The 72,089-nt window shown below is 37.3% G+C and overlaps 1 protein-coding gene across 1 annotated transcript; it reads right to left on the bottom strand.

Moving 5' to 3' along the window:
* Window positions 1–8,514: 8,514 nt before the first annotated feature.
* LURAP1L (leucine rich adaptor protein 1 like) lies at window positions 8,515–59,377 on the bottom strand. The gene is made up of 2 exons (XM_059141992.1): window positions 58,362–59,377; window positions 8,515–10,186 (listed from the first exon to the last, which is right to left on the bottom strand). The coding sequence occupies exons 1-2, from the start codon at window positions 58,659–58,661 to the stop codon at window positions 9,812–9,814; spliced, it is 675 nt and encodes a 224-aa protein (XP_058997975.1). The 5' UTR covers window positions 58,662–59,377; the 3' UTR covers window positions 8,515–9,811.
* Window positions 59,378–72,089: the final 12,712 nt, after the last annotated feature.

A 72,089-nucleotide genomic window follows, 5' to 3' on the forward strand; every position in this document is an offset into this window, starting at 1 on the left:
CCAGTTAGAATGGCCAAAATCAACAAGACAGGAAACAACATGTGTTGGAGAGGATGTGGAGAAAGGGAACCCTCTTACACTCTTGGTAGGAATGCAAGTTGGTGCAGCCACTTTGGGAAACAGTGTGGAGATTCCTTAAGAAATTAAAAAGGGACCTACCCTGTGACCCCACAATTGCACTACTGGTTATTTACCCCAAAGATACATATGTAGTGAACAGAAGGGCCATCTGTACCCCCAATGTTCATGGTGGTGGTGGCCACAGTCACCAAGCTGTGGAAGGAGCCAAGATGCCCTTCAACAGATGAATGGATAAAGAAGATATGTCCATATAGACAACGGAATATTATGCCTCCATCAGAAAGAATAAATACCCAACTTTTGTATCAACATGGTTGGGACTGGAAGAGATTATGCTGAATGAACTAAGTCAAGCAGAAAGAGTCAATTATCATATGGTTTCACTTACTTGTGGAGCATAAAGAATGACATGGAGGACATTGGGATATACAAAGGAGAAGTGAGTTGGAAGAAATTGGAGGGGGAGACAAAACAGGAGAGACTGTGGACTCTGAGAAACAAACTGAAGGCTTCAGAGGGGTGGGGAGGTGGAGGATTAGGTAAGCCTGGTGGTGGGTCTTAAGGAGGGTATGTATTGCATTGAGCACTGGGTGTGGTGCATAAAGAATGAATCTTGGAACACTGAAAAAATTAAATTAAATTAGAAAGAAAGAAAGAAAATTGTCCCTGATTAGAACACAAATTAATGGTGATAGGATTTATGCAGAGACAATTTTATTGAAGTATATATCTTAATAATGAAATAATTAATAAAATAACTCCCCTTAAGCTATGGTTTTAGTATTTTCCAAAGATATAGTTTACTGATTGTTAGAAGGTGAGGAGAACAATAATGTATCCCTCAAACTGAGAAGGCAAATTGAAACGAGAAAACAAAGCAAGAGACTCCATAAAATTTTCAGAGTTTTATTCAGGGTAACTTGCTGGTGGGGGAGGCAGATGTGGGTCAGGTGGAAGATGATCCATTGCATCTGCATGGTTATTCTCCTCAAAGTCCAGAGCTTAGTCCACAGATTTTATAGAGCAAGGGGACACACAGAAGGGTATTGTAGTGACATCAATGGGCTTACATGCACCTCAGAGGGTTTGCATGCACATAACTGACAGCTAACCTTTAATTAGATCTTGTGGCTTCACTGCCTCCAGGTCAGGAAGGAAAAATAAAATATTATCTCTGATAGATCCATGGGAGGCCCAAACAAACTTCCCTTCATTCTAGCAGACATCCCGTGGTGGACATTTCTGAAGTATGAATATTAATCTCCAAGCAGCCCAGAAACATGCAACCCTAAGAGAGGTCTTGATGGGGCAAAAACAAGGTGGGGGAGCCAGAGATGGAATCAGTATTGTCAGCACTTATGCAGTGATGTTACCACAATTGAGTAATACCTCTTCCACATTAGACCATGCTTCTTATTTAGGAACTTCACCTTATAATGATCTTCACCTTAGATTATAAACTCCATAGGGCAAGAAATATGTCTCTTCAAAATAAATGACTAAAAATATTTTAGAAAATTTTTGATATTTTGCCTGGTTCAGGTGCTATTTAAAATAGGGAGCGGGAGGGTATGTGCTTTGGTGAGTGCTGTGAAGTGTGTAAACCTGGTGATTCACAGACCTGTACCCCTGGGGATAAAAATATATGTTTATAAAAAATAAAAAATTAAAATAAAATAATAAAATAGGGAGCAAAGAAAGCAGTGTTACTGGTTACAAATGCATTTTGTTGAAACTAACAACTAGAAGTCCTTTTTTTTTCTTTCTTTCTTCTTATTTTAGAGAGAGCGAGAGAGTGCACTAGCTGGGGTGGCGGGAGATCATGACCTGAGCTGAAATTAAGAGTAATACATTTAACTGACTGAAACACCCAGGTGCCCCGTAAGTCCTTCTGTAATATCCATTTTGACAATACAGAAAATGTGTCTAAAGCTCAAAGAATCCTCAAACAAATGACTGCCAAATGGTAAACACTTCAAGATGATAGATAACTCTGAATGAGCCATAAGAATCATTGAAGAAATAAGCAAATGAAAATTATGATCTTATGGAAATTGAAATACCTAGTTTTAAAAGATGGCTGATCTTCCACTTAAGCAGTGTCCTGGTGAGGAGGTTATAGAGCATACAAGTGATCAATCTGTATAATATGATTCAACTCATCCTTCTAAGTGTGTACTTCCTAGGAAGACAGGATTTTCAGGGCTTCCTCCCAGAGTGGAGGCTGCTAGTGGTGTCACTTTAGTTGTTAGGAGCTCAGATAGAGCTACAACAATTATCACATTTATCAATGAAGTCAGAAGGCATAGGAGTTTGGTCCTACATGAATTATCTTAAGACATGATTTGTGAAAATTGTGAGCAAATCTTAACGTACTACCTTTCTTATAATTTAGCACAGAACTCCTTCTTGCACAGGTGTCTACTTTCTTCTTTGGTAAATAACAAAAACACGTAATTAGAGCAAAGCAAGAGTTAGGTAGAAGTGGTGCATTAGTGAGGTAACATAAGGTAATATAGTCAGTCACAGGTTTTAAAGATCAGGAGGTATCTTTGATGAGGTTGACTATAGTTGGGGGGGCATTGCACTACATATCAAAGTTGACTCTGCCTCCCCATAATGTATATCCGTCTTATATGCAAACTGTATTCACCCCATCCAACATTCCCAAATGTCTCAACTCAATAGACATCAACTTTAAGTTCAAAATCTCATTTAAATATCATCACCTCCAAAGTCCCACATTTCTTCATCTAAATAAATCAGGTGAGGGTGAGGCTCTGGGTATAATTCATTCTGAGACACAGTTCTTCTCCATGTTGAAATCTGTGAAACACAAGAAACAGGTAATCTACTCTCAATATACAATGGTGGGATAGGCATAGCAAACAGGAATAGACATATCAGTTCAAAGAGAGAAAAGGGAAGGAAAAGGGTCAGAGTCCCAAGAAATGTCAAAATGCAGTTGAGACACCAGCATTAGTTTTCAAGGTGGGAATAGTCCTCTATAGCTTTCAGTTTAGCCTTTTGCGCTTACGACTCATTTCTTTGAACTTGAATCTCCACCCTTGGAATAATCCTCCTCCCATTCTCTTTTATCTTGGGGATAGCACATATTTGCAGCTAATAATTTTGGAATTTGGGAGGCCCCACAGCCTTTTTTTCATTTTGACCTCTTTATCCCTTTTAGTCTAAATTGGCAGTGTTTTTGCTGTCATAAAATCACTATAAACTTTATGAGTCTCCTATGTATGTCACAAGGATTCACTCTGTTAGAAAAGAGGCTCCTTCCTAGGCCTTCCTTAGATAAATTCATCTCTATTTTTGGCTTTCACTGAAATGGTTGAGGGGATCAATGAGTCACAGGCTTAATGTTTTCAAGGAGACCTCTCTTTGTGACCGAATATGCTAACCTTTTGTCCCTTCTGAGGCATTAGAAGGTGGTCGTCCAGTCACACTCTTGGCTGTCTTTCCAGAACGCTCTTGACAGTGAATCCTGCGGTTTTCAATCATCTGCAATCTGGTTAGCTGCACATTTCCCATTTCATCAAGTCCCAGTTCCTTTTTGATTAAGTTGTTCCGCCTTCTTTATCTCTTTCCCCTTGCATTTTATTTTAAGGATCAAGAAGAAACCAAGTCACATTTTCGACACTTTGAGAATTTCCTCAGAAAAATCCAAGTTCATCACTTACAAATTCTGTGTCCCATATAACTGCAGGACACAGTTTCACTTAATTTTCTGCCACTATATAACAAGAATTTTCTTCCAGTTTCCAATAATATGCTACCCATTTCCTTTTGAGCCCTTACCAGCTGTGCATTTACTATCCTTTCTACCATTAGTCAGCTTAATGATGATTTAAGTATTCTCTGAAACAATATATGTTTTCTCTACTGTGTTCCTTACTTCCTTTTGAGTCCTTATGAGCAGACTCATTAAAATCCATCTTTTTCACTAACAGTCTGTTCAGGGAGGTCTAGGCTTTTTCTATCATGCTTCTCAGAATGTTCCAGTATCTACCCTTTACTCAATTTCAAATCCACCTCCACATTTTTTGGCATTTGTTATAGGAGCATTCCACCCCCAAGTTACCAAGATGTGTTATTAATTTCCTATTGCTACCATAATAAATTACTTCAATGTGGTTGCTTAAAACACTAATTTATTATCTTAAAATTCTGAAGAGCAGCCATTCAAAATAGATCTTACTTGGCTGAGATGTCAATAGGCCTCTAGGGGATGTCTATTCTTTTGCCATTCTCAGCTTCTAGAAGTGCAAGGTTTCTTTTCTCATGGCTCTTCTTCTCTCACAACCAGAAGTATAACATATTCATAACTTTTCTTCTGAAATTTTTGCCTCACTCTTATAAGGACCCTTATAATTACAATGGGTCCACCCAGATAATCTGGTTCATATTTCCATCTTAAGATGCTTAACTTAATCACATATGTAAAGACCCTTTTACCATGTGAGGCATTCACAGGTTCCAGGGATTAGGATACGGACATCTTTAGGAGGGCGAGGCATTAATTTTCCTACCAGAGAAAGATACTATAAAAATGAATTCCTTGAGAGAAGAGTTCATACCTTCCTTCTTTATCCATCATCAGAACTTAGCAGTCATTGCCTGGCACCTAGAAGGCCCTGAGCAAATGTTTAATAATTGAGGTTGATTGAGAAAAGACGTATATTTGGTATCTGCTATGTGACAGACACTCTTCTAGGTGCTTAGAGAAAAGTTAGTGAAAAAAGCACAGTTCTAGTCTTTATAGACCTTATATTCTAGTGTGGCAAAGCAGAAAGTATACACCAAAAATACGTATTAGGTGATGCTATGAAGAAAAAAAAACAAAAACAAAAAAAAAACCAGGATAGAGATAGAATGTGCTAGGTGTGCTATGTAAAAAGTCCTCTTAGACAGGGTGCCATTTGACTAAAGACTAAAAAGAACTGGGGAACCAGGATTTATGAATATTTTGCAGAAGAATATTTTAGAATGATGAAATGATATGTGCAAAAATTCTGAGTAGATTTTGGGATTGGATTTTGAGATTTTTAAGAAATAGTAAGGGGGCAAATGAGGCTTACAATGAAAGAAGGAAAGAACAGTACAAGATGAAGTGAGACAGGTAGATGACAGAATGCATAAGATTTTGCAGTATATGGTGAGGATTTGAATTATACTCAGAAGGAGATGGAGGTACATTATAAGGTTGGAACAGAGACTGGCAAGTATCTGACTTATATCTTAAAAGACTAGTCTGGTTATTATGTTGAATACATAACTGTGGGAAGGTTAATGGAGGAAGCAAGAAGATAAGACAAGTCTACTGGAATAGTACCAGGGAGAAGTGATGGTGACCAGATTAGTTTGGTAACAGTGGTGGGGATACAAATTTGAGTTCATTCTGGACACGGTTTTAAGATGGGGTCAAAGATACAGATGCAGTGAAAATAAGGGGCACATCGCACCCCAATGTTCATAGCAGCAATGTCCACAATAGCTAACCTGTGGAAGGAGCTGAGATGTCCTCCAACAGATGAATGGATAAAGAAGATGTGGCTCATATATATGATGGAATATTACTTACCCATCAAAAGGATGCATACCAACATTTGCATAGAAGTGGATGGAGCTGGAGTGTATTATTCTAAGTGAAATAAGTCAAGCAGAGAAAGACAATTATCATACAGTTTCACTCATATGTGGAATGTAAGGAATAGCATGGAAGACCACAGGGGAAGGGAGAGAAAACTAAAGGGTGGGAAATTAGAGAGGGAGACAAACCATGAGAGACTCTGGACTCCTGAAAACAAACAGAGGGTTACAGAAGGGAGAGGGGTGAAGGATGGGGTAACTGGGTGATGTGTATTAAAGAAGGCAAGTGTGGTGATGAACACTGGGTGTTATACCCAACTAATGAGTTGTTGAACACTACATCAAAAACTAATGATGTTATGTTGGCTAACTAAACATAATTTAAAAAAAAAAAGATGGGGCTCGTATGATTTGTATGATAGTTTGGCTATGGTGTGAGAGAAAGAAAGCAATTATCTTTCTTGAATGAGGCTGAGCATCTGATGAGTGGAGGCACCATTTCTGAACCGGAAATTACAAAAAGGGACAAAATTTCAGTTTTGTTTATGTTTAGATTGATGTTCATCAGACATTAAGGCAAAATGTTATGGAGGCAGATAGATACGGGGAGACTGGAGTTCAGGGAAGAAACTGGGGCAAGAGCTATGCTTTGGGGAATCAGCATGTAGATGCCATTTAAAGCTGTAGAACTGGATGAAATACCCAGGGGAGCCATTTCAGGTTAAGAGTTTGTACCAGAATTGAGCAAAGGGGTATTCTTGTGTTTGGAGATCAGGAATGTGAAGATACCAGCAACACAGCTTGCTAAATAGCAGGCAAGTAGAGAATGATACGATCCAAGACAGAGTAATGTCCTGGAAGCCAAATGAAGACAAATTTTTAAGAAAGGAGTAATCCAATGTGTCAGGTGCTTCTGAGGTGTCAGTAAAATAAGGGTCTCAAAAGAGCCATTTTTTAACATGATGAAAGTGATTGTGTTTTGATAGAGTTGGGGATACAAATGTCTGATTGAAGTTATTCATGGAGCTTCAAGTGCCTTTATATTCACACAATGGCAGAGAGTCCCTAATGTATTTCTACATGTTGACAAGTACTTAAAACTTTATGTCATGTGATTAGGGATGACTTGTAGTACAATTACTGGAGTTTTCTGAAGCTTAATTAAGAATTCTAAGTTGGTCAGGATGCCTGGCTGGCTCAGCTTGTAGAGCATGTGACTTTTGATCTTGGCGGTTATGAGTTTGATTCCCATGTTGGTTGTAGAGATTACTTAAAAAATTTTAAAAAGGTTTCTAAGTTGATCATCTAATATATCGTTATTTGCAATACTCTTAAAATGTATTATCTTTAAACTTTCTAAATTCCTTAACTCCAAATTACCTCCTTTCCATTACAAGACCAATGAGTCTATAAAATGGAGAGATTTATATAACTGGGACAATTCCCATTTTTCTGGGAGAGGAAGAACTGAGTGGTCAGAATAGTTTGAAAGGCACTTTTGCTTTAAATTTTTACCCCATTTCCTCATGGTGCTGGCGGAGATCAAATATCAAATGCTCCAGGGCAGAGATTAGTAATGGAGATTACTTAGTTGAAAGTGCATTCATTCTTTGGAGACCAATAAATTTGTTAGTAATTAATGTTGTTCAACTGCACATTCTCCTCCTCTTAACATTATTGACTTATATATGATGCTAACATCTAAATCATAGACTTCATATTTGGTATATTTTACCAAAAAAAAAAGACAACTAGGGATATCTGTAAAGCCCATAAAATATGCAACTCATAAGGCCAAAAAAAACTGAAGTATTCTCCCAATGTTCATTATAGGTTCCTTAAAATACAATTCATAAATGAAAACTTCCAGAGGAAGCTTCTCCTGTATTATACTCTCGCTTTTTTAATTTCCTTTTTATAGGTGGGACAGTCATAGTTGGCAAGGGATTGGCAAATAGCAGGGAAAGTTGATTAGGAAAGGAAGAATATGAAAGAAATTTGCCACATTGAATTTACAACCTACAACTGTGATCTGAGGACAGAAATCATCATTCATGTACCTGGCTTGTTCTAGGAAAAAGTAGGGTTTTGATGGGGTGAGAATTTGCCATTGATACCTCTTATACACTTGCTGTCTGCCCACTTTCCTCTTACTTAGGATGTTTCCCCTTGCAGTGCTGTAGACATATGGTTAGGTATTTCATTATCCTCTTCTTGAAATTCATCAGTCATGGTTCTAGAGGTGTTTTCTCTGGTTGGTCACAATGCACACTCTTAGATTTTAATGTGGTAAATGATCTGTGCTAAAAATTGCTTGGCTTAATTCTAGGTTAAAATGGAACAAAATAGCCAACCAACTAGCCTTTACTAACTCGAAAGTAAAAATAAGCAGAAGGGGGGAAATATATTAGTAACAGTTCACAAGTGGCCATTTACCCAATTCATCTATAGGCACAAAACTAACTCTGGACATGTGAATTCAGGAAAGGGCTTGGACAGCTCAATATTGGGAAATGTGGATCCTCACTGATTGGGAGGAAAGTATTTTGTTGTTTGTTTGTTTGTTTGCTTGTTTTTCTGTAGTGGGATTTCATTTGCTTTTTTAATCTTTATTATGATTTCAATATGTACCAAAGGGAATATTCAGTGTTATTGTTATGAATAAGACAGACCCAAGTTCAAATCCCAGTTCTGAGCCTTACTGGGAGATTTGATACAGCTACCTACATTCCATGTGCCTCAGTGTCCTCAAACACAGAAGGGAGACAATCCTCACATAATGAAATTGTTGTAATGAGGATTATAACATCAATTCATGAAAAAAGACTAGTGTAAAATATAGACCCTGTAGATTTTAATTGGAAATTGAATAACATATGTTCTGGAAACAAACAATACATTTGACAAGAGTAACAGGTATATCCTAACAAAGGAAATATTGGGGAAACCACTTTTTGAATGTGGACATTTTTCAGTTATAAACAGGAAGACTTTTTGATTCATATTTAAAGTGTTTAGTGCAGAAACATATATCATTTACAAAGAACAGATTGAAATCTCAATAGATTCACTCATAAAAGAATCATCAAGGTAAAAGAAATTGTGGAGGATTAATAATATCACATCAAAATGAAATGTTTATTTGCTACATGAGTTATATAGTCAGACATCATTTCAGAATACTAGGAGATTATTTATCTACCCCAGGATGAAAGTATATCATGTCAGACTTCATAAATCAATAGTGATTGTACTTTCCACTCCATCCATCTATCCATTCATCCATCCATCCATCAGTATATATGCATTTGTGTGTTTATATGTCATATCAGAATTGTAAACATCTATAAATAAATATTTGTAACAAATATTGTATGTACAAAATCTCAAAATACAATTTAGGAGACCTTAACCTCTAATCACCTATATATACCTAATCTCAATTATTCTTTGAAATTTATTATTACACAACTAAGCCTCTATCATTTGAGTTAGAATCACTAATGACAAAAGTACAATCTAAAGTATGACGTCAAAGTTGAAGTGAGCGGATCGCATACAGTTGTGGCTTCCAAAAAATTGTTGTGTAGAGGTGTGTGACTAACAGTACTGTTGACTTTATACCAGGAAGTTTTTGCCTAGAAATAATGCCTAAGTTTGTTGCAACTATTTTGTTCAACCTACTATTCAATAATAAACCTCAGTATCTTCTGGAAAATGAAACTTTTCATCATTTAAGAATACAAACAACAAAATTAGCTGTTATCAGACTTTGTTTTATTGCAAAATTTATCAAAGACCTTTTTTTTTTTGTAATCCCTGACCCCTTGCCCTGAAAACAAAAGCAAAAACTTAATTATTGCTTATTCTTTTTCCCCCTACTTTATTTGTGCCACTGTAGTAGAAGGGAGAAAAATCATTGTAATAAATAAAAACAGAGATGCAAGAGAGAAAGATAAATCAGTCCAGATGAGAAATATTAGAAGCAACAGAATTATCATCAAGCAGTTTCAAAATAAGCTTCTTTTAAAAAGGTTGTCATATAAAAAAAATCACACCAAAAATATAGCAGCGGAGAAGGATAAATACGAGTTAATTGCACACCAATCCCATGCAAAAAACTGGGTCATTAGCCAAAGCAGTAGTATTCAGAATCCAGTTTGGGGTGTTTGTGCAGGGCTTGTGAGTCCTCTATTATGGAGCTGTCACTGAATTGGTCCAAGTCTGATGGGGTCTGATGGCCAGGGACATCATCTGCCAAAGTGTCCAGAAAGCTCCCCACGGAGATGCCATCCAGCCCATCGCTGCCATCATGGAGGCTATTGTAGCTGCCACGTAAGGAGGTGCTCTGACTCTCCAATAAACTGCACAGGCTCCCACTCAGACTGCTGCCTCGACTGGTAATGGTGGCTTTCTCTTCAATCATCCACTTGATGGACTCAATGCTCTCATTGATAACAAGCAACTGGCGCATGAGCCTGACGTCTGTTGCTCTGAGGTTAACCTGCGGGTAACGCAGAGAGAGCAAAGACATGTCAGTTATTCTACATTTTTGAGAGACTCAAAATTCATTTGGGTTCTCTCTTCTGCAGGGCATAACTTTACGTGCACAGAATCAAATATAAATTCACTCGATCTCCGGATCTTTTGAAAACTGCTGGCCAATGCCAAAAATCATAATCAAAGAACTCACTCCCTGCTCCAAAGGGAACAGTGAAACTAAAACTCCCACTGCACACCTGACCCTAACTCCGCTGCCTGGAAGAATCATACTGAAGGTCAGGTTCTCTGGTAACAAGTATATTCTCTCTCTGGCCAGATTAATAGTTTATCCATATTAACTTGAGTATAGGTATGTAGATGCTATGAGGTGGGGCAAAGAGAAATGTGTAGTAATTAAGGAATTATCATCATCACCATCACTGTAGCAGCTCCTAGTTTCTGAGTGATAATGTGCTGGAAAACATTATGCAGATTCCAACCTTCATTATACTGTAGCATCCTTAGACCAAGGGTATTATTTCTATCCCTATTATACAGGTGAAGAAATGGAAATCCACAGAAGAGTATGGAAGAGGTCTGCACTCTCTCTGACTATATGGAAATATATCTAGTTCTAAATAATGCTTTTGTTCTTAAGAACTACATTGCTTTAAAAAAGTCCTGGAATCCAAAGGATGCTATCACACTACTCTGTTCTACTTTACAAGATGAAGCATTCAGATGTCTTCTTTAGATCTGATTATTTGCCCCAGATATGTCAGGGGAAGGCCCAATCAAATTTGGTATATTAACTCTGAGAAAGTTCTAGAACTCCCTCAGATGCCTTCTAGGTGTATAGTCCTTCTGACAGTTCTATACTACTTCAAAGAAATCTGTCTTCACAGCACAAAGCAGAATTTCTTTGTAGATCCTACTATTAAACGGGAATGTTTGCTAACATCAAGAGTGTGGTGGTTCTGTGGAAGGTGGAGAGAGGTAAGGCTGCATGAACTCTCATGATTGCCCATGCCCTTGTTGTGAGTGAAGAGATGTGGTTCTTATAAAGATTCTAGCACCTGGATTGGCCATCAGGGATATATTTGGCCACCAGAGGTCACATTCATTATGATTTAAAATAGATTTCCTTTTGGGACGCCTGGGGGGCTCAGTTGGTTAAGCGGCTGCCTTCGGCTCAGGTCATGATCCCAGGGTCCTGGGATCGAGTCCCACATTAAGTTCCTTGCTTGGCGGGGAGCCTGCTTCTCCCTCTGCTCCTGCCTGCCTGTCTGCCTATGTTCGCTCGCTCTCTCTCCTTCTGTCTCTGACAAATAAATAAATAAAATTAAAAAAAAAAATAGATTTCCTTTTTTTTTTTTTTTTTTTCCAGTTGGGGTCTTTAACCTAAGAAGCTGAGCCTTGCTAATTATTTCTTTGAGATCCAAGGCTAATTCAGATGTGTGGGTTTCTAGAATTATTAAAGACATTAAGTTATAAGTGACTCAAGCCTTAAGGAAGAAAGGAGCCTATTGTCTTCAAATGTATGCATTCATATTATAAAAATATTTCCTGGTTAGGAGTTAATCCATAACCGAAGGTGAACTTTGGGTTGAGTGAATGTGATGGACAAACATTAGGAGAAGATGGAACTTCCACCAATGACTTCAGAGATGTAACATTACAGGTCATGTATAAATACGCATTAAAAAAGCATAAGGTATGATCTTAAAACTCTCAATTTTGCTAGACTATTACATAAAGGGACTTGAGTGACTTCCTTGTCTTCTCTAAAAAAAGCACCATAAACAAACTGTATACAACGTAACTGTAAAAATCATTTGTCTCTGACATGTCTATGGACAGAAAACTGTTAACTTATTACATTTTGAGATGTTTTTCTTTCTGTTACACAGTGCCTCGGTGACACTGTTCTATCAGGGACCTCACAGTGACATTGTATTGAGAAAGGAGGCTTTCTGGCAGTCTTTATGTTCAAACTTACCCGCACACCCCATGAGCCATCAACATACTGTTCAGGTTACATGTAATACAACAAATATTTATACACCAACAACTCTTCTAGGTCTACTGAGGAGCCTAGAAAATCAATAGGAGCCAAAGTCTTACAAAATTCTTCTGTTAGGCATCTGCAGCTGATAAAACGTGCTGTGCCCATTGTCGGCATGGTGCAATATGAATGGGACCGTTTCCCGTCAGCTCCCCCAAATGAGCCACAGCTGCATTTGTCCACATCCCCGCCCTGTCGCATGGAAATATTCTGGTCCCAGCCCAGATATGGGTGTGTTCCCTGTTAGTCTCCTCACTTGGAATACTTCCTGTCTTCCTCTTCCAATCCTCCCCATTCCTAAGGTCCTCTTCTTTTGTTAAGCACTACTTGCTGATTCCAGCCCCTTCTGCTGGTCCATGCAAAAAATGTCTTAACAATTATTACATATCTTAAGATCTGACCCAAGCATCATTTTTTTTTAAACTGGCATAAATTTAGATCTGTGAGAGTTCAGCTCTTACGGCAGTTATAATGCACATTCCCAATGACTGTGTCACTCTGGGGTTAAAACATAACCGGGACAAATTTTTTCCAGCAGTTTTCGCCTGAGTTACACAGTGGCTGCATCAAACACAATTTTTTCAATCTTATTGAGCAATGCAAATCAGAGGAACAGACTATGAAGTAACAAAAGCTGCCTTTGACCATGAAATGATTTATTTAGAAAAAATCTTTTTCTTCTGAAGGCAAACATTCACAGGCCATTGAACCACTGCTGGGGGGGGAGAATGACGAAAGCGAGTCCGTTAGAACACGTTGATCTGGCTTATAATGATTACAGACTTAACTTCTAACTCTGTCCTCCTGGGGAGAGAGTAAACATCGGCCCACTGTGGGAGCGCTGGGCCAGCCAGTTCACACGGTTGCCTGTCCATTCCCTGGCCCCGCCTCACACCACTCTCTCCTGGAACTAAGGTGTGGATATGCTGTTGCCAATGAACCTTGAAAGTCTGAGCAATCCACCACAGAAGGAAATCACAATGTTGCTTCTGTTTCTGGTAGCTGCCCCACCTTTCCTCACTGTTATTCATGTCATTGTTAATGAAGTGGGGCCGTCTATTAAGGAAACAGTCACCTACCCTTCAGCGGGAAACTGGTTCTTTCACTTAAGGTCTTATAAGGTCCATTTCATGGTCCAAGTTTAAGGTCCACTTCTTGGAGAACCCCTTCCTGATTGATATGGAATCCAGTGTCCATGCCTAGTTTAATACTACATTTCTGGGGTTTTATTTGTTTGTTTTCTTCACAGTATTTATGGCTAGTCGAAATCCTGCTTATTGTTTATGTATTTTTTTTGTGCTCCTCATGAGCATGTAAGCAACACAGAATGCAGGGGATTTGGTCTATTCTGTTCACTGCACTGCGCACAAGACCTGCAAGTGTCCTTGGCACATAGTAGGTGCTCAATTCGTAGTTCTTCAAGGGCTGAATGATTGTTTCAGATTGTACCATCTGTCAAGGATACCCCTCCCTTGGGTTTTGCTATGGGTCAGTGATATCTGGCTTGAGTGGAAGGAGAGAGGCGGCTCTGAAAAGAGCATTTCAGCACTGAAGTGTTCCCAGCATGCAACTCCATTCTGATTCATGTACAGGATTCAAACACCCTATTGCTAGCTTAAATGTACACATTATTGAGATAGTATCTCTGAAAGGAATGGACTTCCAGGTGTGAATATTATTTTGTTTGTTCCGAAGTGATACCTGGTGTTGGTCTTGGCAGAGACACAGGGATCTGTAAACACTTGATGAAATGAGTTAAACAAAGGGAACAAACAGGACATTGACAAAAAAAGAAAAAGGAAAGAGCAGGGAATGGAAGAAAAAAGAGAGGAAAATTAAAGAGAACAAAGGAGGAAAGAAGGAAAGAAAAGAAAGAAGAAAGAAAAGAAAGAAAGAACAAACGAGCAAGAGAGGAAGGAAGGAAGGAAGAAAATATTTGCACCATTGATCCAAGGAGATGTGAATGTTCTTTCCTCTTTTCCTTCACCACCCCTGCCCCCACTCTGGCCCTTGCAGTATTGTGATGTGTTTCATCTTAATACTTAACTGAGGTCTCTCATGCTTTAGGATTAGTAACAGGTTTCCAGACTAGGTGAATGCTGAAATTTCCTATCATTTTTAGACAAGTAGTGGACTGGGTATATGGCAGAAATTAAAACAAGGGATCCTGAAAGAACAAATATTCTTAATAATATTTCCCAGATCTGTGTTTTCTTCCTGGCTATCATTTTAATGTTGAAAGAAGATAAAAATTACAAATTAGCATAATGGAATCCAAGAAGGAGAAAAGGTGGTCAAATTTTCAATGAATCAGGGAGTTGCTGAACAAGTCAACTTCTTTTGTGGTGCTATCCCAGGAATGCGGTATAGGGTTCTAGTCTGCCACTGTCACTCTCTGCCTGTGACGTCTGGGCAAAATGCCTTGGCACATGGGATCTCATCCCAAAGCAACAGAATACACATTCTTCTCTAGTGCACATGGAACATTCTCCAGAATAGATCATATCCTCGGTCCTAAATCAGGACTCAACAGGTATCAAAAGATTGGGGTCATTCCCTGCATATTTTCAGACCACAATGCTCTAAAGCTAGAACTCAACCACAAAAGTAAGTTTGGAAAGAACCCAAATACATGGAAACTAAACAGCATCCTTCTAAAGAATGAATGGGTCAACCGGGAAATTAAAGAAGAATTGAAAAAAATCATGGAAATAAATGATAATGAAAATACAACGGTTCAAAATCTGTGGGACACAACAAAGGCAGTCCTGAGAGGAAAATATATAGCGGTACAGGCCTTTCTCAAGAAACAAGAAAGGTCTCAGGTACACAACCTAACCCTACACCTAAAGGAGCTGGAGAAAGAACAAGAAAGAAACCCTAAGCCCAGCAGGAGAAGAGAAATCATAAAGATCAGAGCAGAAATCAATGAAATAGAAACCAAAAAGACAATAGACCAAATCAACGAAACTAGGAGCTGGTTCTTTGAAAGAATTAATAAAATTGATAAACCCCTGGCCCGACTTATCAAAAAGAAAAGAGAAAGGACCCAAATAAATAAAATCATGAATGAAAGAGGAGAGATCACAACCAACACCAAAGAAATACAAACTATTATAAGAACATACTATGAGCAACTCTACACCAATAAATTTGACAATCTGGAAGAAATGGATGCATTCCTAGAAACATATAAACTACCACAACTGAACCAGGAAGAAATAGAAAGCCTGAACAGACCCATAACCAGTAAGGAGATTGAAACAGTCATTAAAAATCTCCAAACAAACAAAAGCCCAGGGCCAGACGGCTTCCCGGGGGAATTCTACCAAACATTTAAAGAAGAACTAATTCCTATTCTCCTGAAACTGTTCCAAAAAACAGAAATGGAAGGAAAACTTCCAAACTCATTTTATGAGGCCAGCATCACCTTGATACCAAAACCAGACAAGGATCCCACCAAAAAAGAGAGCTATAGACCAATATCCTTGATGAACATAGATGCGAAAATACTCAACAAAATACTAGCCAATAGGATTCAACAGTACATTAAAAAGATTATTCACCACGACCAAGTGGGATTTATTCCAGGGCTGCAAGGTTGGTTCAACATCCGCAAATCAGTCAATGTGATACAACACATCAATAAAAGAAAGAACAAGAACCATAGGTGACTCTCAATAGATGCTGAAAAAGCATTTGACAAAGTACAGCATCCCTTCCTGATCAAAACTCTTCAAAGTGTAGGGATAGAGGGCACATACCTCAATATCATCAAAGCCATCTATGAAAAACCCACCGCAAATATCATTCTCAATGGAGAAAAACTGAAAGCTTTTCCACTAAGGTCAGGAACACGGCAGGGATGTCCATTATCACCACTGCTATTCAACATCGTACTAGAGGTCCTAGCCTCAGCAATCAGACAACAAAAGGAAATTAAAGGCATCCAAATCGGCAAAGAAGAAGTCAAATTATCACTCTTCGCAGATGATATGATACTATATGTGGAAAACCCAAAAGACTCCACTCCAAAACTGCTAGAACTTATACAGGAATTCAGTAAAGTGTCAGGATATAAAATCAATACACAGAAATCAGTTGCATTTCTCTACACCAACAGCAAGACAGAAGAAAGAGAAATTAAGGAGTCAATCCCATTTACAATTGCATCCAAAACCATAAGATACCTAGGAATAAACCTAACCAAAGAGACACAGAATCTATACTCAGAAAACTATAAAGTACTCATGAAAGAAATTGAGGAAGACACAAAGAAATGGAAAAATGTTCCATGCTCCTGGATTGGAAGAATAAATATTGTGAAAATGTCTATGCTACCTAAGCAATCTACACATTTAATGCAATTCCTATCAAAGTACCATCCATCTTTTCCAAAGAAATGGAACAAATAATGCTAAAATTTATATGGAACCAGAAAAGACCTCGAATAGCCAAAGGGATATTGAAAAAGAAAGCCAACGTTGGTGGCATCACAATTCCGGACTTCAAGCTCTATTACAAAGCTGTCATCATCAAGACAGCATGGTACTGGCACAAAAACAGACACATAGATCAATGGAACAGAATAGAGAGCCCAGAAATAGACCCTCAAATCTATGGTCAACTAATCTTCGACAAAGCAGGAAAGAATGTCCAATGGAAAAAAGACAGCCTTTTCAATAAATGGTGCTGGGAAAATTGGACAGCCACATGCAGAAAAATGAAATTGGACCATTTCCTTACACCACACACAAAAATAGACTCAAAATGGATCAAGGACCTTAATGTGCTAAAGGAATCCATCAAAATCCTTGAGGAGAACACAGGCAGCAACCTCTTCGACCTCTGCCGCAGCAACATCTTCCTAGGAACAACGCAAAAAGCAAGGGAAGCAAGGGAAAAAATGAACTATTGAGATTTCATCAAGATCAAAAGCTTTTGCACAGCAAAGGAAACAGTTAACAAAATCAAAAGACAACTGACAGAATGGGAGAAGATACTTGCAAACGACATATCAGATAAAGGACTAGTGCCCAGAATCTATAAAGAACTTAGCAAACTCAACACCCAAAGAACAAATAATCCAATCAAGAAATGGGCAGAGAACATGAACAGACATTTCTGCAAAGAAGACATCCAGATGGCCAACAGACACATGAAAAAGTGCTCCATATCACTCGGCATCAGGGAAATACAAATCAAAACCACAATGAGATATCACCTCACACCAGTCAGAATGGCTAAAATCAACAAGTCAGGAAATGACAGATGCTGGCGAGGATGCGGACAAAGGGGAACCGTCCTACACTGTTGGTGGGAATGCAAGCTGGTGCAGGCACTCTGGAAAACAGCATGGAGGTTCCTCAAAATGTTGAAAATAGAACTGCCCTATGACCCAGCAATTGCACTACTGGGTATTTACCCTAAAGATACAAACGTAGTGATCCAAAGGAGCATATGCACCCGAATGTTTATAGCAGCAATGTCCACAATAGCCAAACTATGGAAAGAACCTAGATGTCCATCAAGAGATGAATGGATCAAGAAGATGTGGTATATATACACAATGGAATACTATGCAGCCATCAAAAGAAATGAAATCTTGCCATTTGCGACAACATGGATGGAACTAGAGCATATCATGCTTAGCGAAATAAGTCAAGCAGAGATAGACAACTATCATATGATCTCCCTGATATGAGGAAGTGGTGATGCAACATGGGGGCTTACGTGGTCAGAAGAAGAATCAATGAAACAAGATGGGATTGGGAGGGAGACAAACCATAAGTGACTCTTAATCTCACAAAACAAACTGAGGGTTGCTGGGGGGAGGGGGTTTGGGAGAAGGGGGTGGGATTATGGACATTGGGGAGGGTATGTGCTTTGGTGAGTGCTGTGAAGTGTGTAAACCTGGTGATTCACAGACCTGTACCCCTGGGGATAAAAATATATGTTTATAAAAAATAAAAAATTAATAAAAACAACAACAACAACAACAACAACAACAAAAAGATTTTATTTATTTATTTAACAGACAGAGATCACAAGTAGGCAGAGAGGCAGGCAGAGAGAGAGAGAGAGACAGGGAAACAGGCTCCCTGCTGAGCAGAGAGCCCCACGCGGGGCTAGATCCCAGGACTCCGGGATCATGACCCGAGCCGAAGGCAGACGCCCCAACCCACTGAGCCACCCAGGCGCCCCCTAGGTTTGCCTTTTAATGTGAGACTCTAATCCTAGTTTCTAATTCAGAGCAACAAATTCTTCAGATTTGTAATTGACAGAAGGCCTTTTTTTTAAAAAACATATTTATCTCTAAATTTACAGATAAATTAACATCTTTTTATATCTTATTAAAAGGCTGCTATAATTGTGCTTGGAATATTATTTTTCTAGTTGTTTATCCCAGTTTCTTTGTGTGCTCCCTCTGCATAACCGAATTGAGTCCAAATCTTCCTCTCCAAATTCACCACATTCTCAATCTGATGATCACAGAAGGTTTTCTGCCTACCTATCCTTAAAATTTCCAGCAATCTTATTAAGAGCTGTATTTATAAAGCATTTGTCTAACTTTATTCTCAGAGGATCTCTAAGGATATTATTGTCTCTTTGCAGCTCAAGAAGACATTGTACAACATGTCCACCCACTGCTCTTGGTTTCAAATGCTTCTGGAGAGCAGCCTGTGGCCCTTGACAAGGGCTGTTCTGCCAGAGCTTGTCTCTGTTTCCTCAGGCAGCTAAAAATTTACAACAAAATTTCTTTCTAACTGGGCAACAGAGGATCCCATTTTTCTATCAGTCAGCTTTGTCTCCCTCCATTTGTGTTGTTTATATGTGGAACTGAACAATAACTAAAACGGTTCTCTTTTTCCAAAACCTTATATATAGAAGAGTAATTTCCCCCAAGACCAAGCTCCATACACAAAAACACTGTCATCAGCACAGTTAGCTGATGTTTTGATAAATTAGAAAGCTGCATCTGGTTTATTTGAAAGGGGCACAGGTGACTCCCCTGAATCTTAGACATAAACTACTGCCATCAGGCCTCCTCCTGAGTTCTGCGCAGTTTCTGCTGATCAGTCCTCTGATCGCCAAAATACGACCCGGGAGATTTTCAGTCCCATCCTATCAGGTGCTAGTCCAACCAGTACTCAGACGCCTGTGATGTCAATTTCTCGTCCACACTCTAATATGATGAAAGCTGTTTCCCCTAGTGCTCCCAACATGTATATGCAAAGTGTCACTGGCTCATGAAAGAGACTATAAATGACCTGAGTAGAAATTCATTTGGGAAGACTGAAAAAAAAAAAAACAAAAACAAAGAAACAAACATGGACTTCAGACATTTGTAGCAGAGCAGCTCACAGGAATGAACAAAGACTCAACAAGAAGTATTTCCACTGGATTATAGTGAATGTTCTCTCTGCATCTGTGTTTTTCCAATTTAGAACTTAAGGTGGGATTTTATATGGGAGATGAAGATATGATGTGCTCCTCCATGATTGCAGTGGCTGGGCTTACACTGGGAAGGAAGGAAGATGCGCACGGTGGCGTGCTGCTAAATGTTTAACAACTGGTTCCCTGGGAAAACTACACACGCACCCACACACATACATGCAGGAGGAATCGTGCTGATAGAATAGATGGATAGCACACACTTTACAAATCACACTAAAACGTATGTTACCTTTTATTATACATTTTATATAATTCATTGATTCTAAAAGAATGCCCTTTGTTCATTTTTGCTGACTTTTTTTTTTTTTAACATTTATTTATTTATTTGAGAGAGAGAGAGAAAGCCCACCTGCACCGGGGAAAGGGACAGAGGTAGAAAGAGAGAAAGCTCAGGGGCTTGATGCCACCACCCTGAGATCCTGAGATCATGACCTGAGCCGAAATCCAGAGTCAGACTCTTAACCAACTGAGCCAGCCAGATGCCCCATGACACACTTTTTTTTTTTTTTTTTTTAAAGATTTTATTTATTTACTTGACAGAGAGAAATCACAAGTAGGCAGAGAGGCAGGCAGAGAGAGAGAGAGGAGGAAGCAGGCTCCCTGCTGAGCAGAGAGCCCGATGCGGGACTCGATCCCAGGACCCTGAGATCATGACCTGAGCTGAAGGCAGCGGCCCAACCACTGAGCCACCCAGGCGCCCCCCATGACACACTTTTAAATTTAATCTGCAATATCGACATTTTCTCCATCACTGTCTTAAGACAGTCAACCAGATAAAAATTAAGTTCTGTTTTATGGTGTTTCCCAGTTTCTGTGCTGTCAATACTCCTACCATAGCTAATCTCAAGCTGCCAATGTGATGCCACCAAATCTGAGTTTGAGGAGAAATGCTCAGTTGCACAGCATTATGTAATATTGTCAGCTTAGGGGTAAAGTACATATTTTAAATAACCTCAAGAAAATTATTAATAGTAAAATAGTTAAAAAGTGATGAGTTTTGAGCATTTATAACCTTTTTTTTTCATATAACTTCTTAGTTTTTAGGTTACTATGCATAATTTAAGGCTTTTTGAGATATGATTGACATACAACATTGTGTTTGCTTTAGGTATACAACATGATGACTGATATGTACATATTGTGAAATAACTACCACAATAAGTTCAGTTATCATTCATCACCTTGCATAGTTACAAGTTTGTTTGTTTTTCTTGTGATGAGAACTTTTTAAAAAGATTTTATTGTTAAATAATCTTTACACCTGACATGGGGCTCGAACTCACAAACCCGAGATCAAGAGTCATCTACCTTACTGACTGGGCCAGCCAGGTGCCCCGAGATGAGAACTTTTAAGATCTATTCTCTTAACCACTTTCAAATATACAATACAGTATTGTTAATTGTTAGCTTCAGCCACCATGCTGTGCATGACATCCCCAGAACGTATTTATCTTGTAAATGGAAGTTTGTATCTTTTGGCCACTTTTACCCATTGAACCTATCCCACACCCTCCCCCTCTGGCAACCACAAAACTGTTCTCTGCATCTGAGACTTCTGGTTTTTTTAGATTCCACATACAAATGAGATCATACGGTATTTGTCTTTCTCTATTTCACTTAGTGTAATGTCCTCAAGGATCATCCATGTTGTCCCAAATGGCAGAATTTCCTTCTTTTTATGACTGACCAATATTCCGTTGTGTATATATACACCACATCTTCCCTCCCCATTCATCTAGGGATGGACAGTTAGATTGTTTCCATGCCTCGGCTCATGTAAATAATGCTGCAGTGAACATAAAAAGTGCAGATATCTTTAAGACTTAGTGATTTTGTCTCCTTCAGATATATATACCCAGAAGTGAGATTGCTGGATTGTATGGTAGCTTATTTTTAATTTTTAAGGAAACTGCATATTGTTTTCCATAGTGGCTGCACCAGTTTGCATTCCCACCAAGAGTGCACAGGGTTCCCTTTTCCAGCACTCATTTATTTTCTTTTTGATAACAGCTATACTACAAGGTGTAAGGTAATATTTCATTATGGTTTTCATTTGCATTTCTCTGATGATTAGTGATATTGTGCATGTTTTCATATACCTATTCATATACCTGCTGATATGAAAAATCTACTCTTCTACTCATCTTTTAAAAATCAGATTTTTTTTGCCACTGACTTGAAGGTACTGAAAGAGTAAGGGCTTTACCTAACCTGCTGAATTTAATGATAAGTAGATTAGAGAGTTTAATTTCTCCCCAAGGGCTTTTATTTTTCTATACAGGATTAAAAACTCAGTGTAATTTTGTCCTTTCCACTAAATATAACTTGAAGGAAATTTAACTATTTATACCAAAATTATAAAAAAGTGTTTCCCATGGAAAGATTTCAAATTGAATGTAGATTATTATTATTATTATTATTATTTTTAATTTTATTTATTTATTTGACATAGAGAGAGAGAGAACAAGTAGACAGAGAGGCAGGCAGAGAGAGAGAGAGAGAGAGAGAGAGGGAAGCAGGCTCCCTGCTGAGCAGAGAGCCCAATGTGGGACTCGATCCCAGGACCCTGAGATCATGACCTGAGTCGAAGGCAGCGGCTTAACCCACTGAGCCACCCAGGTGCCCCTATTATTATTTTTTAAAGATCTAATTATTTGAGAGACCAAGAGAGAGCATGGCAAGGAGGGATAGAAGGAGGAGAGAGAAACTCAAGCAAATTCCATACGGAGTGCAAACTTTCATGCAGGGCTTGACCTCGGGACCCTGAGATCACGACCTGAGCCAAAAACAAGACTCAGAGGCTTAATCAACTGTGCCAGACAGGCACCCAGAATATAGATTATTATTTAAGTATTATTGAGACATGAAATATACTTGGAAAGAGGATTGTGATGTATCTAAAACTCACTTAAGCATTTGCATTTTTATATTATAATTTTTAACAGATATATTTCTAACATATGCTGCATACTTCTCTATCTTGATAAAGAGAACCACATAGAACCAAGCTGAATCAAGTAGAAACAGCCACCATTATAAACAGCATTTTTAATGCAGTTACTCAGCAACATGATTAAGGGATTTGGGGAAATAGGGCTGTAAACTTTTTTTTTTTTTTTTAACTTAGTTTCAAACATCCACTCTCACCCAGATATTTAATCTTCTCTATCAGGGGCTTCTTGGTGCTGGTATTCAATCTGTTCAATCTGTTCCTCACAGTCCATATGCCCCATTTCTTCCTTAGGCTCCCTACTCTCTTTCCAATCGGTCTACAGCACTGTGGTATTTCAGTAACTTTCACTTTTTCCTCTTCCTGGAAAGGGGAGAACTGAGTTGTGAGGAAAACTGATCCCACCTTGGGAAGGAGCATCAGTGGGTAAGTAACTTTCCACAAGGAAGCCACCCCTGTGGCAGAAGAAAGAGCACGGGCCTTGCTCCAGAGTGCAGGGCTTCTCCTCCTTCACCAGCACACCGGTCACCTCAGAGTCTCGTTAAAATTCAGGTTCTGTCCACTTGTTCCAGGATTCTGCACTTCCAGCATGTCTCCAGAGTATGCCTGGGGAACCTGGAAGCCTTCCAGAAGCCCCCTCCTGGTGTCTACATCCCTGTGTGGTTCCCTGACTTTGAGCGTTCACTGGGCCTATTAACTTGTTTCTAAGGAACAGAATAGAACAAGCATGATGGGATGTCTCTTCTGAGAAAAGATTACAAAAAGGTCCGGTTTCCGTCCTGGGTATACACTCCCACTGGCTCTGAGGAGAACCACCTGTCGGGCTGTGAACTGTCCTATTGTGAGATCTCCATGATAAGGAACTCGTATCACTGGACAAAAGCTAGCAAGGCCAAGGCCTGCCAACTGCTTACTAGCTCTATGAGTGAGGCTGGAAGCAGATCGTTCCTGAATTGAGCTTTGAGATGACCGCATCCCCTGCCGACAAGCTGGTTGCAGACTTGTGAGGAGAGCCTGAGTCAGAAACACTCAGTTAATCTGCGCCCAGGATTCTGACTCACAGAAGCTGTGTCGTAAAATGTCTGTTGTTTACATTGTTAAGTTTCAGGGTATTTGTTATTCAGCATGAACAACTAATACACCAGTGCTGGTATATGGACACTTGATGGAAAAAGGGCCTACAGATCTAATTGTGGATGATTTTGGGTAACGGATGCTGGACCACCATCTCCATGGAATGCTACTCTACTGACTCACTGTTTTACAGTTTGGGGGACAAAAAAAAGTAAGAAAACAGAGTAATTAAATATTTAGTGATAGAGACAGAAAATGCTCAAGGAAGTTAAGGTCTTCAAGAGAGGGCCATCTACATCCCCCACAGGACAACCTTTTTTTCCCCTTATTTAGAAAGAGAAACAACATTCCACACCTCTGGTATCTGAGACATGATGCTTTCAGTGGAGGTCACATATAAACATATTCCCTATAACTTGAGGGTCATAAAAAGGAGGGTATACAATGATAAAATAATCAACTAAACTTAAGTAATAGCTTTCAGATATAATTTTAAGAGTTTAGAATACAGTAACAGATTAATGAAGCTGACATCGCTGAATTTTCAATACTGAGGATTCTACCACATTGTCATCTTGCTTTTCATAATTCTCCATTTAAATTGAAGAATTCCCTTTAATTTGGCCTCCCCAGGGGAGAGCAGGGAGGAAATTAGGGTAGGGATTAAAATCGCTTTTATTCAGAGTCTCCTATGAGCCAGTTATCCCATTTTCTTTAGAAAGAATCTTCTGGGGGCACATGGATGTCTCAATTGGTTAAATGTCTGCCTTCAGTTCAGGTCATGATCTCAGAGTCCTGGGGCGGAGTCTGCATCAGGCTCCCTACTCAGCAGAGACTGCTTTTCCCTCTCCTTCTGCCCTTCTCCCCAACTGATGCTCAATCTTTTTCTTTCTCTCTCTCTCAAAAAAAATAAAGATCTTTTAAAAAAAATGATTAAAAAAAAATCCTCTGTAGAAAGGTCCTTTTGTGTAGGAAACATAAGTGAGGCACTGGCATTTTGATACAATCATTCATTTTTACCTAATGTTGGTAATTTGGTAATGTTGGAAATATTTCACTTCGTGATGCTGAAGATCATTTTGTTTTGTATATGATGCCCAAACACTGACTATTTTCATCTGGGAAAGTTTGGGTGGGGCTTTCCAGATGACACTAGTTAGAGCAGTGATCTCACATCCTGAAGAGTGGCCAGTGAGAAACACCTGCTACATTTCAACACTTGCTGGTAATACATGGACTGTCTTGTCCAGTGATTTATTTTGTCTCATTTATTTTGTTTCATTAGTTTTAAGAATTAGACACATCTGCCATTTATTGAATGCTTTGTATGTGCCATGGCCTTACACATTAACTTGTCTAATAAATTTAATGGCATTGTTACAACAAATAGGTGATGAGGCTGATTATTCTCATTATGGTTCCAGTCTGACCTGTAAAGTGCTTGGAAATTACCACTCCTACCTTCACAATAAGAAAAAAAGCTGAACAAACTGAAAACCACAACTCTTCTTAGATTTTGCAGACAACTGAGGTCATGGGGCAAACTGCTGCCACTGGGAGATTAACAGGTAGTTGCAGAGACTTATGGCTTACTAAAATCATAAGACCGGAATCAGAGGGCCCCAGGTGGAGCTGATACCAGCTGATAACAGTTTAAACTCTAACTGATGAATTGTTGGAGGTTCAGTGTAGAGTAGATTGAGAGTTAAAAACTCCAAGAGGTCCAGTTTCAGGGAGACCCCTACATGTTTATGAGTATCAGCTTCAGGAACCCCACCAGGTTCTCACTGTCCTCTAGGCTTCTGGCAGGGAGAGGGGACAAGATACCATTCTGAAATATGCCCATAGCCCTCTCTTCTTCCCCACAACTTATCACCATGTCAACAGGGCTCCTGGGTACTAACAGAGGATTTCAGCTAAAAGTATCACAGACTTCAGACTCTCCTTCGGGAGTCTCTAGGAAAACCCAAAGAAAACAGAATGGACATAAACAAATAACTAGAGGAAACTTTAGTCTCTGACACCTACTGCTACAGCAAACAATAAACAGTCTAACTCCTAGTCAGATAAATGTAACACCTTGCACTAAAAACCTACCTATTCTGGTTCCTTTATACCATAGTCACCTTTCAACAAAGAACTACAAGGCATGCTACAAAGCAAAAACAAAGTCTGAAGAGACAAAGAGAGTATCAGAACCAGACTCAGATATGATACAGGCTTTAGAATTATTAGACTGGGAATTTAAAATAACTACAATTAATATAATAAGGGGTTTACAGAAAAAACTGGACATCATGCAAGAACAGGCAGGTAATGTAAACAGAGAAATGAAAACTTGAAGAAAGAATCAAAGGGAAATGCTTCAAATCAAAAACACTGCAATATAAGTCAAGAAAGCCTTTGATGAATTTATCATTAGACTGTACATAGCCAAAGAGTAAGTAAACTTGAAGATATATAAACAGTTTGAAGGGGTCTTCAAAGATATGCTGAATCATAGCCAAAACATTATTTAATTATCTGTGGGGATATACCTTGTGTGACCTGCAATTTACTACTACTTTGGCTCAGATTCATGAAGTTATTAGCTGACTTGTAGATTTGTATCTGGAAGACATGAAAATAACTTCTCTCCAATTGAAAAAAAATAAAAGGTTATGGTTTTATTGTCTTACTAGTCATTAAACAATTTGTCTATAACTCAACAAAATAATTTCATATGTCTTTTTTGAGAAAATAGATTAAACATTCCCATAATTCTTCTGAGCCAGTTGATATCATCTTGCTGGTTCTTTCATTAAATGAGCTAACTAAATCTCCAACATGTGTTCCCTCTATGTTCATATGAGAACCATGTTTAAAATTCCTTGAAAATATACTTTGATAGATTTGGAGGCTGAGTGGCTTACCTGTTAGAACTAGTTAAATGAAGTTGCCTAATTGACTCCAGACTCTCTTTTCTTCTGATTTTGTACTTTCTATTCTGGTTTGTTTGCTTTGTTGTTGCTATTGCTTCAGATCTTTAGCCAATAGTTAAGTGTTTTCTTTAACTCACTGTTTAAGTCATATCCATTTCCACAAGTGGATACTGAATCCTCATGTGTAAAATGTGTGCGAACAGCCAGTTCCAGGGACTGGTGGATACTGAGCCACGTAGGTCAGTCAAAGTCACATAATCTGTAAATTATTCCCCATTTGGGATAGCACTAATGGGTAATTTGATTTCATGATGGGATCATTAGGTGATGTCTATTAGGATGATGTGAATCTATTCTCTGTTGGATGAGAGACAACATGGAGTACGGTTAGTTGGTCTATATTTTTTGTCTGGTGTGCTCAAATCTATGTAGAAGATATTCCATTCCCACTGAATAGAAAAATAACCCTTTGAGAATGTGGGTTCTATGTTTTCTAAAATGTGCTCTGTGCCTGAGGTGGTAGAACTGAAGCTTCAAATTCTGTGGAAGGCTGTGCATTTAACAGAAAAAAACATTTTATTGCTCATTGATAGGAAAATAATATATTTTCTCATTTCTAGAGTATATTGATAATTTTAAAGTCTCTTAAGATAACAGAGATTTTTCTAAATATAGAGGCTAATAAATACTTGCAAAAATTTAGTATTCCAAGAACTTCAGGGAAATAAAGAAACTGAACTCTGATACACTGAATGTACTGACCTTTTTAAGGGAAACAAACAAACAAAAACATTTCTCACAGATAATGCTAACTCAGAAGCATGTTTACAGCAGAACCCAAGTGAATCTTTAGATAGTAACTGCGTTGGTAATTTTAGGTTATAAATAGCTAAATTTCTTTTCCCTGCTTTGTCAGTATAGAGAACAAACATATATTGTTGACCCCTGAACAATGTGGGGATTTGGGGGTGCTGACTCCTGCACAGTCAAAAATTCATGTATACATTTTGATTCCCCAAAAACTTAACTGTGCATTGCCTACTACTGAGCAGAAGCCTTATTGATAACATAACACACATTTTATACATGTATTATATACTGTATTCTTACAATGTCAACTAGAGAAAAGAAAATGTTATTAGGAAAACTGGTACTATAAAAGATATGCATATTAAATGGGCCTCCACAGTCCCAACCTGTATTGTTCAAGGGTCAACTATAATTTAATTTTATTTTTTGAGATTTGTATTATTTTCTAGTGAAAGAGACTAGATTAATATTAACTTCCTAAATCTGTGGTGCTAGTTTATTGATGAGATAAGCTAATGATTCTTCCATACATTGTTTAAGATTAAGAAAATATTGTGTATTTTCTATATGGGATTAGAATTCTTAATTTTTTTTTTTTTTTTTTTGAGAGAGAGAGGGGGAATGGATGTAACGAGGGAGGGAAGGGGCAGAGGAAAAGGGAGAAGGAGAATCTCAAGCAGGCTCCAGGCGCACCATGAAGCCTGATGCGCGCTCAACCTCAACAACCCTTGATCATCAAGGGTCAGACCTTTAACTGACAAGTCACCCAGGCACCCCTAGAATTCTTAATATTTTTAATTCAACTGTAATTTTTTCCTTCTATGTCAGCTTGAACATAATTTGCAAGATATTTACTAACTTTAGAACTTAGACTAGTATTAAAATAAGTTAATAAAAATCTTAATATCTGTATAATATATAAGGAAGACAAAATGAAAGCTGGGTCACCGATTCTTATGAGTATCTGCTTTTTATTTTAACAATAATAAAGTGGCTATATTTCTGGGTCATTTTAATGAACATTAATTTCACGATCTTACAAAGGTGTGAAAGGTTATGTTTTTTGCTGTGGAGATTTTATAACATAGTTGTGTAAGCTTTGCTGGTCTGCTAAAATGCTTTTATATGGCAGGGAGTGATCACTCCCCAGTTTTTCTCTAAAGGATTAGTAAATTTGATGTAAAATTATGGCTTATATGGTTGGTTGAGACTTCTCTAGGAATAATCATGGCAAAGGACTATAACTAAAATGTGTTTTTGTTTATCAAAGAGGGGAATATTTTTGTTGTCAAAATTGTTTGTTCCAGAATGTGAGAGGAGATAGTGAAGAATAGAACTTACCTTGATATAGAAAACTGATGTAAATACAAAATAAATAAATAAATAATATCTTTATTTGCCCTGAATTATATCTTCTACTAAGAATAATTCTGAAAAGCAGTAAAAAGTGTAAAAATGTTGGTAAACTTTGCTGAGTTTTGAATGAATTTATTAGAAGATAAATTTTTAAAAGAACTTGTGAATAAATTACTTCTAAACATATTAATGCAAAGCTAAAACTAATTTTGAGTTTTTTTCCCTCTGTTGGAATGAAAAATTAATATGAAAGAATTCATTTTGCTCTTACCAAGAAATAGTAAGATGTTATTCTTCTATGAAATCTGCTCAGATAGTAGAGATTCCTTATCTAACCTGAAAAATTTTCTGTGCTTTGTATTGACTTTGGCACACCCTTGATATGAAATACAAGGGAATAATTTAGAATTGTACTGTATTCTTATTCTAAACTATAACCATTTATTGTTTCTAGGCACATGTGACAGTGTTCAATCAAATAACTTAATCTAATAAAACTTAACCCTTTTAATTTTGCCTTCCCAAAAGAGGAATCTAAATTCAAAGGGAAAAATTTGAGATGTCTTTTATATTCAAGCTATTCTTGGGGGTCTTTCTAGGGGCCCCTGGGCAATTGCTTTAGTTGAAGCCTGCTGGACCACAGCCATAATAAGTGAGTGGGTGTGCCTGGGTTCCAGTCAGAGTTTCATAAAAACAGATAAGCTAAATTCAGGCAGTAAGTGGTCAAGCTTCCAGTATTACAGGTATTAAAAAACATGAAGACAATTCCTGGTGAATTTAACTCAGCATATCTTTCTTAATGGACTATTTGCCTTCTGCTCCTCTGTTTCTTTCTTTATCTACCTTTTCCATCTTTATGGTTCCCATTAAGAGTTAAATAAATTTTAGCCATATGCTTGTTTTATATTTGTGTGAGTCATGTCTTATTTTTTTACTGAAAAATGTACTTAGAAAGAATCAAATAACAAAGCCACAGAGAGAAATCTTGTTAGAACTGGCATAAATGGGCCCAAAACAGTATAAATAATGCAGATAAATGTGAAGGAACTTAAAAAGTTCCTTTTTAAAGAGGAAGGTTTCTGTTCAACTTCCATCCCTAGGTTTTGAACTCCTTTTTACTTTTATTAAATCACTTATATCCTATTTATTAGGGAAAAAGTTACCCTTATTGCATAAGAGAACACTCATACCCTGAAGTTAATACTTCAAATTAGACTAAATAATCTTTTGTCTTTTCTGTGTGAACCAAGGTGAATTCTATGAGGAAGGAATGGATTTGGTCTTTATTTCCTATGGATTTATCTCTCTGATTACCTTTGATTCAGTATGCACCAAATATTGTGATGATCTAGTGCTCATAATCTTACTGAGCTATTTACATTTTATTTTCTACAATTTAATGATATCTCAGGTACAACAGATTACCAGTAATTAAATTTATGTATTTCTAACTTCAGTCTTTCAGAAATTTCAGGATTGAAGCTTTCCCTTTGCATGATACCACTCTGAAAAATTGTTTCATTTATTTTAAATGAAATTAGTTACAGTCATGGATGTAATGTTGTCTAAAATGTCATTTTCATTTTTCCAATATAGTTTTCTCCTAGAATTTTACTCTAATTAATGTGGATGATTTCATCTGGATATATAAGATGTTGTTCTCCTTTGAATATGATGTAAATTGTCCTAGTTATATCTACACTGAACCATTTTCAGCAAAAATAATATACAAAAAAAATTTAAAAGAGAGATGATGGCTGATTTGTTTTTTATTCACAACTATGATGCCCTCTGACTCAACTACCCATTGATGGCATGTGTTAGTAAGAATGGCAAGGTTGACTAAAACTTCTGTTTAAGTCTTTGTTCCTCAAGAATCTGTGATTTGTAACAAGTCAACTAATCTTCCCATGTCTCCATTTTCCCATTAGATGAGAATATTGGAGATATTTTAAAATTCCTTCCAACCCTAAAATGTCCTGATTCTCCAATTTAGCACATTTTCTTCTTTTTAAAGTAGGTTCCATGCCCAGCATGGTGCTCAACATGGAGCTTGAACTCGGGATGCTGAGATCAATACCTGAACTAAAATCAAGTCAAACAATTAGCAGACTGATCTACCTATGTGCCCCTCCAATACAGTGTATGATAAGTGTACAGTTTTCATGGAGAGGTGAAGTCTCCTCCATGTGCCCAACAGCATTCTATTAGAATGATCTCAGAGTTTGAGTCTGGGAAGTGGCTGCATTGGTAGAAAGAATTTACATATCAACAAGTGGATTTTTCAAGATAGAGAATTTTTCAAGATATGGGAGAAACAAACACATCTATGGTGACGGAATACAAAGATAGGCAACAAAGAAGGGGTAAGCATGAAATCCAGTGCAGAGGGTCTGTCCTGCCCATAAATTTTAATTTCTAACTGGCTTCCAGTACATGGCAAATCGACAAACATGTTTAATGAGAAAATTTATGAAAGGGAAAGTAACAGGGACATATGCATATAATAATATAGCAGAGAATAAGCATGGATTAATTTGCTTTGGGGAAGACATGCCAGTTAAGTAATAATAATAAAAAAAAGATAGTTTGGATATAGAGAGATGGGTATGTGTGGGCTATACCAAGATGGACGTTATAGTCTGAACCTGTGAGGGGAAAAAAATAAGGAAAGATCTAGAGATGTAAAAATTCATTTCATGCTCAGGAAGTGGCAAACTTATGAGAAGGCTTAGGGTCTAGAATGTGGTGGGAAGTGAAGGTGGAGAGGTAATTGGAAGGCATATCCTAGCTAGTATGGCGAGCCAGGATAAGTCTGGGAAATGCTGTGCCAGTGCATTCCATAGTCTTGAAAAGAAGTTCTTGATGAGACTGACACCTCACTGCTGAGATGTGGGTACTGACACTGAGCCACCCTCCAAAGAGCTTGAAGGGGTTTCATCAGTGTTTTGGGCCTGATCTTTCGTATGGGTAAAATTTTACTAATTTTTACCAACTGCAAAAAATATTAAAGAAAAAATAATTTGGCTCTACAGTGAAATTAGATAAGGACTACAGGTTCTTGACATCAGTTAAAATTTATGTTCAGCTCTTTCTGGAAAGGATTAATTTGGCTCAAGTACTATTTCATTCTCCTGAATCAAAAGGATAGATTCAGTTTTAGGGGGAATCAGGCTGAGAATTCAGAGTTCATCTGTATATGTGAAGCAAGGTGGCTTTGCAATTTTTTTTTAATCAGAAGGAAAGCTGGGGTGAAGTGCTTTTCAAGGATATGCTTGCTTTTTAAGCACATGACACAGAAATGTCCAGAGATCTTGACTCCACTCCAAATTCTTTTGATCTTTCATTTCTACCCATAAACTCAGTCTTACTGTTTTTTAAAATTCTCGTGACAAATGAGTTTTTCCTCTTGAGTTTTGACTTGTTCTCCTTATCTGGGGACATACTTAAGTTTTTCCGAAGTGTGTGTTTATTCTGCTTTTTTTAAATTGGACACAAAAGAAATTTGTTACATGCCTTTCCAGTGCAATAATATTAAATATTACTAACTTAATTACTAAACACACTTTCTTTTAAATGAGTCTATTTAAAAACATTTTTTAAAAGATTTTATTTATTTATTTGACATGGAGAGAGACAGTGAGAGAGGGAACAGAAGTAGAGGGAGTAGGAAACGGAGAAGCAGACCTCCTGCCAAGCAAGGAGCCCAATGTGGGACTCGATCCCGGGACCCTAGGATCATGACTTGGGCCAAAGGCAGATGCTTAAAGACTGAGCCATCCAGGCGCCCTATGGCTGAGGCTTAACCCACTGAGCCATCCAGGTGCTGCTTAAAAACATTCTTAAAGCAGGATTTCCTTTTTAAATTATATCTTTGTATCAGTTTAAAGAAGTTAATGCAGTAAAAATTTCATAAAATGATAAGATGATTTGAGACTCTCATGCTTCCTTTTAGAAAAAAAAAAATTGACTACTGCTCCATTCTAAGGAACAAGAATACAGATGTCTAAGAAATACTTCCAATAACTCCTAATTCACTTCACCGGGAGCAAGTTTCTTTAACAGCTTTAGCCATCATTAATATACATAACCACCTTTAAAATAATATCCTGATGCTACTTCCGAGAGATGTAGTTAAACTCAATTAGTTATAGACTGTGGCGAGATTAGATGTTCTTGGATCAAAGATATTCTTGGATGAAATATACTATGTGGTACTACTGTGTGATTATTATAATTAGGACATCACATCTCAGTTTATGCAACGACTGGGGAGAAAAAATATATATATATTTTTTAATTTTTTTTATTTTTTATAAACATATAATATATTTTTAACCCCCAGGGTACAGGTATGTGAATAGCCAGGTTTACACACTTCACAGCACTCACCATAGCACATACCCTCCCCAATATCCATATCCCTACCCCCTTCTTCCAACCCCCCTCCCCCCAGCAAACCTCAGTTTGTTTTGTGAGATTAAGAGTCACTTATGGTTTGTCTCCCTCCCATCTTGTTTCATTTATTCTATATATTTTTTTAACCAAGAATAAGAATGTGATTCTTATTATGTAAAAGCCCTAAATATTTTCATTTCCTTTCACCCCTTAAGTTTCCCAATTAATTTTATGCCTAGTCTAAATAAAAATTAGTGGTACCTGTTTGTTTTAGCTTGAGAAGAGAGATACTTTTCCATTAATTTACAAAGAATCAGCCATTCAGATGATTTTAACAGATTGTTGCTCACACATTTTTTATACTACTTAATAGAAAAATTTCACCTAAAATCAACTAAAGAACAGTAGATTTTGTTTTATTTTATATACTTTTTTTTCCCCTTTGGGCATCTTTGGGAATTTCTTTTCTATATCCTTATGAAGTTCCAAATGACACACTGTAGGGAAATTGTCTCCCAGACAGAGTAATACCCTATAAAGAACATGAGTTTGATCTTTAAAGACAGGGATAAAATATAATTCTTCCCTTAATTAGCTCCTATATTCTGAGCAGTTGGACATATAACTTCCTCTACATCAATTTTTGAATCCATAAAATAACGTTTATTATACACTTAATTAGGAGGGTAGTATGGTTGGAAGAACTATATGAGATACACATGTAGCATAAAGCCTAGCTCAATGGTGATCAATAAAATTCAGTTTACCCCTGAATTTGATAGCAATAAAAACACCTCCATCAGAAAAGGAAAAATTTCTCAAATCAACAACCTAATTTTATACCTCAAGGAACTAGAAAAAGAAAGAGAAATCAATGTTGCACAAGAGGGCATTTCAAAAAAGATTAGAAGAGAAATGTATGAAATAGAGAATACAAAACAAAATCAATGAAACTAACAGTTGGTTTCCTGAAAAGATTTTAAAAAGCAGTGACAAACTCTTGGCTAGACTAAGAAAAAAAAACCTTAAATATGAAAAATCAGAAATTAAAGAAGAGACGTTATAACCGATGCCACAAAAATAAGAAAAAGGATTATGAGACTACTGTGAATAATTATATGCCAACAAATTGGATAATCTACATGGAAGGGGTAAATTTCTAGAAACACAAAACCCACCAAGACTAGATCATAAAGAAATAAAAAAAAAATGTAAATAGACCTGTGATGGCATTTAGGATAGGTTGCCCCCCACCACAGCACCTTGATATATTGAATATTTTAAGCTGAAGAAGTTAGTGTGAGAAAACAGCAGAAGCAGGAAGGTTACTCTGCTCGCTTTCCTTCATTCTTCTCCTGAAACAGGTCATAAACTTTCATGTGAGAGGTGCCCTCCCTGTCTCCAGGAAAGCATTCTTACCTCCAAAGACAAGGGAATGCTGAGAAGAATCTGAACAAACAGGACTTGTTAAGTTTCCCCAGTTTATTACACTTAGGTCATACCCTTTGACCTGCCATATTTCTCCATGACTGTCTACTCTTCATCAAACCTAACATAAAAAGACTCGGGTTTAGCCATTTCTTCAGTTCTTCCTATTTCTTTATGTAGGCTCCGATGTCATGCAAAGATTATGCTAAATACATATGCATGCTTTATTCCTGTTAATATGTTTTGTTCATATAATTTTCAGATACAGCTGGGGATCCTAAGAGTGTTGACGAGAACGTTTTCTTCCCCTATAGCTAGGACTAGTTAGTAGAAAAATTGAACCAGCAATCAGAAACCTCCCCAAAACAAGATAGTCCAGGATTAAATGGCTTCACTGAAGAATTATCCCAAACATTTAAAGAAGGATTAACACAATCCTTTTCAACTTTTCCAAAAAATCGAAGAGGAGGGAATACTTCCAAAGTCATTTCATGAGGCATCATTACCCTGACACTGAAATTAAAGATGCGACAGGGAAATAAAATTATAAACTACAAATTCTGATTACTGATGCAAAAATCCTCAACTAATACTATCAAATAGATTCAAAAACACCTTTAAAAGGACCAAGTAGGAATTATTCCCAGAGTGCAAGGATAGTTTGACATAGGAAAACCAATTAAATATACCACATTACAGACTGAAGGCCAAAAACACATGATGATCTTAATTGATGCAGAAAAGGCACTGGACAAAATTCAGCACTCGTTCATGATAAAAACATTCAACAAACTAGGAAGAGGTGAAAATTACCTCAATGTAATAAAGGCCATAAATGAAAAGCACACCTCATGACAGTAAAAAGCTGAAAAATTTCCGTTTGTGTTTAAGAACAATGGGAGGTTGCATTCTGTATCACCATTTCAGTGCAGTTCTGAAGGTTCTAACAAGAGCAAATAAAAGGCAACTAAATTGGAAAGGAAGAAGTAAAATATGTCTACTTATAGATGATATAATCTTACATGTAGAAAACCTTAAAAATTCTACAAAAATAAAACCCTGTAAGAACTAATCAATAAATTCAGCAAAGTCAAAAGATATAAAATCAACATGCAAAATTCAGTTGCATTTTTATACAGTAACAATGAACAATCTGAAAGGAAATAAGAAAACGCCATTTATAGTGGTGTCAAAGAGAATAAAATACTTAAGAATAAACTTAACCAGAGAGGTAAAAGACTTGTACACTGAAAACTATAAAATGTTGGAAGAAATTGAAGAAAAACATATAAGTGAAAAGCCAGTCTGTGCTTATGAATTGCAAGACTTACTAATGTTAAAATATCCATGATTTTATATATAGAAAATCCTAAGGCCTCAACTAAAAAACGATTAGATATAATCAATGAATTCAGAAAGTTGGGGGATACAAAATTAACATACGATATCAGTAGCAATTCAATATACTAATGACAAAATTCTGAAAAAGAAATAAAAAAATAGATCCCACTTACAACAGTATTAAAAACAATACTTAGGAATAAACTTAACTAAGGAGATAAATGATCACTGTACTGGAAACTATAAGACATTGGTGAAAGAAATCAAAGAAAACAAGTAAATGGAAAGACACCCTGTATTTATGGAACAAAATAATTAATTTTGTTAAAATACCAATATCACCAAAAGCCATCTATAGATTTAATGCAATCTTTTTTTTTTTTTTTTAGATTTAATGCAATCTTTATCAAGATTTCAATGGCAGTTTTTACAGAAATATAAAAAACATTCCTAAAATTTATATAGAACCACAAAAGACCCCCCAAAACTAAGGAAATCCTGAGAGAGGAGATCAAAGCAGAAGGTATCACGCTTCCTGATTTTTAAGCTATATTATAAAACTATAGTAACCAAACAGTATAGTACCGGCATAAAAACAGACAAATAGATCAATGGAACAGAATTGAGGGCCCAGAAATAAACCCAAGCATGTAGAGTCAATTAATATTTGACAAGGGAGCCAAGAATACTCATGGAGAAAAGACAATCTTCTCAATAAATGGGGTTGGTATATTGGATATTCACATATTAAAAAAAAAAAAGAAATTGGATCTGCCCATATCTTATACCACCCATAGAAATTAACTTGAAATGGATTAAAGTCTTAAACATAAGACCCGAAAACATGAGACTCCTAGAAGAAAAGAAAGAAAAAAACCTCCTTGACAGAGGTCTTGTTAATGAATTATTGGCTATGACACTTCTGGCACAAGCAACAAAATAAAAAACAGAAAGTGAGACTAAATGAAACTACAAACCTTCTGCACAGCAAAAGACATCAACAAAGACAATCTATGGAATGGGAAAAAATATTTGCAAACCATATTACCTGATAAGGGGTTAATATCCAAAACATATAAAGAACTCATATAACTCATTAGCAAATAAAATAAAATGACCCAATTAAAAAAAAAAATGGACAAAAGATCTGAAGAGACATTTCTCTCTTACCTCCCCCAAAAAGTGAAACAAGCTCATGAGTAAGTGATAAACATCACTAGTCATTATGAAAAGCAAATTAAAACTACAGTGAGCTATCACTTCACATCTGGCCATCTGGAATAGGGATTATCAAAAAGGTAAGAGAAAACAAATGCTGGTGTGGATGGGGAGAAAAGGAAACCTGTGTTCCCTACTGGGAGAATGCAAATCGGTAGAGCCACTATGGAAAATAGTAGGGAGGATCCTTGAAAAATTGAAAATAGAACTACCATATGATCCAGCAATTCCTCTTTGGAAATATATCCAAAAATAATTAATACACTAACTCAAAAGATATTTGATCTCCATGTTCTCAGCAGTATTAATTACAATCACCAAGACTTGGAAACAACCTAAGTGTCCACTAATGGATGAGTGGATATATATATATACAGTGGAATATCATTCAGCCATAAACAAACAAACAAACAAAACACCAGGGAAATCCTGCCATTTGTAACAACGTGGATGGACCTTAAGGGCATTATGCTAAGGGAAATAAATCAGACAGAGAAAAGAAAAATAAATATGGCTGTCTTACTTCTTTGTGGAATCTTTTTTTTTTTTTTTTAAGATTTTATTTATTTATTTGACAGACAGAGATCACAAGTAGGCAAGGAGGCAGACAGAGAGAGGAGGAAGCAGGCTCCCCGCTGAGCAGACAGCCTGATGCAGGGGTCCATCCCACGACCCTGAGATCATGACCTGAGCCGAAGGCAGAGGCTCCAACCCACTGAGCCACTCAGACACCCCTTTTTTGTGGAATCTTAAACAAACAAACAAAAATCCCCAAACTCACAGAAAAAGAGATCAGAGTTATGGTTATCAGAGTTGGAGGGTGGTAGGAGGGGGAGCTGGAGGAAGGTGGCCCAAAAGTGGTATAAACCTCCAGTCATAAGATAAATAAATACTAGGGATATAATGTATAAGCTGATGACTACAGTGAACACTGCTGTATAATATATAGAAAGTTGTTAGAATAAATCCCAAGAGTTCTTATCACAAGAAGAAAATATTTTTCCTTTTTTCCTTCCTCCTTCCTTTTCTCTATTATTGTATCTATATGAGAAGATGGTTATTAGCTGAACCTATTGTGCTAAATCATTTCATATTATGTGAATTAAACAATTGTGCTGTATGCCTTATACAGTGATATATGTCAATTATTTCTCAACAACACAACAAAAAAAAAATACAAGGTAAAAATAAATAAATAACCTAAATTTTAAAAAATGCCCACCACATTAGAGGATTCTGAAACTTGCTGTAATTAAGCAGGACAATGAAACAGACTGAATTGGTTTCTAGTCAGGTTGTTCCTTGTTCAAAAAGATTATTTATATGTTGGATTCTGCTTAGAAAACCTGCACAATACACATTAGTTAAGTCATTTTTATTTTCTCTTTCTTTTCTTTCCTTTCTTTTTATTCTGAGAGAGTGAGCATGAGTGGTGAGTGTTGGGGAGGTGCTAAGGAGGGACAGAGGGAAAAGGAGAGAGAGAATAGAAAGCAGGCTCCACCCTGGCTGTGGCTCAATCTCATGACCCTGAGATGGGGACCTGAAGAGTCAAAATCAAGAGTTGGATGGTTAACTGAGCCACCAGCTGACCCATTTATTTTCATCTCTTAAAGATAATGCTATTTTAAGGTAAATATCTGCTATCATTGATATTCCATATATTGCATTCAGAATTAAATGTATATATGACAAACTAAATTGATGAATTCATATATGATTAATACCATTCAGTTAAAAAAAATATATATATATATGCCCTAAAGACAGGCATAAGAATCTCAGTTTGTTAGTGCTAAAAGATACTACAGTTAATAATTCTATGAGACAGAGACATGCAAACTAAGGATTGATGACTTGTCCCAAATTTATCACTATTTAGTGGAAGAAAGAGAACTGACACCTTGATTGTTTGGTTCCAATTCACTAATATTTCCACAAAACCAGAGTTGAGAAATATTACATTATAATCTGATCAGTGAATTTATATTGCATCAGCCTTTAAAATTACATAACCACTTTCTGATGATAGTTTAGGACTAGATAAAAATAAATCATCTTTAAGAAAGAATTCAATAACTTGGTTTAAACAGGCACTGACTTGAATAAGCATCCATGAACAATTCTAACCTGTTATATTTGATGTCATATTTTCTTGAATGTAAATTCAATACAAATTTTATAATCAAGGATTGCTCCTCACATTTTTATTACAGAAATGGAGCTCTAGATGTATTACAATTACCTAAAAGTTAGACACCTATTCAAAAAAGGTAGTGGGAATAAAGATACGTTGCTGATTCCTATTCTTATCTTCTTGTATTCACTTATAACTGAAAATCACTGCTGCCAGATTAAATGGTTTGCAAATAAGCTGTTCTCTTGTAGTAAAAATTAGCATAAATTCAAAGTTAATTCATCACTTCTAGCACTGAAGGACCACAAATGAGGGTGATAAAAGCAGATGCCTGGCATATGGCAACAGATGGGTCACAACATTTAAAAAGAGCTACTGGGAATAGGATGGTTCACTTTTCTCAATCCTTATCACTGAAGGTAAGAAGGATGGGGAAGGAAATAATCAAAACAATTTGGACTTTATTAGGTCCTAATTTTCCTGTGTTTTTTAAGTGTCCCATTATAAAATATAGGACTTGCAATTTGCTAATAAGTTTATGCCAAAGTACTGTCTATAATAACCATGTAGAAAAATCCATAATAGAAAGAGTCAAGCAAATATAGAAGGAACCTACAATACCCACTGGCAAAATACGGCTGGTAGTGGCAAGAATTATTGGAGCAGATGGTACATGATGAATTCATCAGGATATGTCCCAACACTCAGTTTCATAATCATACCAGGTTTTTTTTTTTTTTACTATTTTTGCTCACATGAAACTTTATCCTAACATTACACCAAAAATTTCATGTGTGAATAATTTACAATTTTATAAGCATGCATGCTTTTCATTACAAGTCAGAAATAAGAATGATGCTTAGGATAAAACTTTAATATTCCTTTATCCTTTTGGAGTTGGTTTAATAAATACAATTCATGAACTCCAATGATAAAAAGGAAAAAAAAAGTATATTCATTCAGGTTATATGAAGTAGTAGATGGATTTTAATGGATATGATTGTTTGCCATATATGTAGCAAAGATGATGCCAAGTCATATTTTCCTTTGAGTGTGAATTTTCTAAATAAGGCTACGTTTGGATTAGATTTGAAATCTATTAAAAAATATATATATAGTTCTCATTCAAATAAAATCCTTAATGAATTTTCTTAAATTAATATAACACTCAAAACCTCATCCTAAATTGTCATACAGAGAAAAAGATGTTATCACAATAAAAGCTTAAACTTTCACTCAAACCATCATTAGAATTTGAGATTATTTTCTACTAATTAAAATCCTCATGGATGCAGCTTAAAGATATAATCTATGTTGTATCTAGGCTCCTCTAAAAGTCGTGAAAAAAAAAAAAAAAGAGCTGTTTTCTTTCCCCACTGTCTATCCCCTCATTCAGAAACGTTATTTTTGCAATCAGCTGAAACTTGGCATGGGTCCCTCCTAACACTCTCTATGTGCTGCTTTTATAAATTAATCAGAGTGTGATTCCCATTGCCACTCTTCAGTAGTAGCAATAGCATATTTTCAGGCTAGTTTTGCCATTACCAGAATTCATTGCTCAGGAAGTAGGATAAAGACCAGGTGTGGGTAGTATGTTGAATTCTGGGAAATAAGCATAGTACCCTTAAGTAAACCTTCTGGTTGAGGGCAGAAATAGGAAAAGTCCCAGAAGCAATGTATTTCAAGGTAGTGTAGTTTTTATTGTTGATAATGCATTTGTTATTTTGAATATTTTCTTATTGTTTTTGTAATCCCAAATAGAAATTTACACTCATTAGCTTGTTAACTTCCATAGTGACAGCAAATACCAACAATAATGATAACATAAATGATAAGAACGAGCCTTAAATAAAGCACTAGTTTCAGATACTACAATAAGTATTTTATATGTATTTTCTCAGTTAGTCTTCATAAAAACTCTAAATGGCAAATATTATTATCAAATTGCAATCCAGAGAGGATCTAATTTCCCAGTGTCACACAATCAGAAAGTTGATGGAGCTGAGATTCAGATCTAGATGTCTCTAGCTCTGAAGCCCACATTTACCTGTTTCCTTTTCCATATCAAGAGCTCAAAAACCCAGCATTCTTGCACCTCTTAAAACAAACAAACAACAACAAAAAACTACTCAAATATTCAGTGTGACAAAAGAAAAAGAGATCAAGAGTAGGAAAATCATGTCACAAAAGGAAAGACACTTATTCCCCTAACCTAAGAATTATTAAAGAAATAACCTTACAAACTATAACATCACAACAAAAATATAAGAAACAAGGTATCCAATATTAAGGAAATGCACATAAAGGAGAATGTTTTTATGCAGTGCAAATTAGGTTTAGGAAAAACATATAGGAAAAGATTTATGACACAAGGTCAAGCAAAGTTATACTATGAAAAGATATAAAATAAAGTATATGTTATAACTTCAACAATGGAAAGGAAAAATTACACAAGAAAAATACTTGAATAAAATAAGATTAAATAAGTTATAATAATAGCCTCAGAGTGATAAAATCATGGTTTTTGCCTCTCCTCCTTATATTTTGTGTACTTTCTAAAATACCACTTAGGAGCATATATTACATTTTAATCAGAAAGACCAGGGGCACCTGGGTGGCTCAGTGGGTTGGTCATGATCTCAGGGTTCTGGGATAGAGCCCTGCACTGGGCTTTCTGCTCGGCCAGAAGGCTCCCCTGCCCCCGCCATTCTCTGCCTGCCTCTCTACTTACTTGTGATCTCTCTCTCTGTCAAATAAATAAATAAAATCTTTTGAAAAAATAAAAGAAAAACCATTAATTATAAAATAATTCAAATAGTCGTAAACAAAATTTATATAAATAACCAATCATGGATAAATGTCATTTGGATGATTAAAATGTTTAATTTTTTTTTATTTAGAAAATGTCACCATACTAATGAAGGCAAATTAAATTATTGAGGGCATATTTTATAATCAACGATATCTATGGAATTATGGAATTATATCTGATAGGAAGAAACAAACATTCTTGAAATATTTATATCTTGCATAAGTGTAATCTCTTGTTTCTTGTTCCAAAAATACTTTTATAAAATTCATTCTATTGCAAACTTTCATTCTTCAGCAATCAGTGAGCTTTCAGTGAGCTTTCCTGTTTATAAGTGTCTCAAATATACAACGTACTTTAAGGATCCCATAATATAAAACACATGGCAACTGGTTTAGTTCTCAAGAAACAATTGTAAGAAAAATGTTAAGCGTACAAAAATATAACAGCTTTCATTACATAACTTCCCTAAAATAATAACTACAATTGGTCCTTAATGCCTATCAAACCATATTCAAATTTCTCAGCTTAGTATTCTCATTAATTGGGATTATTTTACCTCTTCAGTCTTATTTTCATTAACTCCAACATAACCCTCTATCTACTTCAATCATTTTCATTATGGTTTCCTAGGCAGTAAATGCTTACAGTACCCCCCAAATTGCTGAAGCCATTATCTCTACCTACTGGTTCCCCCCTCTAATCACTTCTCTGAAGGTCATTTCCTAAATAGCTTTATTAATTTATTCCTCCAATACTGAGCTCTTACACTCTGCTAAATTCTAGAGAGGATATATGTTGACATGATTCTACTTAGGAGAGATCAAACAGTCTAGTGAGGGATATAAAAGAGTAAACAATAAAAAATGAAAACAAAATACTATATTATCAATGGGTGGCTTGAAGGATATCAAACTAGAGCTAACTGGATGAGATGTGAGGCATAAGGGTGGGAAAGGAAGAAAGATATAGGCAAAAGGAACAGCATGAATAAATGTTGAGAGTCAGTCATGCAAGACACATCTGAAATGGGACTGGGTTTGTACATCAAGATGTAGAAGAACAGTTCCTAGGCACAGCATTAAATGGTTATGATATAATTTGTTTCTTATAAAAATTACCTTTTATTAAGGTTATGGACTTCAGGATTAAACCACATTTTTCAATACCATGGGGATTAAATGTTATTGTTTTAGTAGTAACCTCATGCCTTACTTACCTGATGGGTTTGTCAATAACCTGAAATCCATGTCTTCAGCTTCATTTGTATTTCTTTGGGAGTTTATACAGGAATGGGATATAGATGATTCTTAAAATTATGTTTTGCATTGACTTGATTCCTTTGAAAGAAATATATCTTTCCTTCACAGGAAAAATGAAGGACGGTGCCTCAGAGGAGCACTGTCCAGGGTGAACATGTACAGTCAAATAGTGTGTGGCTATAGAGTTTCCATCTGTCTCTAAAAGTGAGGATTTTATATTTATTCATCATCAGTATTTAATTCAGGCAAACAAATTTTTGACAGGGGAAAATTTAATTTCATGTGTAAGGTCAAGAGATGACAAATAGATCCTTATTAGACTCATTTTCAAGTGTGTGAATCAATGTGACACTCTTAGTGGGTACTTAACTTATTTCTCCTCAAAAGAGTTAGAACATTGTAACAGCACTGAATTTTGCTAACATTGGGTTATTTCCATATAGAGGATACATTTTTCAAGTATTCTGATCCTGTTACACAAAATCAACTCAGTGATGTTTAAAAAAAAGTATTTTTCTCCTTAAAGAATTTGGGGTGAAATCCAAATAGAATCATATTGTCTCAAGACTGACAGCAAACAAAAATAACCTAACACTTAATGTTATGAAATTGCTGAGCATTCTCAGTAATGATGCCTGGACTTTTAAAGTTTGGAATTAAAGTTGAACTGGAAATGCATTTCCCCTTTTAATAGGGGCTGCTCCATGGTACCTTGGACAACCAGTTTGGAAAGTGGGAAATTAGGCCTTGTCTTGGTCTACTGTAAATCATTCAGTCTCTGTATCTCCATTTCCAACTCAGCACTGTAAGCACTTGACAATGCTCCTAGGAGATCTAATTAATGGTTAGGGTTTTGAATAAAACAGCATACAGACTCCAATAATAATCGTTTCAACCCACTTGCTTACTAATGCCAATGAGATAAGATGGTTATGCTATGATTATTTTAAAGGCTCCAACATAGAAAATAGTATCCACTTATGAGTACAGCCTTGTTATTTATTAACTGATGACTAATGGCCATATTCTCAACCCATTTTATTTTTTCGTTAAGTCAGAAGTGTTCGGGCAGCTCCTTGTGCTGTTACTGCCCTTCAAAGCATGCTGATTTTCCATGTTTGGTGCCTAGTAAAGATATGGTTCACTAAAAAGATTGCTTTTTATCATGATTGGAAGGAACACTTTTGAGGAAGCTTTTTCAAAATTTTGTCTTTTTTTTTAATTTTTTAATTTTTTTTAATTTTTTTAATTTTAATTTTTATTTAATTTTAATTTTTTAATTTTTTAATTTTTTTGGACAAAACTGTTGTCTTTTAAATTGTCTTTTAAAGTTATAGTCTGTATCAGTAAAACATATGACAATCATTAAGATCTTAAAATTCCTGATCCTATCATATGTGAATCCATTTCAGATTTCAATTTCAACAGAATGGAAGTAGTCAGTTGCTTCTATAAAATTAATCTCTAAATCCCACTTATGTTAATTATGACGTGTTTGGAAAAGGAGGGCAATTAAAAAGTACTGCCATTGAGTAACCAAACAAGTTCAAAAACTGTCTAGTCTTGAGTCTGTATGTTTAGCAGGTCTAAAACTCCTCCAAAGTATGGATCAAGATCATAGGCAGCAAATACTCATGCTGATAAAAATCAAATTGATTAATAATCCAAAGAAATTATACCAAGATGGACTTCTAAGAAAATAGTTTTATGTTGTATTAGGCATACTGTGTAGAGAATCCAGATTTTATTTCCCCATGGTACTAGACTAACCTTCTACCAGGATGCTTGTTGGTACCCATAGTGGTAACTTATACAATTTCCTAGGCTACTGGTGGATGGTGATAGGAGGAAGGAGAACCAGACAGAGTGGGGAGAATTTCAGGATCCATTTCTAAGTCTTTAACTTTGTTCCTTAATAACATGTAATCTGGATTCATCATCATGAGTCTAGTGTATATCAAAATAATCCTTGTCATATACTAGTTCATTTTCCCTCTCTGACAAAAGCACCTTACAGAGAAGACCATAAATCTCTTACTTATCCTGACTTTTTTCTCCCATATTTACTCTGGCATTCCCAAACTAATTTTTAAATTTCCAAATAAGGAATAATTGAAACAAGTATTACATTACAAAGAAAATACAAAAATGAATTTTAAAAATGAAGTAAATAAACTCAAAGTGAAGAAGTAGAATAGGAAAGTTAAAATTCTATTTTGTTTCATCAGGGTTTTCTGGGACATAGTTCCTGGCAAATTCTCAACACAGCGACACTGTTGATTCAACATATGGGTTTTACTATTAAATATAATCCCCAAAAGGAGTTTGTCTGAGTTTTTTAAACTAAATTTACATAATAATAGTATAGCTTGATTCATTACTTCTTTGACTGAGTAACTATAATAAATCAGGCAGGAGCCTATTATTAATAGTCATATTTATTGGGCAAGTCCTATATTCCAGCAAATATTACTATAAGCACTATTAAAACATATATAGCAAATGCTTATTCATGTGTTATTACTGTACCCTCATAACCCCAGGACTGAGGATAGCATATATGCAAATACTTTGTAAACGATGTTGTACAGTACAAGATAATGACTCACAAGAGAAATATCTTAGACAAAAATGCCCAAATATTATTTTCTCCTGTGTCCTTATCTTTTTCCTTACTTAACAACAACAACAACAAAACAAAGAAACAAAATTGGCTCTCAAATCTTTCTTGTAGTTTAAATAGAAGGCAATAGTATTGAAACTGTCTCCAACATTTAAAATATATTTACTGAATGCCACCTACAGTCCCAAATCTTCCACTTATTTCATATTTTCATATGGCTCCAGAGCTCTGGCTGAAAGACGATTTTGTGAGAAGAGAATTTCTAGCGTTAAGCCAATGGGGAAGTGAGAAATTGAGGGCATGCTCTTCTAATTGCTCCTACTACGCTTCAGGTAAAGCCACTCCTGTTATCTAACCGAGTGCTAGCCTCAGGCAGGTTCCCGACTGATATGGAGTGGCCACTTACAGCACTGTTGAAAAATATTCTTAGGACATGTCTGAACTCAGCAGTGATGTAAGTTATTATAACTGCACTGTATGTAGGAGGAAGGAAGGATTCCACTTACGCCCCACAACTGTTCTTGATTTTGAGAAATGGTCACTGAAGTATGGCATAAAATTCCTGTAAGCTCTTATGAAGAGACTGTGGAATTCTTTGCAAATATAACTGAAAGGGGCTGTCAATTCCATTACCTTCTTTTTTTTTTAAATTCAATTTTTTATTTTTTTAATTTCTTTTCAGTGTATCAGAATCCATTACCTTCTTAACGTGGAGTTGCCCATAATTAACATCAGCCACTATGAGCCAAATCCTGAGGAGTCAGCTGGTTACTAATTCACCTTACTCTGCAGAGATGATGTTCCAGAATTTGAAGTGGCCCGTTCTTACATGGGCACTGATCATTCTGTGTGTTATTTCTGTGCGGAGATGACTAATGCCAAATTTAGCAACTCAGATATGCAAGATAAGGTATTTTACTATTGCCATGTCCCTTCTATGAAATAGAATAAAAGGAAGAAAAAAAATGAGTAGCAGGAAAAATTCTAGTCTCATCGTTTCCTAAAAGCATCAAAGAACTAAGTCATTAATCAAATGAAAGGACACAAAAAAATCAATGTTTAATAAGTCCCTACTATTTAGCAGGCAGAATCCCGACTAGTTTACATATATTAAATTCTTTATGTGCTTAAAGACACATAGCTCGTAAAAGGAAGATCTGTGATTCCTTGAATTCAGCTTTACCTTTTTCCAAAGCCCATACTCACTGACTTTTAGTTTTTAAAAAGTTCTATCTACCTATAATTTTTCTTATCAACATACAATATATACTTTGTGCAGAGAAACTGGATAAAATCAAAGATCTTGACAGAGAAAGAGAAAAAGCCAATCATACTGTACCATTATATGATACCACTGTTAACACTGTAGGGCCTTTTATTTCAGCCTTTTGTTCTGTATGTGAATATATCCATAAACATTTTCTCTCTTTCATAAATATTTTGCAATATAATTTTAAAGCTACATAAAGTTCTATCATTTGCATATAAACAACCTACCATTATTTGTCATTCGGATTATTCCAGTTTTTTCAGTCATACATAATGCCAAATATATAAACTTAAATTATATTTTTATACAAATTCATTATTGTTTTCTTGGGGTAGATGTCTCTATTTAACCGAAGTATTACTGGCAACAGAACTGCTATGCCAAGAAGAACCATTTTTCTTCGTCTTCTTTTAAGGTGCCATCAAGTTTACCTCTCTCAAGTTTCCTTCAACATCCCTTTCTCTCCAACCTCACCAATGCTCTGCGTTGCTGTTCTTTTTTCATTTTGCGAGGAAGGCAAGGAAGTCATTTATTTTAGCTACATACATACAGACCTATGAGAAATCCACCCGCCTTCTGCTGTACTTCATACCTGATGGAGCTTTCATCTTTTAAATTATAAACCCATGGCTTGTAGGCACACATGCTGGAGCACCTCTCCCCATGGTGAATGACTATAGAGTGTGCCTTCTGATGAACAACCAGAATTGCCAGTTAACAAATATAAATGAATAGATGTGCCTGAAAACAGAATGGTCTGTCTTGGGATCCAGTGAAGGATGCACTACTGAGGAAATTTAAGTGAAGAATGCATGATCAACTAGCTAGGAAGACATGTGGTATTGGTCTAAATGATCTCTGAAGTTCCTTTCCATCCTAGGATTCTGTGATGCTCTCTTCTATTTCTAGAGATTACTGACTTTGTCTCTACCTCACCTACAGCCATCTTTTTATATAAGTAGAGTGACTCTGACTTCTGTCTTTGCCAGCAATCTGTCTAAAGTAACAGCACTGTAAATTATGCTTTGAAACAGTGTGCATATCATATATATTGTATAAATATATATCACATATAATATGTATATATACATATATGTATATATGCATGTTTATATATCAATGCTATATCTAGAAAACTAGCAGCAACATGAGCTCCTAAGTCTCAATTTTAAAATTACACATACATATACCTTTCCAAATTTATGTCTATAATTATAGCTAAAGGCATAAAAGAAACTATAGGTATGCTCACATATGTTCAGAAATTTGGGGGGATATATAAAATATTATTCATAGTAGTTATCTTTAGGAAGTGAAAATTGGCAAAAGAGAGGTAGATCTCTGAATTTAGCAGCTTGAAAGTTGTACTTCATCACCATGAGGAAAGAAATTTCCTTCTCAACTTTGATCTCAAGCTTTGTTTTGTTGACACTAAAACAACAATGATGTAGTCAAGTTTTGCAACAGAAAAAAATCAGGGAACGTGTTCAAATAACAGCCCATGCCAGAAATCAGTGTTGTAACAGACATAGCTCACTCTTCGGGATGTTGGCATTAAAACATTTTTATGAATTTGCTAATGGTGAGTATTAATACAACAATAATTTTATTCTGCTCATCAAATACATGGAAAGTCAAAGACTTAATTCTAGTCCACTTCAGGTGCCCTAATTTAAAATACAAAGGGAAAAAAAGAACATCCATAATTTTAATTACAAGTAGATAATGCTAATAATTTTTTAGTTCACACATGACAAGCCATATTATCTAGGAAAAAAATTTTAATTAAAAATTTTTCTAAGAAAGCAATGCTATGCTGATAGTAGAGGGGTCAGGACATGCCTGGGAATGTGCTATGTCACCTAGAACTCCAAAATGAAGGAAATGATTATCCTTTGAAAATCTGAAATCAATCATAAGACATCAGAGATCAGGTTGAGAACTCACCCCTAAAAACAGTCCAATATAACTATCTCCTGATTGAAAGGATTAACATCTTGAATAATAAAATGTATCAGAATATAGGCTGATGCAATGGCCATGCTGGTTGATCCAACCAACGCAGTTAAAAGAGGGCGCCGTCCCAAAGTGCTGGGTCCAGCAGAGCCAGGACACACTCAAATTCTCATCTCAGTCCTGCCCTGATTCCTTGTTTCCCCAATCTTCTAGCTTCCTACTGCATGGTTCGCAGACAGAGGGCTTATTACTCAGAGATATATTACAGGTTTAGTTTTATACATCACTTTCTTACAAGAGTTGACTTGAAAGATATTGAATATTTAATTGAAAGCTCATGGGGCGCCTGGGTGGCTCATTGGGTTAAGCCGCTGCCTTCGGTTCAGGTCATGATCTCAGCGTCCTGGGATCGAGCCCCGCATCGGCCTCTCTGCCCAGCAGGGAGCCTGCTTCCTCCTCTCTCTCTGCCTGCCTCTCTGCCTGCTTGTGATCTCTCTCTGTCAAATAAATAAATAAAATCTTTAAAAAAAAAAAAAAAGAAAGCTCACATGCTCTGATTATGCCTAATCTCGAGGAATAGAAGCTGTTTTGTTGTCACGAGCATTCCAAAATCTGAAAAAGAAAATCTACGATGTTTTTGAGCCATGAAGACTGACGGCACACTAAATCTGTGAGATGCCATTCTGCCTTCCCCACGTTGTACCATGTTAGCCTTTTGGTCTAACTTTTAGAATTTTATTTATATTCTTATCAGGAAAAAACCCTTCAATTAGAAGATTATGTTAAAGTGGCATGTGGCTGAGAATGAGTACATTCCAATTTGAACACTCAGTAATTTCTCGAATTGAAGAATGGTCTGATTAAGTCCGATTTCTACAAACAGAATTTACTTTCTAAAACAACCATTTAAAGTTGGACAGTCTCTTATTATGAAAAGTGAAATAATCACCTTTTCTTTTTAATTCGTAACTGATTAGGCTGCATACAGTAGATGTGACAGAATAAGATAAAAATTGACGAGGTAAACATTTCTCAAGGTATATCAGGAGTCTGTTTATATGACCCAACATCTTGTAGTGCCTACATCCTGTGTTGGTGAAGAGGGAGAAAGAAATAATACATGAAAACTATTCAGAATACTAACTGGCATACTGTAGACATTCAGCAATTGTCAGGTAACAAATAAAATACTATTATGTAAAATAAGGAAATTAAAATCCAAACGTGCCAAATTTACATAAATGTGTATGTACCATATATAGGCCAGCAAAGATGCTGCAAAGATTCAGCAAAAGACCTAACAGGATTCACACCAAACTGTCAGCAAATGATTCCTTTGAGGTATGAAGTAATATGGAGCAGGTGCGATGTCAGGGGTAGATGAAGGGGGACTTCTGTTTTTCTTTGTATAATAGGTCTACATTTCTGGAAGTTTTACAGTAAGAAATCATATATTTAATAAAGAAAATAGTGTTTTTAAAAGAATACCAAAAGATCCATTGGTACGTGTGATGAAATTACTGTAAAAATGTTTATTCATAATAACTGGGCATGCTCCGTGGTATGTCCATATAGGATAGTTTGGGGGTGAATTGGATCCAACATATACAGCCAGGCTCAGGGAAGTTGTTTGAATGAATGTTTGGGAAAGCACTTATAGCGAATTAGTCAAATTATCTAACCCCTATAAGTCATAGTTTTCTTATCTGTAAAATGAAGAAAATAGTAGCTATATATAAAAATCTAGCTCAATGTTTAAGTGCTTTAAAAATGAGTTATTCAGATTTTATTTTTAATGCTTAGACTGAGATATTTGAAACATATGTTTGAAAATTTAACCTTTTTTGTGAATTCTATGAATACAATTTATATTGGGCTCAATTTGTGTTTCAACCACATAATCAGGGAAATCCCAGCCTAGTCCTGTACAACTGATATCACTACTGAAAAACAGAATAATAGAGCTCCTGTTAGAAGAACAGCAACTTGAAGGTGTTGTTCAAATGGATACAAGATGGTGTCAGATTCCCAGTGTCCTAGTTCTATGAGTTATCTAAGATCCAAGCTTATCCAGAACAGAATTTCTCAGGGAACAAAATGCTACTAGTTGCAAGCCTGTATAACTCGGGATCATGAACACTATTGAGCTTCATTACGGTGTTCTCAGCCTTGAGCTGGTCTGGGCAGAGAATCCTTCACCAGCAGCTTTTGTGGAGTGGGAAGAAATATTTACGAAGATCTTGAAGACAGTGGCAAAAAACAAAGGGTACAGTTGCTGGGGACCAAGTGACTTTTGGATATGTTCATCCATATCTTTTTTTTTTTAAGATTTTATTTATTGATGGGCGCCTGGGTGGCTCAGTGGGTTAAGCCGCTGCCTTCGGCTCAGGTCATGATCTCAGGGTCCTGGGATCGAGTCCCGCATCCGGCTCTCTGCTCAGCAGGGAGCCTGCTTCCTCCTCTCTCTCTCTCTGCCTGCCTCTCTGCCTGCTTGTGATCTCTGTCTGTCAAATCAATAAATAAAATCTTTAAAAAAAAAAAAAAGATTTTATTTATTGATTTGACAGACAGAGATCACAAGCAGGCAGAGAGAGAGGAGAAAGCAGGCTCCTTGCTCCCCAAAATAGTAAATAAACATACAATTTAACATGTTTAACATTTTGAAAATCTGGAAGAGCGGATAAATACATTTAATCTTGGGTGTCAGTATGTGCATCAAGATATTCTAAAGCATAAGAAGTAATCTATACAATCATGATCTAGAGCTCAGATTTGACTTCAACCTTGCTCATCCCCCTTATTGTGTAGGTAGTTTGAGCATTAATGATAGTCTACAATGCTTTATCTATAAAGGAGATATTACAATTATATTTAGTTGAGAGTATTATAAGGTTTTAGTGGGATAATGCACATAAGTGTTTAACTAACATAGCGTTTTTCCCATAAAAAGCTTTCATTGTAAGAAGCTAAATACTAGTCTCAGTTTGCAGACATTTTAGGCTCAACCAAAAATTTGGTTCCACGGATCTTTAATCTAGGCTCCTATACACTGCACAATGCTCAGCCCATAGTATCTGCTTCATAAATGCAAAATCTAAACTCAAAATCAAGATTTCCAGTTGTAATGAAGCTAGGCAAAGCCCATGATTTTTTTTTTCTTTTTTTTACTTTTATATAGAAACATGGTTTCTGTGGAACAGGTAATGACATGGGAGGTGCCATGATAACCAAGTAGAGGAAATGCTTAAGTTTGAATCAGTCCCAAAACCACACTGCCCATCTGTGGCTAATTGTGTAGGAGCCACAGAACAGCCATGTCATTGACATAATACCCCTTTTGCCATTGTCCTTACTATTTCTGAATGCCCACGTAATGGTTGATTTTCTTATATAATTTCACTAAACTTCTACAATGCCTTAATAGAGTTGCTTTTATCCCTATATTGACAAGAAAGCTGAGTCCTACAGTGGTTATATAATGTCCTCAATGCCAGACAGTGGGGAGTGAAGAAAGAGGGACACTGAAAGCCAGGCAGGTCTCCCGTCAGGGAAGGTGGGCTAAGAGTCTCCATAGGGAAGGGGTACAGGGACTTGGCAACCTGCTGGGCCCTGATGGATTGTATCTTGACTCACTCTAGACTTGACTGGGACCTCTCCGTGTAGCTTCAAACCCATGAAGGCTCCACCAGACCAGAAGCCTGCAGGTCCACAATACCATAGCAGAGATCAGACATCCCAGTGGTGAGATAAACAGGTATAGCTGAGGAATAACCTTTAAAGAAGAACAAAAGGAATATCCTTCCAAGAAAAACAACAACAAAAAAGTAACACGTTTTCAGGGACCCCAGAGACTCTAGCCATTCAGAATTAGTATTAAAAAACAAACAAAAACCCCTTAAAGTCTTAACATGTGACAAACCCGTTTAAATGCAAGGTTATTCACTACAAAATAGAAGGTTAAACATATGGTCTTTTGTGCTATCATGGAAATGAACATAATCAGTCTTAAAAAAATCTCATAAGATTCGTGGTCTCTCAAGGTCAGGCAGCATGGTTGTGCAACTTGACTGGAATGGGAGGGAATTCTTTTTGGTGAGGAAGTGTTCTTCAAGTATGTACCAATAATTCAACATACATTCCTAGGTACAGGGCGGGAGTTCATCAGGTTTTGGAAAGGTCACTGATTTCGAGTTAGATATAAATTTTCTGAACTGTGTCTCTGTTCCTAGCAAAATGACATTACTACCTTTGTGTGCACTGCTGCCAATTCTTGAGCCACGGTGTAAGGAAACCTGTTTCAACAAGATTTTTGTCAGATTTAATAAGCATAAGTGTGTGTAATAACAAAAGAAACCATTATTAGGAGTCAGTTTCCTCATCTCCTTGATGTCTTTATCCCTAATATTAAGCCCATCATTATCAGCACTTTTAAGTCCTTGTCTAGGGCACTGTCAAAAATTTCCTCAGCTATACCTGTTTATCTCACCACTGGGATGTCTGATCTCTGCTATGGTATTGCGGACCTGCTGACATGTTAGTTTGTAATCTTTCTTTGGCCAAATTATATTCCCATTTTCTCTTTTCCACTATCTCGTGAACTTATCAAGGAAGGTACTTTCTACTTTACAGTTTCTCAATTATATACCTAAGGGTTTTTCTTAGATTTTTGTCTGACTTTAAAAAAAAATCGTTAAATGATAAAACAGTAAAAATATTATTGAAACTATCTAATTATGAAAAAAATGACTGATTTATAGAACAAGTGATAGAAATCTCCTAGCTTATTCTAAAGTATATCCAAAGCAATTTTGAAGTTAATTTAATGAAATTATTTTTTGAGAGAACTTAAAATAACTTTTATTTTTATTACGAAGTCAGCGAGCCATTTCATATGGGGGCAAAATATAGAAAATATCAGTAAAAGAAAGAACCAAAAACCAAGTATAAATCTACCACTCATAAAAACTGTGACATTCTGCTAGTATTATATACATATTCATCTGAGGGAATGTGTTTGTGTCTTGTCCTGGGAATTGGCTAGAAAACTTTTTTAAAGCGAGAGTTGAGGAACTGGGTGGAGTATTTGAATGTTTTAATAAGTAAGTGAGTAAGAAAGGATGAGTAACTAGCTTGAGATTGTTTATTCTATTAGATATATTACACAGCTGCTGTGCAAACAATTGCCAAAACATGGAAATCAGAACATAGTATTCCATAGTAGTTTTCATAATGGCACTGTATTACCTAAAGATTAGTAATCTGACATTATACATAACTGACTGGAACCAGAATGTGGCATCAACAGGTAGTGTATACTTCCTGTGAAACTACTCTGATATTTTCAACAGTGATTATCCGGGAAGGCAAACTGGAGAGGGTGCATAAGACCCTTCAATTCCAGATTTTGATTCTTTAGTGATTGCCTCTGTCTTAGGCAAATTTGAAATTTCTTTCAAAGAAAAATTGATGAAAAGAATTTTCACAGATGTACTAACAGTAAAACTTTTTGAATATTTTGTAAAACTGCAATATAAAATTATTACTAAACAGTAAAAGCCAGGTTTTGACAGATTATTTATATTTATTAGAAAAAATATTTTGGATATCATGAGATATTTAGAAAACTTAGAGTAGGATTTCACAAGCAATGGTGAAAGTCCTATTCTTAAGAATATTTGTAAAAGGAGACTTTGCATGGATGAAAACTATTAGGAACATGGAATAAAAAGACTGACTTTTTAAAGTAGTCATTTTGTAGTATATTACCAAGGTCTGGAGATAGATCTGGCACATAGCAGGCATGCAATAAATCTATGATTAATGAATGAACTTCTATCTAAAACAAACCCCTCGGATGCATCCTGAGGACTTCTTTTCTTCATCCGTTAGTACTCGAGGGGGTTCTGAGCTATCACAGATCTATATGCAGACTGGAATGAGGGGGAAAGTACAGTACATGGAGTTAGATAAGAGTTCAAGTTGTGATTCTGTTCACTAATTAGCTGTGTGAGCTTGGCCTTCTAAGCCACAATGATCTCGTTTGCAAAACGTGTATGAAAATATTTCCTCTTTCCCAGTATGACTTTAGACTCGAATGATGACAATTATTAAAACACTCTGAACAGAAAAGTAGTGAACACATATTGGACAGACTTTGCACAAGAGGCCTGACATCTCTTTCCAATTTCATTATAAACTTCCTATGTATATCTCTGTGTTTGTTTATCGTATCATCAAATTTCCTTATCTCTAAATTCAAAACAAAATTGCTTACATATTGGGAAAATCTGCCTCCTCCTCCAAACATTCTGATCATTACCTTAAATTGACCTCCTGTACCAAATGCATGCCTGCAAATTTTCTTTTCTAATATTTTCTCTCCCACAAACTTTACTGACTATGGTGCTATTTATGCTGTTAATTAGGGGGTCTGGCAACAGAAACCGTTTCTCCCCCCTCTTCAATCTCTTTCAAGTTGTTTTTACAACTGCATCTCTCAGACCTCTAAGAGCAGCGATTGTAATCCTCTAAGAGCAGCGATTGTAATATCACAAATAAGAGTGAAGGGAATTCTTCATGAATATATAAATGGAGATGAGAGACAATGATGAAATCATGTGTATGTAAAGAAGTCAGTGTTAAGACTGTCTCCCAGCAGGTCTATGCAACATCCATCTCAAAGGAAAAGAAGGGAGGCTTAATTCCTGCAAGTCTCTAGAAAGGTTTGTGCCTGGCTCAGGTGTTTCTTGGGAAGGAGTTCCTAGGGCAGGCCCAAAGCTTGGGAATTCCAGACAATCTAGAAGAATAATCTGTGAACAACTAAGAGTAATAAACATGAAATGTGGGGTCATGCATAATACAGAGGAGGTTAACTCAGTGCCCACAGTACAGGGCAGAAAAGAATACAAAAATCACAATGAAGTCATATTCCACTCTGGTTCTCTAACTTCTCTACATGGGGAACTAAGAAGGAGACAGGAAGAACTGCAGAACTGCCTCTGTTCAGTGTTTATAAGAAAACTGCCAAGTCTACATAAAAACAAATCTGTTGCTTCCCAGTTACCCTGAAGCTGGGGGTTTTAGCACCCAAAAGAGTTGGGTAAGAGTTGGAATATACTGTCTCAATCTATTCTCTAAAGTCCCATGGCTAATGTTCTTACTTTCTTCCTGGAGACCTTCAGTGAAGCACAAAGTTGTAACACAAAACATCTGTCCTGGCATAAACTCTCCTGTAGCTACTGATGCTTCACGTAGAAGATATAACAAACAGTCAATTTAGCAGTTTGCTGCTGCTGTTGTTGGGGTTTCTGTTTGCTGTTTAAAAATGTATTTATTAATATACCTTAATCACACACCTTAATATACCTTTATTAATATACCTTAATCACAAACAGCAAGAATGGACTGAGGGAGACTATGATATTTTCATTAAGAAAAACAGATAAGTCTGGAAAGTGTCCTTAGTTGAAAATAACCAGATTCCCCCCTCCCCCATGGAGTTCTTCAACACACTTGGCTTCATGTACTACCAATAATAAAAGGCAAATGAGTGCAAGAGATTTGAGAGCCTTAAACAAACTCCTTGCCTTTTTAATTTTGTATTTTCAGCACCCGTAGTAAATGCTTAATAAGTACATTTTTGAATAATATATAACCTGTGTGCATTTAGACAGTGAAACATGAATACAATAATAAAATAATTTGCATTATACATGGTGCATGAATACACATACAAATGCACATGTGCGTACACATATACAGACTTACACGAATAGAGATGTGTATATGTGTGTGTGTAATTTGCTTTCAACGTCTGAACATTCCAAGTAGGAAGAAAATAGATCCTTGAAATAGAAAACCAAAGTCCTTAGGTAGACCAACTTTAAAGATCTTGAGATATGTTTCTTAGAGTGATATTCTGGGACCTTTATGTAGATAATACTAAAAATTCTGAACACAGGGCGAGATCTCTGAAGACTGGCTTTTTATATAAGTGTAAAAGATTACTTTATGCTGTGGAATTTACTACCTCCTGAGTGTTCCAAATGCAGAGGAACTAGGGAAACACCTCTCGTTATTTCTTTTTAGAAAAGAAATTCTTCCCTAGTAGGCAGAATCTTTCATGTAGAAAATCCTTGCCGTCCTCTGGGTTGACTGAGACCACTGTTGCAACTTTCCTCCACTCCAGGCCAGTGGAAAATGCTGTTGCTTTGTGGTTAGTTTCTTCAAAGGATTTAGGAAGGAATTATTTCCTCCCACCAGTTCATTGTACAAATAAACTGAGGTTCACAGAGGCCAAGTGACTTGCCCCAGAACTCATGGCCAGTAAATAAGTTTTTCCGTTTAAGTACATCCGGAATAAGAAGGAGTCTCAGACCTTGTATTAGTCTCATTGTCCCACTCTTAAGGTAATGTTTACCAGCGACACAGAAAACAATTGCAGATTGAGGACTGAGAGGGGGAAGGGTAGGAAGTGGTCATTAGCAAATCTCTGGGCCCTGGGATCACCTGCTCGCTGGGATCAAGAGTGAAACAAGCTATTCCTAAGGACCAGTGGGCCATTGTTTTCAGAACCAGCTGTGGAGAATCAGCTTAACAGTGGCCTTGGAACAGCTGCGGCTGCGGCACCAAGGGGCGGGGGCGGTAGTGGTGGAAGAGTGAGCTAGGAAGGATCCTTGGCAGAGACCCCGCCTCGCCACCCCTGGGCAAACCAGGAAGTATTTCTGCTTAAGTGCAAAGGACCGAGCCACCTTTTGAACCGAAAGTGAGAACGGCACACAGCAGGCCCCAGACAGGCTTGGTGACTGCAAACCCTCGGTGGGCAGGCTGCCCGGAAGGCTGCGGACTGGCAGCTAAATGGTCAGAGTCTGAAGCACCGAGTCGACGCTATCGAAAGTACACAGAGCAAAACAGGCTCTGCTATCTTGGCAAACCCTGACCGAGCAAAGTCCCGGGTAAACAAGCCTCCAGACGCGCGCCCCCTGCGCGCTTCCCTACTCCGCATTTCCCACGCGCCCTGCACTCAGCTCTGCAGCCTCAGCCGCCCTCTCTCTGCGGGCCCATCTGCCCATCGCCCCACCTTTTGGCCGGGCCCTCATTCCCACAGCTGGCGCACCACACTCACCATCTCTTGCCTGAGGAAGTGCATCTTGGTTTCCAGCCTCTCCAGGGCGCTGCAGTGGCTACGGCGGGGGGAGCCAGAGGTTGGAGAGGACGAAGAGGAGGACGACAAGGAGGGAGGGAAGCTGCAGCTGCTGTTGCTACTACTGCAGCCGCCGCCGCCGCCGCTCCCCCCGCAGGGGTCCCCGTCCCTTTCCAGGGGAACCGGCTCCTCCCCACGGAGCGAGCGCACTAGGCTCTCGGGTACTTTGCGCCCCAGCTTCAGCTCTATGTCTCTGAGGTCTGGCAGCGGGCCGTCTTCCATGACTTTTCAAGAACGAGGATAATGGTAATGAAACGCAGCCGACGAGAGGCAGCAGCGGCCTCCAAGGCTGCGGCGAAATGAGCGGACCCCTCCCGGCGCCTGGGTCTCTATCCTCGGCGGATGGAGTGTACCGGCCGCTCCATAACCGCTGTGCGTGTTCTCAACCCTGAAATCCGCGCAGGACGAAGCGGATCGCAGCCGCAGTTTCCTGGGGGCTGTGGCTCCTCCGACACTTACTAAGATTTTAGAGATCGCTTCATCCTCTTCCTTTTTGGCTACCCCTCCGCCAAACTGAGTTAATTGATATTGCAGAGAGGAGAAAATCCAAGTGTTATAAGCCAAAAGAGGGGGAAATGAAGTCTGTTTTGGCTTTATGGGGGGGAAATTCACATTATAAAACTGTCCGTTCACATCTCTGCATCATTCACTGATTGCCCATCTGGTACCACGCGACACAAAGTAATGATGTGGCCACACTCCAGGGTCGTTTCATTTTCCAGCCATATGTCTCCAAGCTTTCGGAATATCCTGGATTGTCAGAAATAATCCCTGGTCAGTGATAGAGGAGGTCGGTCGTGTGCATGGACGCATAAAAGAGATGGTTAGCTTAGCAGGAGTTTAACGGCTTCCTTGTTGTAGCAGAAATGCCCTTCTTTTCATTTAGGCAGTTTGATCCAAGTCATTGTGTTCCTCCGAGCCCTGGAAACTTTAAACTCCGCTGGCAGGTGGACCAAACCAGGGCCAACCCTTGTACCGTATTTCACAGGAAATAAGAGCAGCAGCAATTTCCCCACCCTGTTGCCAGCAGCTGTTTCAGGAACTGTTTTAGTTGGAGGTACCTAATACTGGTGTTAGGAGTTTCAGTTTTGCTGGCGAAATTGCCCGGTGATAGCCACAACCTTTAAAACAGTTAACAAAAGTTGGAAGAAGATTGACTTTAAAGGTAGTCTCATTCCCCACCGCCTATCTTCCTATACAGCAGAAGTCTAGCCTTAGAAGCTTTTCCTACTTCTACACTAGTGAAAAATGAAACTATTTCACAGGAAGTTCAGTAGGAATCTACAGAATGAATTCTTACCAAATGTTTCAGTAGTTCACTGCAAGAAGTGAAGAATTATATGGCCAGAATAATTTATATGACTGAGGTAGGAGTGGATTATAAAGGGGGAAAATTGCTAAGCTACTTTCAATAATGGGAAAAAAATATTGAACAGAGCCAGCTAGTAAAAAAGTTGTCTTTGATGATTTATCAATATATTGTTAACTATTTAGAAGATAGTTAAGGCGTAAAATCTATTTCTGAGATACTTCTACCAAGTAAGTTACTAGGCCCTACATGGATTATAGATTTAACTCAACACTGAGTTTGGGTTAATAACCTTCAAGTAGAGGATATTGTTTTCAATTCAGTGAACTCTAATTTTGGGGTTCCATTGGAGTGTTTGAAAATATGGGCTCCTCTATTTTAGGAACAAATAAATATTTTTGTTGATCTTCCTGGACTCCTTTCCCATACATCACTCAGCTTTTATACTCAGCACATAGACAGATGCATCTCAGAGCCTATTCGTAGTATAGCCTCATTTAAGAATTACAAGAATAGGGAACATAGGCCTTCAGAATGAAATAGTTCATGTCCGGGAGAAAATTGTTAAAGTTTCATTATCAACATGCCAGAAATTTGTGTTTTATTTCTCATTCTTAGAACTCAATGAAGAAAACAGTTGTATATGAAGTGGGTCATTTTAAAGTTGGAAGAACCATTTATAGAATCAAAGGAGAATAATGTTAAATCTCCACTCACTGATAAAACATGTTTTGTCTTAAATTTGGAAAACCACAAACTCATTGGATAAGAATTGCACTGTGGCATAAAATCATGAAAGTCTTGCGTTTCAGTCAAGAGCAGGTTGTGTGTGTGTGTGTGTGTGTGTGTGTGTGTGTGTGTTTAACCCTTATGAAGTTCAGCACAGGGCTGGCTGAGAAGGTGAGCTCACAAACACAAGAGTGTATTGTCAAATTAGTAGTATCAATGTCCAAAAAGGGAATACCTATTTTACTGTGAGTCACAGTAAAATTAGTACTTGATACAGAAGATGATGAATCAAAAATAAAAGTTTTTTGTTTGTTTTTTGTTTTGTTTTTCATTTTGAATGTCTATAGAGAAAACTCCTCATAAGATAAAAATACGGCCCGAAGGCATTAGAGTCAGCTTACATGGCTTTGTTAGATTCAAGATAACCTAGCATGCCCTTAAGGATCTGGGTGGTCAGCTTTTTGTTCTCAGTAGCTCCAAGACAGGAGGGTGGGAGGAAAATTGAAGACATTAATTTGGAGAGTTAGAGCCAGATACTGGAGAAACTAGAAGAACTGAGACTTTGGTAAGGACTGACAAACTATGACAGTCAGCAAGATCCAGTTCACAAATAGATAAAAACCCTCAAGGATGAAGAACAGGGCCAGAATCTGATAACTCACAAAGGTATGCTAGAGTTTTCTCATGATTTATGAAACATAAATAGTTTAAGAAACATGAAATTTCTTTCCATAGTCGCCCTGTTTTTTGATTCTTGCTTACAAAATAAATCTGGTTTCAATAAGAAAAAGACCTGTATGTGAAGTTAACACTTTGTGCCAGTGCAATATAAAACAAATGCAAAAATTTTAAGAAAAGCTCTTATGCTGAGCCTTTCAAAATTCTTCAATGGCTTATGTCATTTTAAAGTAGAGACATTTGGGGACACCTGTGTGGCTCTGTAGGTTAAGCTTCTGCCTTTGACTCAGGTCATGAGCTCAGGGTCTTGGGATTGAGCCTGCCCACCTCCCCACCCCCATCCCCCACCTTCTCATGGTATTTCTCCCTCTCCCTCAAATAAATAAATTAATTAATTATTTTTAACAAGTAAAGTAGAGACACTTTGAATGCCAAAATGTTAAATTTCTTATAGATTGTCTTAACTGCGTCATTAATGCTTTATATTGTCTTGTCTCAGGACATTCCTTACCCAAAATGTTAAAAAAATTAAGTCTTATTTTGTTTTTTTAGCTTTGGGTCCTGAGAATATTTCTCTTATCATTAAAAAAAAAAAAAAAAAAAAAGTGTGAGAAGTTTAACCACTTGCTAACCTTGTATGTTAGCCTTTTATGTTAATTACACATCTTGATTTGGGAAATTTGCTGTCAAGAACTTGCAGTAATGGGTCTAAGATGGGGGTCTGGGGAGAGGGTGAGGTCATCACAAATAAGAAAGAGGAAGAACAGAGATAAATAAGGGAAAAATCTTCTGGATATTTCCCCAGGTCTCATTCTTTTTTTTTTTTTTTTTTTAAATTTTATTTATTTGTTTGACAGACAGATTACAAGTAGGCAGAGAGGCAGGCAGAGAGAGAGAGAGAGAGGAGGAAGCAGGCTCCCTGCTCAGCAGGGAGCTCAATCCCAGGACTCTGGGACCATGACCTGAGCTGAGGCTTTAACCCACTGAGCCACCCAGGTGCACCCCCGAGGTCTCATTCTTAACAGCATTTGCTCCCTGCTCTACCCTTCTTGTCCATCTCCAATCACCTCCTGTTTCCCTAAGCCTAACATACTGAAAAGTTAAATTATAAAAATAGTTCTTATATTATTTGCTTGTGCTATACATTTTTAGATCTAGACGACTTTATTACTGTGAACTGGATTTGCCCTTTATTTTTCTACTTAGAATGCCTAAGAGATCTAAGAATGAGTGTTAAAAGATGGAGAGTAAGAGACTGACTTTCCTTCCCAGCTGGATTGTGTTCACAGAAAAGGAAAGAGAGCCTCTTACTTATCATTACAAAACAAAACAAAACAAGAAACATAGTGGCTAATTATACAGGAACATTGCTGGACTCAGATGACAGGTTTGAAAAGAATGCTTCAGCCGCAGAAACAGAGCAATGTGGTGCACGACTTCACACATTCCACCCTTCTAGTGCTTCCTGGTATGAGACAAGGTACTTTCAGCAGTAGACTCAGCAAACTCTGTATGGTGTGAGTCATGCCACTCCTTAATCTGCTGCTGGCATTGTGGTTAAAAGAAGAAAGGCCTTCCACCTTCTCTCTGGCCCTGATTGAAAGTTTGCAGCATTCCCAAGTCCAACTGGCAGAGGGTTCAAGCATGAGGGCAGAGTCTCTCACCTGAGACTCCACTTCCCACAGTGCAGAATAATAGCAAGCCGCTCACAGCCTCAAATTACGCTTAAGAATTTTAGGAAGTAACTATTTCATGGCTATCAGATTCTTTGAATTTGTGTTTTAAATGTGTAGAGCTGCTGTTCCTATAAATGTTTGTGTTCAGCTGATGAACCGCTTGGAAAGGAAGATGTCATCACAAAACTAAAGAATGTTGATCCTGTCCATACAGAGTGGAATTATAGATCTGCTAAAGCTGTGAAGACTTTACCCTGCTTGTTTACAATCAACCTATAATTCACCTATAATTTTGTAGCGGGGTTGGGTCTATTTTACTAAATAAAATCATCTATTTTGTTACCAACCTGAGCAACTTGTACATGAGTATGCTGTGTATATTGCCCTATCTAACATCTATCATCTATCTATCTATTATCTATCTATCACCCATCTATCTATCTATCTATCATCAATCCATCTACCATCTAAATGTCTCTCCCTGAGGAGCACAGATACTTTAACTACTACTCTGGTTGGAATCTAATTAATATTTATAATCATGGCTAAACACTTCCCTGGGAGATTTAGTAGACAATACTAAAAGTAGGTCACCAGCATCTAAGTCTGCTTTATCCCCTCTTCACAATCCCTGTCAAATCTCTCTGTCTTCATTATTTGTAATAGAGTCCTTTATTAGCTTTATCGCTTTTCTGAATTCGTACCAAAAGGTGCAGAGCAGGGCCCAGAAAAACTCTCTTAGGTGAAGCCAACCTTGCTCAGTGCCCCTGTAAGCCATTCCAGTTTGGCTTATCGAATGGACTTAACAGGTCATTTCAGTGGCGTGCTGGTCAATGTTTGCAACTGGCTGTTGAAAACATAAAAGTAACTTATCTGTAGTTTTTGATGGTTTTCGTAGTTATCCTAAATTATAATATAGGATTTCCTATATTATATATATATATATATGTGTGTGTGTGTATGTGTGTGTGTGTATTATATATATATGTATATATATATTTCCTATATAATATATAATTTCCTAAATTATCCCACTATGCCTGCTCTCAAGCTTCCAGTACAAGTTGGGAAAGGACAGGCACTAGTATGACATTATTATAGTATTTCCACCATATAGATACACTAGACATAAGTAGCCTCAAGAGCACAGACTGCATTAAAATGTAGTCAAATAATTAGGAAGTGATGCATTTTGATGATTTATTGCCTTTGCTTTAGCATAAGTTACCTAATTTAAAATGTATACAGTGTAATTTTTTAAAATAATATCTGTGTCTAGCAATCAACTTGCAAAATTCCTAAAAATTAAACAATCTTCTCCTGCAAGCTGGTAGGGGATGCTTCCAGTGCATGTCTGGTTCACAAAATCCTGGAGGATGATCATTAATTACAATGAAGAAAGGTAACACATAATTCAAAGTCAGAAAAAGCAGTGCAGTTTAGAGTCTACAGGTTGGGCAAAGTGATGCCTGGGGAAATGAGTTCTAAATTCGGAAGCAGGAAGATTACGGAACTCCTGGAAATGTGTGCTGGGGGCTGCCATAACAAAACGCCACCAACTAAGTAACTTAACAGAACTGCAGTTCTGGAGAGGAGAAGTCTAAAATCAAGATGTCGACAGAGCCATGCTCTCTCTAAAGCCTTAGGGCAATATCCAAACTTACCCCTTCCAGCTCTTGTTGCCCGAGTATCCATTGGTTTGTGGCAGCATAGATCCAACCTCTGCCCGCATCCTCACGTGGATGTCCTCTCTCTGGGTCTCAGTCCAGATTTTCTTCTTCTCCTAAGGGCAGTAGTCATGTTAGGGTAAGGGCCCCCCCTACTCCAATGTATCCTAACTCCATTCCCAAACAAAGTCATATTCTGACAGAGCAATGAGAATTTCAACACATTGTCTACACAGGGACAATCCAACTCATAACTCTATGGACTGGTGTTTGGTCTTGGGGATCATCTCAGACATGAGTCTGTGAATAACAGAACTGGCATCTTCTTTTTGGTTGTTATTCTTTTTATATTTGGCAGTGAGCTATGGAGGCAGCCTTAAAGGCTTAAAGCCACAAGGAAGAAATAGACAACAGGCTGTCTCAATCAGGCAACATGTATTAAAAATGACAATGTCGTTTATGCCTTCATTAATAATCACCTATAAGTTACATTATGATAGCTGTTAGCTTTTTAAAAGTATGTTTTTATAGGCTAGAAAACTTTGATCACAGAGACACCCTTATCCTGCAATCCAGTGGCATAGTCATGAACATAATTGATAAAATCAATTTTTGATATCTTTCACCAAATATCCTGATGATTTCTAAAACTGAATTTGTGGGGGGGGGGGCTCTAACAATACATGGTATAAACATTAAGATAAACATGAAAAGCACAAAGAAATATGCTATTTCTGTCTTGGTTTAGAGGTAATCTTATGAATTTTCTTTGAAGAAGACTTGGCAGATTTTATTTGAAGTATTAATTAGTTTTTAGGCAGCATGGAAGCCAAGCATATTGAACTATAACCCCAGCAAGGGTAGAGGAAAGCAAGTTGAAGATACACAGGGAAGATAATTCCTAAGAAGGTTGGAGAGAACTATGATTTTCCACAAAGGTTTTGACCTGCAGATGTAGCATATGCTGCAGGATTCCCACCCGAATATCATGGCTTTGTGATCAGTGCCCATTTCTGGGGATATCTCATGAATAGCTTCTTTCCTGTCCATATTTTAGGTTTCTAGTTTCTCCTTATTCTTGGTGTTACAGGTGTAGAAGGAAAGGTTGAACTACCTTTCAGAAGCTTTGGAAGGCAGAGAACAAGGAATGAATGTTTTTATATGTTTCTTAATTTTAAAAAGATCACAAAAATTTTATGTAAAGGCACACATGAATTACTTAGCATTATTTGGGCATTAAAACACAAGAACTACCCATATTAGAATTGCAGATCTGAGTCTTAGGACTTAAGAGCATTACTGTACAGTTGAAAGTTAGCCTTCTTAAGCTATTAACTAGTGTTGCTGCATTGGGGAGAGACAATGAAAGAGAGAGACTGAAGATGTGATTTTCTTTCAGGAGTAAGTATGATTCCACAAGAATACTTTTGTGACCATAATGAGATATATAGAGTATGTGCACCTTATATAAAAGATAAATACTATAATAATGTCCTCAAAATATTAAGGCAGATAGTTACTGGTTATTGTATCCATTTGATGAATCAGCAAGAACCCTTTGAATCAGAAAAACACTTTTTTTTTTAAATCATGGAGTGTATTTATTCCTTTTTATGGATACACCATAATTTATTGATTGCTTTACCCATTGTTGGACATTGGGGTTGTTTCCAGTTTGGGCTATTATAAATAAAGCTGCCATAAACATTCACTACAAAGCTTCATGGGGACACTTGTCTTCATTTCTCTTAGGAACATACCCAAGAGTGGAATTGCTGAGTCATCTGGTTGGTGTACATTTCCCTTGTATCCTGAGACTGTGTTCCTATGTCTTATTAGCTCTGGAAGCTTTTTTTTTTTTTTGTATATTCCTTAGGATTTTTAACATAGATGATCATTTCATCCATGGATAAGAACAGTTTTATTTCTTTCAGTCTATATATCATTCACCTCATTCCTGTTTCACTGGAGAGTACCTCTTGGACAAAGTTAATGGTGAGAGCAAACAACCTGGTTCTATCCTGACCTTATGGGAAAGCATTCAGTCTTTCACTATTAGGTATAATGTAAGGCTAAATGTAAATTTTCTTAGTTGCTTTTTATCAAGTCGAGGAAGTTCCTTTCTATTCCTACTTTGCTGTAAGTTTTTGTTATGAGTGGATAGAGATTTCATCAAAATCCCACAAGCTGGCGGAGAGGGAGGGGGAGAAGCACACTGCCCGCTGAGCAGGGAGCCTGACATGGGGCTTGATCTCAGGACTCTGAGATCATGACCTAAGCTGAAACCAGACAGTTAACTAACTGAACCACCCAGGCACCCAATCGAATGGTTTTCATGCCTCTATCTTTTTTTGCTTTTTTGATGTAGTAAATTGAATTATATTGACTGGTTTTTCTTTCTTTCCTTTTTTTTTTTTAATATTTTATTTATTTATTTGACAGACAGAGATCACAAGCAGGCAGAGAAGCAGGAAGAGAGAGAGGAAGGGAAGCAGGCTCCCTGCTGAGCAGAGAGCCTGATGAGGGGCTGGATCCTAGGACCCTGGGACTGTGACCTGAGCTGAAGGCAGAGGCTTTAACCCACTGAGCCACCCAGGCACCCCTGCATTTATTGGTTTCTCATGTGTCAAACCAAGCTTGTGTAACCAGGATAAATCCCACTTGATCTTGAAGCATTAGTCTTGCTATTTATTGTAGCATTTGGTTTGCTTAAACTTTAAGGACTTTTGTATCTTAAGGACTATTGTTCACAAGGATTATTGATCTGTACCTTTTGGTATTGTTTGGTTTTGTGATATCTTTTTCCTCATTTTGGTATTAGGGCCATCTTCACCTCCCAGAATAAATGGGGAACTGCGATTTCCTGGGAGACTTTGTGTAGAATTGGCATTCTTCCCTAAATGTGTGATAGAACCCACCACCAAGGCCACCTAAGCCTGCAGTGTTCTTTGTGGGAAGATTTTTTGACCACACATTTAATTTATTTGTAGTCATAAACCTATTGAGGTTATATATTTCTTTGTTTTTTAATTTTTAAAAATTTTTCTTAAAAAATTTTATTTTTTATAAATATATAATGTATTTTTATCTCCAGGGGTACAGGTCTGTGAATCGCCAGGTTTACACACTTCACAGCACTCACCATAGCACATACCCTCCCCAATATCCATAACCCCACCCCCATCTCCTAAACCCCCCTGCCCCCAGCAACCCTCAGTTTGTTTTGTGAGATTAAGAGTCACTTATGGTTTGTCTCCCTCCCAATCCCAACTTGTTTCATTCATTCTTCTCCTCCCCCCTTAACCCCCCATGTTGCATCTCTATTTCCTCATATCAGGGAGATCATATGATAGTTGTCTTTCTCCGCTTGACTTATTTCACTAAGCATGATACCCTCTAGTTCCATCCACGTCATCGCAAATGGCAAGATTTCATTTCTTTTGATGGCTGCATAGTATTCCATTGTGTATATATACCACCTCTTCTTGATCCATTCATCTGTTGATGGACATCTAGGTTCTTTCCATAGTTTGGCTAATGTAGATATTGCTGCTATAAACTTTCGGGTGCACGTGCCCCTTCGGATCACTACCTTTGTATCTTTAGGGTAAATACCCAGTAGTGCAATTGCTGGGTCATAGGGCAGTTCTATTTTCAACATTTTGAGGAACCTCCAAGCTGTTTTCCAGAGTGGTTGCACCAGCTTGCATTCCCACCAACAGTGTAGGAGGGTTCCCGTTTCTCCGCATCCTCGCCAGCATCTGTCATTTCCTGACTTGTTGATTTTAGCCATTCTGACTGGTGTGAGGTGATATCTCATTGTGGTTTTGATTTGTATTTCCCTGATGCTGAGTGATATGGAGCACTTTTTCATGTGTCTGTTGGCCATCTGGATGTCTTCTTTGCAGAAATGTCTGTTCATGTCCTCTGCCCATTTCTTGATTGGATTGTTTGTTCTTTGGGTGTTGAGTTTGCTAAGCTCTTTATAGATTTTGGATACTAGCCCTTTATCTGATATGTCGTTTGCAAATATCTTCTCCCATTCTGTCAGTTGTCTTTTGGTTTTGTTAACTGTTTCCTTTGCTGTGCAAAAGCTTTTGATCTTGACGAAAACCCAATAGTTCATTTTTGTCCTTGCTTCCCTTGCCTTTGGCAATGTTCCTAGGAAGATGTTGCTGCGGCTGAGGTCGAAGAGGTTGCTGCCTGTGTTCTCCTCAAGGATTTTGATGGATTCCTTTCTCACATTGAGGTCCTTTATCCATTTTGAGTCTATTTTCATGTGCGGTATAAGGAAATGGTCCAATTTCATTTTTCTGCATTTGGCTGTCCAATTTTCCCAACACCATTTATTGAAGAGGCTGTCTTTTTTCCATTGGAAATTCTTTTCCTGCTTTGTCGAAGATTAGTTGACCATAGAGTTGAGGGTCTATTTCTGGGCTCTCTATTCTGTTCCATTGATCTATGTGTCTGTTTTTGTGCCAGTACCATGCTGTCTTGATGATGACAGCTTTGTAATAGAGCTTGAAGTCCAGAATTGTGATGCCACCAACTTTGGCTTTCTTTTTCAATATTCCTTTGGCTATTCGAGCTCTTTTCTGGTTCCATAAAAATTTTAGGGTTATTTGTTCCATTTCTTTGAAAAAAAAATGGATGGTATTTTGATAGGAATTGCATTAAATATGTAGATTGCTTTAGGTAGCATAGACATTTTCACAATATTTGTTCTTCCAATTCAGGAGCATGGAACATTTTTTTCCATTTCTTTGTGTCTTCCTCAATTTCTTTCATGAGTACTTTGTAGTTTTCTGACTATAGATTCTTAGCCTCTTTGGTTAGGTTTATTCCTACGTATCTTGATGCTTCCAGTTGGCTACGAGAGAAGAATTAGGCACAAACAAGTCAGCTGCAAGAGATTGGTAGCAGGGGACAACAGTTGAAAAGGACTGCTGCCAGGAGCAACTCCACAATCTCACTTTTATTGGATAGAAAACAATAGCCAATGGAAGGATTGATGAAGGTCAAACGTTAATCCCATCTTGCAGACGTGCAGGAAGGAGGATAAAGTTTATAGTTAAACAAGCACATTCAAAGGACTCATCTAACTAACAACGGGTGCTTCTTGGAAGAGAAAGGAGCAATAACGGATAAGGGAGGCAGGCGGTTTTTGTTCCACCGCGAGCTGACCCGGCATTCCCAGGTGCTTGGCTTCCCTAAAGCAGGCGGCATTCCGCCCTGGGTGGACCGGGTGTTCCCGGCTGCCCGGCTTCTGTGAAGGGGCGGCATTCCACCCTGAGCGAGCCGGGCATCCCCAGCTGCCCAGCTTCACGGTCGTATATCGTCCTTCTCCCCAAAGACCTGTTGTCCGTATATGTATTTTTTTTTTAAGATTTTATTTATTCATTTGACAGAGAGAGATCACAGTAGACAGAGAGGCAGGCAGAGAGAGAGAGAGGGAAACAGGCTCCCCGCTGAGCAGAGAACCCGATGCGGGACTCGATCCCAGGACCCTGAGATCATGACCTGAGCCGAAGGCAGTGGTTTAATCCACTGAGCCCCAGGTGCCCAGTATATGTATTTCTTGAGGCCATATATAAATGTGCTTGGTAACTAGTAAAGTCCTCCAGGGGTTACAATTTAAGTAACAAATTGTTCCAAGGGGCAGCAGCAGTATCTTATAGTTTTGGGTGCAATTATAAATGGGATTGACTCCTTAATTTCTCTTTCTTCTGTCTTGTTGGTGTAGAGAATTGCAACTGATTTCTGTGCATTGATTTTATATTCTGACACTTTACTGAACTGCTGTTATAAGTTCTAGCAGTTTTGGAGTGGAGTCTTTTGGGTTTTCCACATATAGTATCATATCATCTGAGATGAGTGACAGTTTGACTTCTTCTTTGCCAATTTGGATGCCTTTAATTTCCTTTTGTGGTCTGATTGCTGAGGCTAGGACCTCTAGTACTATGTTGAATAGCAGTGGTGATAATGGACATCCCTGCCATGTTCCTGACCTTAGCGGAAAAGCTTTCAGTTTTTCTCCATTGAAAATGATATTTGCGGTGGGTTTTTCATAGATGGCTTCGACAATATTGAGGTATGTGCTCTCTAGCCCTACACTTTGAAGAGTTTTGATCAGGAAGGGATGCTGTACTTTAAATGCTTTTTCAGCATCTATTGAGAGTATCATATGGTTCTTCTTCTTTCTTTTATTAATGTATCACATTGACTGATTTGCGGATGTTGGACCATCCTTGCAGCCCTGAAATAAATCCCACTTGGTCGTGGTGAATAATCCTTTTAATGTACTGTTGAATCCTATTGGCTAGTATTTTGGTGAGAATTTTCACATCTGTGTTCATCAAGGATATTGGTCTGTAATTCTCTTTTTTGATGGGATCCTTGTCTGGTTTTGGGATCAAGGTGATGCTGGCCTCATAAAATGAGTTTGGAAGTTTTTCTTCCATTTCTATTTTTTGGAACAGTTTCAAGAGAATAGGCATTAATTCTTTTTGAAATGTTTGGTAGAATTCCCCTGGGAAGCTGTCTGGCCCTGGGCTTTTGTTTGTTTGGAGATTTTTTTTTTTTTTAAGATTTTATTTATTTATTTGACAGAGAGAGATCACAAGTAGACAGAGAGGCAGGCAGAGAGAGAGGGAAGCAGGCTCCCTGCTGACCAGAGAGCCCGATGCAGGACTCGATCCCAGGACCCTGAGATCATGACCTGAGCTGAAGGCAGTGGCTTAACCCACTGAGCCACCCAGACGCCCTGTTTGGTGATTTTTGATGACTGTTTCAATCTCCTTACTGGTTATGGGTCTTTCAGGTTTTCTATATCTTCCTGGTTCAGTTGTGGTAGTTTATACGTCTCTAGAAATGCATCCATTTCTTCCAGATTGTCAAATTTGTTTCCATAAAGTTGCTCAGAGTATGTTCTTATAATTGTTTGTATTTCTTTGGTGTTAGTGGTGATCTCTCCTTTTTCATTCATGATTTTATTTATTTGGGTCCTTTCTCTTTTCTTTTTGATAAGTCTGGCCAGGGGATTATCAATCTTATTAATTCTTTCAAAGAACCAGCACCTAGTTTCATTGATTTGTTCTATTGTTTTTTTTTTTTGGTTTCTATTTCATTGGTTTCTGCTCTGATCTTTTTTATTTCTCTTCTCCTGCTGGGTTTAGAGTTTCTTTCTCGTTCTTTCTCCAGCTCCTTTTGTTGTAGGGTTAGGTTGTGTACTTGAGACCTTTCTTGTTTCTTGAGAAAGGCTTGTACTGCTATATATTTTCCTCTCAGGACTGCCTTTGCTGTGTCCCACAGATTTTGAACAATTGTGTTTTCATTATCATTTTTTTCCATGATTTTTTTCAATTCTTCTTTAATTTTCCGGTTGACCCATTCATTCTTTAGAAGGATGCTGTTTAGTCTTCATGTATTTGGGTTCTTTCCAAACTTCCTCTTGTGGTTGAATTCTAGCTTTTGAGCATTGTGGTCTGAAAATATGCAGGGAATGGTTCCAATCTTTTGATACCGGTTGAGTCCTGATTTAGGACCGAGGATGTGATCTATTCTGGAGAATGTTCCATGTGCACTAGAGAAG

The sequence above is a fragment of the Mustela lutreola genome, chromosome 12, assembly GCF_030435805.1.
Source record: "Mustela lutreola isolate mMusLut2 chromosome 12, mMusLut2.pri, whole genome shotgun sequence".
Taxonomy (NCBI): domain Eukaryota; kingdom Metazoa; phylum Chordata; class Mammalia; order Carnivora; family Mustelidae; genus Mustela; species Mustela lutreola.

Excerpts from the sequence above, each read along its gene's own strand:
- LURAP1L (XM_059141992.1), bottom strand. The coding sequence starts at position 58,661 with ATGGAAGACGGCCCGCTGCCAGACCTCAGAGACATAGAGCTGAAGCTG. Across the intron at positions 10,187-58,361 it reads ACTTCCTCAGGCAAGAGATG|GTTAACCTCAGAGCAACAGA; the intron begins GTGAGTGTGGTG and ends CGTTACCCGCAG.